The 72,089-nt window shown below is 39.2% G+C and overlaps 3 protein-coding genes across 5 annotated transcripts in view; 2 read left to right on the plus strand and 1 right to left on the minus strand.

Moving 5' to 3' along the window:
- Positions 1–5,915: 5,915 nt before the first annotated feature.
- ercc6l2 (excision repair cross-complementation group 6-like 2) lies at positions 5,916–20,847 on the plus strand. Of its 2 annotated transcripts, XM_085475712.1 has the most exons (21): positions 5,916–6,229; positions 6,568–6,995; positions 7,113–7,229; positions 7,402–7,595; positions 7,790–7,883; positions 8,075–8,142; positions 8,382–8,486; positions 9,487–9,694; positions 9,839–9,979; positions 10,363–10,479; positions 10,565–10,684; positions 10,763–10,834; positions 12,483–12,628; positions 12,720–12,815; positions 13,003–13,102; positions 13,224–13,376; positions 14,028–14,108; positions 15,045–16,011; positions 16,091–16,245; positions 16,724–16,881; positions 19,513–20,847. In XM_085475712.1, the coding sequence occupies exons 1-21, from the start codon at positions 6,202–6,204 to the stop codon at positions 20,675–20,677; spliced, it is 4,713 nt and encodes a 1,570-aa protein (XP_085331838.1). In that variant the 5' UTR covers positions 5,916–6,201; the 3' UTR covers positions 20,678–20,847. The 2 variants fall into 2 exon arrangements, with proteins under 2 accessions (XP_085331838.1, XP_085331839.1); XM_085475713.1 differs by lacking the exon at positions 8,382–8,486 and having other exon boundaries at positions 5,917–6,229.
- A 5,945-nt stretch (positions 20,848–26,792) lies between these two features.
- hsd17b3 (hydroxysteroid (17-beta) dehydrogenase 3) lies at positions 26,793–45,565 on the minus strand. Of its 2 annotated transcripts, XM_085475715.1 has the most exons (12): positions 45,290–45,565; positions 44,449–44,642; positions 32,974–33,020; positions 32,675–32,750; positions 32,456–32,563; positions 31,595–31,662; positions 31,055–31,099; positions 30,297–30,331; positions 30,080–30,161; positions 29,929–29,994; positions 29,645–29,794; positions 26,793–29,555 (listed from the first exon to the last, which is right to left on the minus strand). In XM_085475715.1, exons 2-12 carry the CDS (start codon positions 44,597–44,599, stop codon positions 29,448–29,450), a joined length of 936 nt encoding a protein of 311 aa, XP_085331841.1. In that variant the 5' UTR covers positions 44,600–44,642; positions 45,290–45,565; the 3' UTR covers positions 26,793–29,447. The 2 variants fall into 2 exon arrangements, with proteins under 2 accessions (XP_085331841.1, XP_085331840.1); XM_085475714.1 differs by lacking the exon at positions 45,290–45,565 and having other exon boundaries at positions 44,449–44,668.
- A 3,365-nt stretch (positions 45,566–48,930) lies between these two features.
- ipo11 (importin 11) overlaps positions 48,931–72,089 on the plus strand; it is a 132,051-nt gene continuing 108,892 nt past the window's right edge. The window contains exons 1-5 of the mRNA XM_085475716.1: positions 48,931–49,055; positions 55,863–56,012; positions 62,879–62,979; positions 69,970–70,042; positions 71,273–71,476. Of these exons, the coding sequence (XP_085331842.1) occupies positions 55,875–56,012; positions 62,879–62,979; positions 69,970–70,042; positions 71,273–71,476 (516 nt within the window). The 5' untranslated portion in view covers positions 48,931–49,055; positions 55,863–55,874. The remainder of the gene's footprint in view (positions 49,056–55,862; positions 56,013–62,878; positions 62,980–69,969; positions 70,043–71,272; positions 71,477–72,089) is intronic.

Raw genomic sequence — 72,089 nt, forward strand, 5'->3', positions numbered from 1 at the left:
TTGAATTGAATTAAAATGATTCACTTCTGTCAAATTTTGTAGTAGTACACATTTAGAGTGAGGATTAAAAAAATTATGACAGAAAGATGTTTTGTTAGCTATTTCACATCTAAAATCTCTTTATTCTATCCTTCTGTGGCCAGTTTAAAGAAATTACCTCATGGAATTCCTGATATTTTTCATTAATTTGAAAAGTACGTATTGACAACTGGAGGAATTGAAAGAAAGTCTTCATAAAAGTAAGATCATTCCCTAGGATTATACTACCACGAATGGTTAGAGAAAGATTAGCTCTACAGCAAAAAGACCATTACTATGAAACAAATGCAACTGGTACAAAAAAAAGTGAAAACGTGTCAGAAATGTTCCTCTTTTTGAAAAATCCACACTCATTTAATTAAGGCTTTGTGGATATGTTGCTCTTAGACATCTTACTTAATTTAAATTAAACTATTTCAGCTTTTGCAGGACACACTTATACCATGAATGAATTAAACAGATGAATGGAACAACTGCGACAAAGAGAAAAGCATGAATTATCAACCTAATTTTCCGTCTGTGCAATCAGTGTTTATGAAGTTGAAACTGTCATTTTTGGCACAGTGGTAATTGCTTTTGGCTCATAGTGGACTTTCTGACTCATGAGAGAGAGGACGTGGAACACAGGAGTATTTCCGAAGCTCCCGAGTGCGGGACAAGACTTCCATTCAGGTCTTTCTAGGCGCTGATTACAACGTACGACAGAAGTTTCACCCATGGCTGGTCCAACACTGTTTTATCTGAATCAAACCTCAACTGAGGCGAATAAATCCGACTGAGATTAAAGCTACTGCTGCAGGAAACACCTTGTCCACAAAAGTGCATGTTCTTAAGTCAATACAGGTGGGTTCCTAGGAAAGCCAGTGGGGAAATTTCACCATGAATGCAAGAGAATGCAACACTCTGACCTAATTAGAATAAATTAGAAAATATTTCTTTTCTGTTTTAAGAGATTACAATGTTAAATATTCATCTCAAGAAAGCACAAAGCTGAGACAGCAAGAATGTTATAAAAAAAAGTTATTACTTAACAGAAGTGAAAACTAACTCGTTGCAATTGTACTTAAGAGTTCTTTGACAAAATGGAATTTTTTTTCTATTTAGTTTAGTTTCTATTTAGCCACATATCAGAAGAAGTCACTGCCGCAGGCCAAAAATACCACCATGCATGTTACTTCTCGTACACAGTGTTGGGAAGGTTACTTTTAAAATGTATTCCATTACAGATTACAAAATACATGCCCCAAAATGTATTCTGTAACGTATTCCGTTACGTTACTCGATGAGATTAACGTATTCTGAATACTTTGGATTACTTAATATATTATCATACTGCTTACAACTACGTGAATGTACTATTGCTGTGATTTATTACTGTTACTGAAGGTCCGCGTCTCCGAACTGTAGTAAAGGGACCTCTGGCTAATACGGCGGGGTCCCTGTCGGCTCGTAGCCGAAAAATAGCTTTACTTTGTTGTCTGGGTCAACTTTGCTTGCGAGAGACAGAGAGAGGCGTTGAAAGGCTGCTCCAACGGAACTTATTGTTTCGAAGGAAAACACAAACACAGCATACAGTCGAGTCTTAATAGCGTACTTACACCTGGGCTCGTCAGGCACTCTTCTTGGCTGCAGTGGTTATTATTATATTTACATGCTCCCAGCTCCCGTTTCTGCTCGATGACAGCTCCGACTTTTCCTTTTTCTCCCTCGCTCACAGACACATAACGGGTATGGCAGTCCATTCTCCCTGCAGCACGGACTACACTGCCTATGATGCTACATTCTTTAGAGCTATACCTGTAGCATTCTGCCTATTAGCCTAGCACAACAACAACAACAACAAAAAGGCCTCTCTCACCCAGGAAACACGCAGAGAGAGAGCGTCCTGATGTAAATATGTCACTGGAGTTGATATTTTACACCATGTAACCATGGCAACCGTAACGCTGCCGCCTGGAACAACAGAACGTAGCTGTCAAACAAAACCAAACAGTCCTGACCCGCCACAATATGAAACAGGGAAACAGTGTAATCCATTTATTTCAACAAAGTAACTGTATTCTAAATACCACCTTTTTAAACGGTAACTGTAACAGAATACAGTTACTCATATTTTGTATTTTAAATACGTAACGGCGGTACATGTATTCCGTTACTCCCCAACACTGCTCATACATAAGTAAATATCTTATAGATCAGCTAGATCGATTTGGAATTTTACTATTGTTTGGTTTATTGGGTGATGTATAATGTACGAGAGATTTATAATCACAACTTTAGGTGCTGCATTTTTTCCATGATGATATAGACACAAAATAGTACAACAGTAGCCGATAAATGTACATTTATGCACCAGATAAAGATACATTTTTACGGGTGGCTACAATTAGTTAATATCTCTGCACACCTGAATGAATAATCTATGCACACTGTTTTACTTGCCACTATTTATTTTCACATTTTTATTATTTTTATTTCAGTGCTGGATCTGACCACTTCCATCTTATATTTCTTTGGCAGTTCAGAAATCAGGACACATAGTTAGAATGTGTCTGGTTATAGAGCTGGCTCAAGCTGAAAGGCAAGTAGAGACAACATGGGCTTTCTTGAAGGCAAGTAGGTTCCCAAGAAGGCTGCTATATATTCTGGGTTTCTATCAAGTTTTTCCAACATAAAAAAGAGCAGTGATAAAATAAAGTACATATTTTTTCTCCTCCAATTTGATCAAGAAGAAGCTAAGTTTGAAAACCAGCAACTGATTTCAGAAATAAAAAATCAAAATCCAGCACTTGGCACAATATCTCAAAAAAATCAATTAGTCAATTTTGAAAATGAGAAGGTTTTGCCAGAAGCCAGTGATCTATTTATCTCAACTCTATCTGTCTGAGTCGTGAATTTCTAACGGGGCCAGAAAAGGTTCCTTGTGATTCAGTGAGAGAACAAGCGTGTGTGAGATGTAGTGTAGTATGTAAACCGTTTGACATCAGTGTTTGGGCTTTCTTTATGAGAACATCTGCAGCAGCTGCCCTATAAATTCCCAATGTTGAGAAAGCAGGAACAAAAAGTTCCATTTTTGTATAGCAGTGTACCATGGCAAGAAGCAGACCCAGTCGTGCCTCATCTGGAGCAGCATGGCCAACGTTTTGGGAAAATCAAATTGGGGATGAAGAACTGAGATAATGTTGGTGTATGTTTACAAGCCAGTTCTGCACAGCAACAGACAACATTGAAGAGATCTTACTGATTGCCACCATATCAGCCCCAGACAACAGGCAAGACATCTGTCTTGGTTTTACTTTTCAACAGACCAACTCTGTGTGGTATTCTGGCATTTAATGGGAAATATTGGCTGATGTGACGATGTTGTTGTTTCCTCTTTAAGAATGTCTTCATTGCCAGTGATATCTAAATGTTAAAGTTTCAACTAGCCCCATAGGCAATCAGCATTTCACATTATTAGCACATTATTAGCAGACACACTCAGTGCTAAATTAAACATACACTCAAAATTCAAATGCTTCTGGCTTCTTGGCAGATTTTTGGGACTTTTCAGATTTGTGAAAAACGCTGACAATTCAATTCAATTCAGTTTTTTTATAAGGTACTAAATCACAACAATAGTTACTTTGGGGAAATTTATATTGTAAGGTAAAGACCCTACAATAATACAGAGTGACAGTGGGAAGGAAAAACTCCCTTTAACAGGAAGAAACCTCTGGCAGAACCAGACTCAGGAAAGGGCTTCCATCTTTTGTAACCTGTTGGGGGTATGGGGAAGAGGCATGCTGACATGCTGTGGAAGAAAGCCAATGATGAATAATAATAACTAATGATTCAATTCAGAGTGGTGTATAAATGCACAGTGAGTGAAAAGGTGAGTGAAGAAGATTGATTTTAGTGGAGGGAGACTAAAAATCCAGAAAAAAACAACACTTTACATAAAAGTTACTAACTGATTTGCATGTCATTGAGGGAAATAAGTCCCATCCCTAAAACTCAGCCAGAATTATTGTTCCCACAGATTGGCTGTGTGCCATGATTGCAATCAGCCAATCAATCAATCACAGATGCTCCTGGTCTCAACCTGTATATCGAATCATCCTGCGTCAGCGTGACACTGAAAAACTAGTTATGCATTTATTCCTTCTAGCCTGGACTATTCTAATTTACTATTATCAAGATGTACTAAAAAAAAAAACCCAGAAAAGCCTCCAGCTTATCCAGAATCTCTGCAGCATGACTACTGACAGGGACTAGAAGTAGAGAGCATATTTCTCCTATATTGACTTCTCTTCACTGGCTGCCTGTTAAATCCAATTTTAAATCTAATTTAAAAAACCTGCTCCTCACATAACAGATCTTAAATAATCAGGCCCCATCTTATCTTAATGACCTTTTATCACCCCATTAGAGCTCTCAGACTGCAGGCTTAACTGTTGTTCCTAGAGTATTTAAAGGTAGAATGACAAGACCATTAACAAGAAGCTTGGTGAGAAGATGACAGAGGATGATGTGAATATTCAGGGGTGGAGGAAATGTAAAATGATCATCAATCACCCTCGTCTAGAGCTTAAGGCAAGATCGTACCTCACAGGGTGAGGATAATCATAACAGGACGAGGATCATCCCAAAACTATATGGGAGGAGTTTGTTAATGATCTGATGGCAGTCGTGACCACAGTCACCAACAACACCACTGGTAACACACTATACTGTAATGCAGGGATGTAAAACTCATTTTACATCATGTGCTACATACAGCCTACTTTAAGTCCAGACCAGTGAAACTCTCCTTTCCATCAGTGTAAAGAAGTAATTGTTTCACTGTAAATTTCTATATTAGACTGTTCTATTTTTTTTTTTAAATATTTAACTATTATTTATTAATTTGGTGTAGTATAAATAGCCATGGGGAAGTTCTTTATCAGTACAGTAAAAAAATAAGTCCAAAATTTATGCCCTCCTTAACATTTTCCAAAGCCATCCAGGGGGCTGTATTGCATCCTTTTACAGACTGATTCTGATCGCCTGGCCTTATGTTTGTCACCCCTGCTATATTGGATTAAACATTTGCAACGTATGCAAGTTCCCCCTGCTCAAGAAGGCATGTACATGTACAAAGAGTCTGCATCTGATTTAAGAGGGGTCGGATACAAGGTTTTTTGGCTGCCAGCAGATACTGCAGGTGTACTGGTCATGTAGAAACTGGAGGCAGCAATTGTCTTAGGAGAACATATTATATGCCACCATCTGCTTTTGTCAATGATCATGCCAGCAGGGTACCAGGCACTGATGGAGAAAGTGCATCATTATCCTCTTTGGCAGGTTAAACTTTTCATCACTGTCAGGAAGTACAAACTCTGCTGTTTTGGGGGGGGTTCTTACAGAAAATCTACAACCAGCTCCACTGTTAATGTGACTCACACATTGTGATCAACCCTGATCACAACATGTGAGTCAGCCTGGCAAAATGCAAAGGAATAAATTAAAAAAAAATCACTGAGATGCTCAGAGTACCTCCAAAAGCCGGGGAACTACGAGGGTGAGACAAATGTGACCGATCTGTATATTGTTTATGTCATATGAAGTTAATTGTTAGTTGATATTATATTTCGTTAACTCCAAATCAGATTTGAGATGTTTTATCTCATTTTGATATTTAAATTTTATCATTTTTTTCGTGAATAGAGCACATTAAAACCTCAGCAGCACTTTCCACACAAGAGAGACGCATGGTTAAAGAGATGAAATCGATCGAATCATTAAACCAGACAATGTTTAATAAATGATTTAAATCAAATCAACAAAGCTGCACAAACGACATTTTTATATTTACATTTATTAAATGTAGATTCGTCGGTGAAATTTGTCGAAAGTGCGGTATCGATTGTGAAAACAGATAAACACTGAGCAGCCTGCAGTGGAGCTGATCCTGCTGTGAGCCTGTTGTGCCTTTTCCCCAAATAAAGGACGCTTGGAAGAGGAGAAAGTATGAGCGACTTACTCGGAATCACGTGACTCACACAGATAGGTTTTTCGTCTCCATTTAACCGTTTTCCTTTTTTGTATATGATGGCTGAGCTAATCTAGCAGGCTAACAAGCTACAGTGCCTTTTCCTCTACCGGAAGAAGATCAGAGAGTGCAGCCTCTGTTTCCTCCTAATGGCTTCAACTTCTGCAGTTGGAAAAGGTATTTTTGTTCTGTTTTTCTTCCTATTCTGTCTGTTTTCTCCGTAGATAATGTTTATATTTCTATCAAGTAGCTTTTACGTTCATTTTTACATTCACAAATTAGTGATTAGCCATATTTTAGCAGTTGGTGGTAAATACCCCCTCCTGCAAAGACGTTTCTTTCCTTTTTTTGACCAATTTCTTAAAGAGTATTTGCGAAGATTATTGTTATATGTTATAGCTAGTGTTATATTTGCCCAAGTTTAAATTTGCAGTCATTTTAATGACTGGAGTTAATGTGAAATTCTTTAATACATCTACATCATTAATAAATATAATGTCACAATGATTTTGCAGCAGAATGGCGTGAAGGTGACAGTTGTCTGGCTCTACACCTAAGACATGGTGTCCTGAGAGAAGCCACTATCCAGAAACTGACCTCCAGCTCTCTTAATGAGGATACAGCATGGGTGATATTTAAAGACACTAATAAAGATGTGGGAGAGGACGAACAAGAGGCGGAAGCCATACCTGTCTCAAAACTTGTGAGACCTGGTTTGAGGGACTTCATGCATGAGAAACCTTGGTTTCCTACCAGCCTGATAGACCCCAAGTTATGTGTCCCGTTAGAGCTGAGTGATGCTGATGAAGACCGAGTTCCCTATACCATCAATAGATACCTTAGAGCTTACCAGCAGGAAGGTATCAGGTTCATTTACAATAACTACATCCGTTCCAGAGGTTGCATCCTGGGAGATGACATGGGCCTGGGAAAGACTGTACAGGTACAAAGCACGTTATTTTTTTTGTGAGAACTGTTAAAGTGCCAGTGTTTGTTTTTAATTTTGCTTCCTGTGGCTCTCTTCCTTTTCATTCTTGTCGTCTGTTGGATCTCACCTTAGGTCATTGGTTTTCTGGCTGCTGTATTGCACAAAACAGGCACATGGGAGGACATTGCAAACAACAGGCCCCAGTTTCTGCAGAGTCAGCAGTCATCTGAGAAAAGTAATCCCAGCAAAGTAGGTTGTTTTGTTTTTTTTAAAGCTTGCTTACATAAAAATGTGACCTGTGTTTTAACAAAATTGTCAAGAAAAAAAACCCACACACTATGTATTTGATAAAGTGCAACAAGTGACAGCAGTGGAATATCACAGTCACAATTTTGACATTTCTGTGACATTTCTGTTTAAGGTGTTCCTTATTGTGGCCCCACTGTCAGTGCTTTATAACTGGAAAGATGAGCTGGACACATGGGGTCACTTCCAGTGTGTGGTGGTCCACGGACTGAGGAAAGAGGAGGAGTTGGCCCGCATTAAGAAAGGGCGAGTTGAAATTGCCCTCACTACCTATGAAACTCTTCGTCTCTGCCTGGATCAGTTTAATAAGTAAGACCCACGCTTAAAAAACATGTATAGTACATTTAGTACTATTTATAAATTAGGCTCCTTAAGAAATTGTTCATTTTAGTTTTTATTTATTTTTAAGGCACTTTAGTCGCATTTTAGATCAATTTTGTGCCGTAAATAAATTTGCCTTATCTATTTATGCCCTAGATTATATCTTTGCCTTTTCCCTACAGGATTGACTGGTCTGGTGTGGTTGTGGATGAGGCCCACAAGATAAAAAATCCAGACTCTCAGATCACTCAGGCCATGAAGGAGCTAAGATGTAAGGTTAGAGAGCTTGTGTTGTTATTTCAGAGTTCTTGTATTTAGTATGGACTACTAATGAGTCAGTATCAAATAACTGATAGTGGAAAGTGTTGATGCACTTTGTCTTTGAGGCTGTACACATTAATTTATTAACCTTTTAGCAAGCTCAACTTTGAGTCAGGATTCTAATGCTAACTTTGTATTTCCATCAGGTCAGAATTGGTCTCACTGGAACTATTTTACAGAACAACCTGGAGGAGCTGTGGTGTGTTATGGATTGGTGGGTTAAAATTACAACCTTAAAATTTATATCACAACTTGTCTTTTAAAAAATGTGAGAGGCATAAAGCAATGCAAGTCGGGAACATGTTTGGATATGGGAGGCTATTTCACTATACCCTTTCTTTTTACAGCCCTCAGCAAGTGTTTGACCACTGTAGGATTTCCGTTGCTCAACATTTCTTGGCCTCCTCTGTTGTTTTTATTGTTTCATAATTTGTTTTTAATGGGCCATGATAGGCTGCCAAGAGAGGGACTGTGGTACTGCATGAGGAAATCAGGAGTGGCAGAGAAAACTGAGGTTGGTACAGGACATGTACGAGGACAGCGAGAACCTGGTGAAATGTGAGTTCAAGCTGGAAGTGGGATTACATCAGGGATCAGCTCTGAGCTCTTTGTTGTTTGTGATGGTAATGGACAGGTTGACAGATGAGGTCAGGCAGAAGTCTATGTGGACTATAAGATTTGTAGATGGCATTGCAATCTGTAGTGAGGGTAGACAGGCAAGGAGCGGCAGTAGTGGCGTGGATTAATTTAGATACCTGGGATCAACCATTCAAAGCAATGGACAGTGCATAACAGTGAAGAAGTGAGTGCTGGCAGAGTGGAGATGAGTGTACGGAGTGATGTGTTCCCAAAATGTTGCAGTAAGTGTGAAAGTAAGGTTTATGAGATGGTTTTAAGACCTGCTGTGTTGTATTATTTGGAGATAGCACCACTAATTCCCACAGGAGGTGCAGCTGGAGGTGGCAGATCTGAAGACGTTAAGATATTTTAGCTTAGGTTGAGCGGTTTCGAGACAAAGTTGGAAGATTGAGATTTTTTTGAACATCCAGAGCAGGGATAATGTATATATTGGTCAAAGGATGCTGAATGTGGACCTTCCAGGTGGGAGGTTGAGAAGAAGACCACAAAGAAGATTCATAGACGAAGTGAAGGAGGACATGCAGAGGGTTGGTGTTGGAGAGCAGTATGCTAGTTATAGCGTGAGATGTAGTCAGATGCTCCACTGTGGTGACCCCTAAAAGGAGCAGCCTAAAGAAGGCATTTTTAACTAGACCATTTTAGCACCTGAATTCAGCCTTCCCTGAAAAACATCCATGACTGTTCAACATCAATGGTCCCATCAATGTGCAGAGATGGACACTAATGCACTCCCACACCTCCACAAATGCTTGCCTCTGGTCTTACCATCTTACTAACAAGAACCGTTAATTCTTACTGTTAAAAATCTTACTTTAATATGTAGACTTTGCCCCATTTTCAATTAAATTTAATGAATTGCATTATGTTTTTATTTAACTTCTATGCAGGGATTCAGATTTATGTTTACTTTTCTCTTCAGGGCTATACCAGGTTGTCTTGGTAGCTTAGGCCACTTCAAGAACAAATTTTCAGATCCAATTGAGCAAGGGCAGAGGCACAGCGCAACCAAACGCGCTCTCGCTACAGGGAGGAAGGCCGTCAGAGCCCTGGTGAGGAAGATTTCTCATTGGTTCTTCAGAAGGACTAAAGCTCTTATCAAAGAACAGCTGCCCAAGAAGGACGACCGGGTAAGACTAGACGTCAGACTGACCAACACTTTTATCACTTACTGTCCTTTTATCATTTTCATAATTACATTTTTTTTTAATTCAATCAGATTTATTTGACTTAATTCCCTTCTGTATATGTATGTATGTGTTGTTTCATCGAAGGTGGTATATTGCTCTATGACAGAGTTTCAGCAGACAGTGTATCAGGCAGTGCTCGGCAGTGAAGATGTGACATTACTCCTAAGGTCATCAGAAAAATGTGACTGTCACAGCAGACGCACCCGCAGAAGCTGCTGCTATAAAGTTAGTTTTTCTCTTCTGCTATCGTGCTTCGTAAATTGCAGGGACACACAACTTGATTCTATATGTTGAGACCAAAATCACTTTTATTGGATATTTTGTTTGTTTGTTTACATTTTATTTTACCCACTTTAAAGTATCACATCAAAATATCACAATGTATTTTAACTGCAGTTCATATAAAGTGTCTTTGTGAAGGTGCCTAATCTTTTTTTTCATTAAGTAACTGTTTTAAAGTTCATTATAGTCTGCTAGAATACACTAAGTAATAGATCCCATTAAAACAGAAAGGAAACTTTATGCTTTTGCATAAAAATCACATGTATAAAAATCAACAAGAAGATGCTTTGTCTCTTACATTAAATAATATTTTCCTTCTATCATAGACAAACTCTGATGGTGTTCATATGAAGGAGCTGTACTTTAGTTACCTGGCCATATTGAGAAAAGTTGCGAACCATGTAGCACTCCTTCAGTCTACTCCAGGCACCAGCAAGAAACAGGTAGAGTTGTGTTGCTTTGCACGTGATTCTGGATCGATTCTCTCAAGATCTTGTTCATTAAAATGACTTTCCCACTTATTTTTAGGAAAAGTATGTGAGTGCTGTTTGTGCAAAGGTATTCCAGAAGTTTCCAGAATTTGTGCATAGATGCAAAAATGAAGCATTTGAAGCCTTGTCAGACCCAATGTACAGTGGAAAAATGAAGGTAAAGCACGAAAACAGCTGCGTGATCCCTTCACTGCCAGTTTCTAAAGGGGGTTAACAGGTTTATGCTTTCTTTTAGGTGCTGCAGAAGCTTCTCAAATTTTATCTACAAAAGAGAGATAAAGTGCTTATTTTTTCTCTCTCAACCAAGGTGAGAGCTGCGTTTGCATTTTTTGTTTCTGTGACTTTGGATGTGTGATTGCAGGTTTATATGTTGTGCAATGAGTGAATTAAATACTGAGTCGTATCTATTTTGATAGATTCCAATTTGTTCATTTAAATAGGGAGTCTTCTTCTAGGGTCGTTTTACATTATACATATTTTCCTTAGGCAGTGTTATTAAAAAGCACTCTGTGCAGTTTCATTGCTATGCAGATGATACCCAGCATTATTTTTTTCATCAAGCCAGATGATACAAATCTACCAGTTAAATTACTGGCATTTCTTAAAGACCTGGATTACCTCTAATTTCCTATTTCTAAATCATCCCAAACTGAAGTTTTTGTACTTGATCCTAAAAATCTTGGAAACATGGTGTCTAACCTGATACTCTGGATGGCATTAACTTGACCTTAAGTAACACTATGAGGAGTATTGGAGTTCTTTGTGACCAGGATATGTCCTTCTGTATGCATATTAAACACACGTGTAGGACTGCATTCCTTCATTTGCAAAATATCATCCTGTCTCAGAGTGATCCTGAGAAACCAGTTCTAAATCTTTCTGTTAACAGGGAGTTTTTTCTTCCCACTGTTGCAAAGTGCTTGCTTATAGGGGGTTATGCAATTGTTTTTCTAATATTGTAGGGTCTTTACCTTACAATACAAAGTACTTTGAGGCAACTGTTGTTGTGAATTGGTGCTATGCCAATAAAATAAAATTGAACAAAGGAGCAGCCTGAACCTTGCTAATCGCGTCTTCTGTTAGATGAATTGCTTATAGGAAAAAAAGGTCTAGAGGACGTGGTTTTCTCATTACATCATGTTTATTTATAAGTTTGTGGTGAAGACAATTAGACTGAGAGTGCAGTCTAATGGTTGTAGTCACCTGATACAGTATAACTCATTTAAGCTTCAGGTATATCAATCAGCAGTTATTATAGTTTTTGCTTTCTGTTCAGTTTAATTTCACTCTCTCCAGGAATACATCAGGTGTCTTTGTGAGGTTCTGTTGAAATGCTACTGCGTCTGCTATAATTCTGGAATTAGTTTTAGAGTGGGTTTACTCGTTAAATTTTTAATAGTTTTAGATTTGTTGTCATTATCGTGTAGGTGAGATTAAAGTGCAGAGCAGTCTGATAATACACGGTCACATAGGCTTAAGTCTAAAAGTAATATTTTTATGTTAAGTATTGTTGTGTTATCTCAGTTAGGTTTTGTTTTCATTTAATTTTACAGCACTTTCACACTCACTTTTAGGTGTTATATTAGTTTTAGTTAGTTATAACCTTGAGCCTAAGTTTCTTTTTCTCAGTCTTCACATCATAACTGAAAGTACTTAATTTTTGATGTGGGCGTGGGATGCAGGCAGAGTGTGCAGAAGGGAGGAAGCATGATATGAAGTCATATTTTCATGACCTTGGTTTTACTTTAATGCTAATCATGGTGTCCATACAGGCCAGTGTAGTGCTCAGTGTTTAGCCTCACTGTAGATCTGTAAGTATAAGTTGTAAAGACTGAAGTCCAGCAGATATTTTTAGATATGCTGCTTCAGTTTACACGTGTAGGATCTATTTTCTATACAACTCTACTGATTAATAAACTCCTAAATGGTCATTTATTGTGTATTGAATCTTTTAGCTATTAGATGTGATGGAGAGCTACTGCATGGCTGTGGGCCTGGACTTCAGCAGACTGGACGGATCCACCAAATCCAAAGAGCGAGTCCAGATCGTCAGAGACTTTAACAGCTCCTCTCACATCAACCTCTGCCTGGTTTCCACCATGTCAGTTGGAAATACCAACACTTGTAGCAATTAATTTTATCCTAGGTAGTATTTGGTATTGAAACCTACTAATATGTGTATTTTCTATTAGGGCAGGTGGTCTTGGTCTTAACTTTGTTGGTGCTAATGTTGTGGTGCTGTTTGACCCCACCTGGAACCCAGCCAATGACCTTCAGGCTATTGACAGGTAGGCTGCCACCTGACTAGATATTATTTCATAGTAGTGTTTTGCTGCAGCTCTTTAGCTAACCTAACAATATTCTGGTAATTCCTAACTGTTGCATACTGCATCCAAAGTCAAGGCAGGAATGTTTGGTGTTATTGCGCCACTTTGTGCTGTTGAAAAGCATCATACTTTTTATACATCTCCTCAGGGCATATCGCATTGGCCAATGCAGGGATGTGACTGTTCTTAGGCTGATCTCACTGGGGACTGTGGAAGAGGTCATATACCTACGACAAATTTACAAACAGGTACCAGACTACTGTAAACTCATAGACATAATGTAATCTGCAATTTAAATACTGTATATACAGATGAAGCTATAGTATATAAATTAGATGCTGCATTTCCACATTCTCTCCCATTTTCCAGCAATTGCACTCCTCTGTAGTTGGCAAAGAGAGCTCCCGGCGGTATTTCGAAGCAGTGCGGGGGCATGGTGACCATAAGGATGAACTGTTTGGGATCAAAAACCTATTTAGGCTGCAAACTCAAGGGACCTGTCTCACCCGCAAGATTTTAGAGGTTAGATAGCCGACAGACCTTTTACTGTTTGACTGTGTGTGCTGCTGCCCGCCTGGACTCACATCATCCCACTGATTTATTTCCACAGTCGCAATTCAGGGTTTCACAAACCAAAATGACTTTTACTGTTTCTTGTCTTGGGCCTTTGGAGGCATTTAACACTTGCTTTGATTTTCAACTCAATATCAAGACTTAAACTACACTAGGTAGGTATGACTGTCCTGGTTTCATCATCTCAGAGCACAGAGAAAACTGGGTGTACATATTTCCATCTGCATAATAAATGCACTACATCTCTTAATCTTTGAATTCAGGTGTTGTTAAAATAATTGGCTGTAGCTGCGTCCGCAAGGGTGGTTAGCAGGATTCAGAAATCTTGATTTATACATACAACAGTGTCACAGTACTCTAGGTTGCTTGTTGTGTTTTTAAAAAGCAGGATATTGCCCAAATAGGATTTCCCTTTACATTTCAAATTAAAGATATGTTTAAACGTACAGTTATAAAAATGGTATCCTGCAGAAGACCTAACCTGTCTCTCACAGTGTTATACTAAATACCAAAAGTGAAAGATATTGTTGTGCTGATGGTTGTGACAGAACTGAGTTGATGCTGTTCACTGAAATGTTTGTTTTGATGAATTCCTCTCAGAGAGAAGGGCAAGTGGAGGCTGGTGTTATGATGAGTACACACACAGGCAAAGACACGGAGGAGGAGACAAAGGGAGCTGGCGTGAGTAGTCTTCTCTTCTCAGAAACTCAGAACATCCCTGACTCTGTCATTCTTTCCAAGCAGACCGCTTGTCTTCCCATTCCCACGTGAACCCTGCTGTCCGTCAGTCTACCAGCCACACAGTCTCATTAAGCAGATCTCAGCTGCTGTTCTGAGAGAGTGAAAGTGACCAACTTGTACTGCACACTTCCAATTAATTACTATTAATACTTGCAAACACATCAAGTGCAGTAGACTCTGGAGTACGCTATGGAAGATAACAGATAACATTTTATTCTATTAGTGAAACTGAAGCATAAGGCTCTTGTTGTGTCACCACCACATATGAACAGCTGGGTGCCATTACTTGTTTGCGCTAATGTAAGGCACATACCACAATGAAGTCTGTCTTCCACTTTTCAGCTATTTATTTATACAGTGGTACCCCTTATCATCCTTTTCCCAGCCAGGCCTGCAGTGTGCACTATGCTGTCCTTTTTACTACTCCACTGAGAACAGTCAGAGCAGCTTTTTCCTTGCAAAAAAATCCAAAAACAAATAACGAAAACCCTGAAACACTATAGTGAATTCAGACATACTCAAAGAACCTGGATACCTGCAAAAATATGAGCTAACCTGGGTCACCTAGTTCATGAAATTGAAATTAGAATCAGTTGGGGGGCAGCCAGAGACTCATTCATGTAACACTGGAACACGTTATGACCCTTTTCTTTTTATCATTATAGAAGCTTTAAACCACATTATTGAAAGTTAACAAATAGCTTTGTATCACTTGAAAGATTGCCTGATTGGGTCACTCAATGGTGATACAGGTGGATTTTTGAGCTAAAGCTACAGTTCACTTACAACAAGATGCAACTAATAAGAGAAATGTATTGCCTGCCCTGCTTGTCCTTTCTTTCTCAGTCTGTTTCTACCTTGTGTCTACTGTTTTAGCAAGCTGGAGGTTCTTCACCTACAAAAGTCCATGTACCAAATGATAAACCAGTGAAGGAGAACAGCGATGCATCAAACGTCTCCACAGGGGTGCTGGACTTCAGCAGTGAAGAGGATGAGAGGGAGCAGGGGGTCAAGAGAAAGGCCTCAAACCTCAGTACAGATGATTGCAATAGGAGCAGGAGTGCTACAACAGGTCCTGGTCGAATGAGTCTCCAACAGCATGGTTTCTCCAAACTCTTTGAAAGAGTCAAAGAAGCACCAGCGCTAGAAGGACAAACGAGTCCAGAAGGTGAAGGAAGCTGCTTTGAGGAAGATCCTGAGGAGGAAAAAAGGGAAGACACGTCGACCTCCATCACAGGAAATGTCGGTGTCCATTTGGGAACAGAAACCAGGGACACATCCTGCAATTCAGACAGAAAATTAAGAGATAATGGAGATAATGGGAGACAAGACGGTGACACGGGTCTGAAACGGCAGATACGTGAAATAATTACTGTGGATGAAGATGGCAATAAAAACTCTAAAGTAGAAAAAAATAAAGTTAATAAACTCAAAACTACATTTCGCCAAAAACACAAGTTTGGTGGTTACTCAGATGAATCTGAAGACTTCGACTTAGAGGCAAAGTCGTGGTCCAAAAAGGATACTTTATATTTACATGATGGAGCAGAGAAGGGGGGAGGAAGGACAGACTGCAGTAAAAGGAGGCAAAGTGCAAGTGAAAGGGATAAAAGAAGATCAAAATACACAGAAGATATAGAGACATTCTCATCTTCAGAGGAGGAACATGTAAGTCCACACATGGAGAGATCCAGAGTTAAATTGCAAAAACTTGGGCAAAGACCTGTGACGGGCACAACAGAGAAGGAAGCTTTGATGCCGAAGGCTGTTTCATTTACAACTTTGAAAAGTCAGACAACCCTGGCATCTAAAGAAAAGAATGGAACTATTGACTGCATGCTAGGTTAGTTCCAGTGCTACTTTAAACACTTTTAATAACAAAATTGTACCAATTCTGATGGACTTTTTTTTTTCATTTCAAGGAGGTGTACAGGAGGTGGTGTACACCCACTCTAACCAGCGCATTGTGGGTGGCAGCAAAGCAGAAGAGCTAATCAGTCGAGCTGCTGTACGGGATGTGTTTGAACGCAAAATGTACTCGCAGCTCCCGGCCAATCACCTTCTAGGAACCCAAGAGGTACAAACAAGAGGTCAAACACTGATCTGGTCCATTGATTCTTCACATAGTATGATATAGAGCCCTCAGTCAAGCGTCATACCTTTAACCCTGTGTTGATGGCAAGTTAAAGGATCATTTCACCCAGTTTATAAAACACATTTTTTTTCTGTTACATGGGAGTGATACTTGTAGATTACTGTTGGGCAGTTTGTGCTGATTTGAAACCGAGTTGATCAGTGAAATTAATTTTAAAAAGAGTAGAACTATGGGGTGAATAAATGCTGTTCATTATGATTTAGCGTAATTATAGGACTTTTAGGACCAGTGACTTAAGACTGTCCATTAATTGCAGCACAGTACTTCATTTTTTACATGCTCTTTCATGCCTGCAAATCTGGTCCACCGGTAATGACTATAAACTATGTTGTTGTTAGGTAACTTGACAGAGAGTGGATCAATATTTCTCTGAAACTTTACTCTTGTTTGATTGTGCCAGAGCTTGGCGGAGAGCTTGCCAGACAGTGAGCCGTGTCATTCCACTATGAGGCTGCAAGAGCTCAGTTTGGATCATCCAGTCACCTTTACCACCAAGAGTGTGCATCACACCAAACACAACACCTTCATCTTTGGCGAGACTCCCAAAGCCATACGCAGGTAGTGAATTGTAAAAGAGTTTAACTTATTTTAAAGCAGAAAAATCACATGATGATAAGAGAGGCCGGGGGGTAAAAGAGGGAGAGGTGATGAAGGTGTAGGGGAAAAACTGCAACAGAAGAGTAAAAAAAATTCTGATATGGGAGGAAAAAAGTAGGATAATAAGTGAGAGGAAGGTTGGCTAGAGGAGTAATGGGGAGGAAAGGAAAAGAACAATTTCTAGCAGTGAGGAATGAGGCCAAAACCTACCGGAGATATAGTGTTGAGTGCCCCACCTGGGCCTCAGTAATTGTGTATGTGTATTTAGTGAGGGACCACCTCTGAGCTTTTCCTTCCACCTATTTCCCAGCATCGTGCCAAAGATTACCCAGTTATGACCATGCCCAACAGTGCAGGAGTTTTCCCCTTCACAACCGCAGCCCTCCTGGGACTAACCAAAATGATCGCCTTAGGACTTCCAAACTCACTCTGATACGTACACACACATATCCTAACAAGTATTAGCACACGTTCACATGCAGAGCATTCAAATACACGATTCTGTTCTGCTGCATCACCCCCACCCCTTTCTAAATACTCAAACGCAGACACACAGACACTGTTCGTGGCTCCAGTCTCACTCCCCGAGGGCTGTATCCCTGCCTGGAGGCTCACCAGGAAGCAAATACACACTACTTATATTGCTATCGCCTCAGTTAACCTTGGTGTTTAATGATTAAAATCCACATGCGCATCAGGTTATACTGCTCCTACTTTTATTGTATTGTTTTGTTTTGTTTTTTCAGTAAAAGCCACAAATGCTAGTAACACCACTATAATTCTGCTTTACCACCACGGAGGTATTTCTGTCCCCAATAATTGTTAGAGCAGAGTTTTAATAGGTGCCTAGGAGCTAATGAAAAATACTACACACTACACTGCTTTCTGGATATGAGCATGAATATGGGATGTTTATAATTAGTTAGGCCTCACTCAATATGTGGTTAATAGTATAGGCCTTGTGGCTTTTTGAAGAGGTATTATTTGAGATTTTAAGGCATTTTATGGTCACAGATGCCAGATTCTAGCCTTGATCTTACTGTGCATTTGTGAATAGAGGTTAGGAGAAACCATTAGTTGTTAAAATATCCTGTCGTCTTCAGTATCTAACACAATTTTCTATTTTTAGATGGGTTTTTTGCACTTTCTTCTAGAGCTGGGCGATATGAGATTTTTTCATATCACGATATGTTTTTTTCATTTCAGGCGATAACGATATCTATCACGATATAAGCCAAATAACTATATTTGTAAGATTTAAATGTGCCGTTGCTCACAAGTAAAATGTGAAATAATCAGCAGCTTGTTTTTAAATATTTATTTCCCATAATAAGTTCAACAGGGTAGATGTACTTAAGGAACATGAGACTTTTTCAGATAAATAAAGGCAAATATTGCAAACTACACAAAAGGCAGCCGCTAAAGCGTTTAAGTTTCAAAATAGAACAAATGAAACAGACTAAATTGTCAATTCCACTTAGAAATAAAATATTAATTCTAAAAATAAATCTTAGTTTGTTTTACAGAAGAACAGACAAAACTGACTAACTTTTGTCAATATCAAATAAACTGAGAACTAAAAGGAAATTCTCAATCTCTCCTTGTTGTATAGCTTAGCTTTTCAAACAGTTTTAACAGTTACTTTAGTCTGACAAAAGCCGAATGACGAATTAGCGCTTCCAGTCAGAGACTGAGGCTACGTCCACACGTACACGGGTATTTTTGAAAACGGAGATTTTCCGTTTTCGTTTTAAAAAAATAATCCCGTCCACACATAAAGGCAGAAATGAAGGAAAACGCTGCTATGAACATGCCAAAGCAGCAGGTGGCGCTAGATTCCTAACCGTGCAGAAATGTTGGCCAATCAGAAGTCTAGAAGCCTCGGTGGGAAAAAGTAAACAAAGCTGCGGCATAGAAGCAGAACCGAGTCGTATGTGTGGAGGGACAGTAACTGTGTGTATATGTAAGCATTTAAACACTGCAGAGAGTAGAATTAACAGTATTGTAGAAATTCATTTCACCGAAACAATAACGCGGCGCACAGTGTGACGCATGCACCAGTTTATTGTATTTCCAGACTTGCTTTCGGCACAATTTACAGTGCACGCTACTCTGTTTTTTGTCAGACTTGAAATAGCCGAAATACCTTCACACTACGGAACTTCTTTGGCTCTTCCGTTCGACAATCTCTCCGGCATTGGAACCATCATCTGTTTTCTCTTCGGTCACGCTCGGTTGATTTTTCTAGTCGGCATACTCATTTCCTCCATTATGCGCTGGCTCCATTACCTGCTGGCTGCTTCCCAAACAAACACACGTGCGGCTTGGCACTTGTGCTGTACGTAACAAGTCACGCGACGTGACGCTGCGGCTGTGATTGGTTCAGCTCTGCGCTACTGAATTTGGATCGGCTGACCTTTTTTTTTTTTTTTTTTTTTTTTAAGAGGACAAGAGCGGCGAGGTCTATCGCGATAGCTTAATTTCTCTATCGAGTAAAAGTTATATCGCGATACATATCGTTATCGTTCTATCGCCCAGCTCTACTTTCTTCCTTCATTATCGCCCCTTTTCTTTTCTTTCTTTTTTTTGCAGGCAACAGCTGGAGGAAATGGCAGAAAAATTCAAATTTCCCACAGTCCACCAGTTTGCTGTTGAAATTCTGAGCAAAGATTCAACCCAGAGGCTGGCCTTGCTTCACCAGTATTACACTTCACTGAACCTCCCTGAGTTGGCTGATACGGTCAAAAACAACTTCCCACAACCTGTTTCAGCACAAGCCTCCCCCTTAGCTGCTAACTCGGAGATCAAAAATCCACAAAAGGATGCTTCAAAAGCCACAAAAAATTTGACATTCACTCAAAAGAATTTCAGAACTAAACCTGAAACATCGCAAAAAACTCCTGTGCCACCAAAAAAGGCTAGAAACTCAAAAGGCGATACTCCAAAACCTTGCAAAAAGCAAAGAATATCACAAAGGAATGTGCTGGAACCTCTAAGTGATGTTCCAAGTCCTGAGTCAGAAGAGCAGGACGAGACGCACTGCAGTGCCAGAGGACTCAAGCGGACAAAGGGAGGTAGTGTTTCTACTTCTGGAGCCCACATAGCTGGTGGTGGTCTTGGCGGCGATCGAGTCAGCAGCAGTGGTCTTGGGTCTGGGGAGGCTTCTGCTCGCCTGAACTGCACAGACAGAGATACCCCTTCTTCTTCGGACCTCAGCCATGGCAGTTCCGCCATGGTATCCAAACCCACAGCACGAGGAAAAGAGCAGGAGCAGAAGTCATCTTTGAGGATAAGTGAAACTTTGCAGAGGGAGCAGAGAGAAAATTCTCAGCCCCCTTCCATCTCCACTAATCGCTCCTACCTAACAGAGCTGATAGGAGACACCTCGATCCTAGATGACTTACTAAAACCCAAACCCAAGAGTACTCAACACATCCCAAAAACACCACCCGTAGCACCTGTAAGCACCAATCTTACCACGCCTTCACCGTCCGCACTCACTTCCCACTCTGATGCAACCTTACACACCCAAACTACACACCAGGTCGAAACAACAGCACGGGCATCGAAGGGCAGTCGCAAAGACTTCTGGGACATCCTGAATGAGGGTAATGAGGAGAGTATCAATAGATTAACAGATTTAGAAGAAGTGCAGAGAGTTTGCATCACCACCAACTTTGCAGCTAGAACCGTGTCTGCGGAGAAGGACAGCAAGAGTCTCTGGAAAACTAATGACAAGTTCCTGTGGAAAAAATAGCATTTGAATTTGTATTAGTGAACAGTTTTGCAGCTTTGTCTGCAAATTTTCGTACTTTTCTTTTGTTTAAAACGATTGAATCTTTTAAATTGTCTTTTATTTTTACTTTTTAAAAAAGAGAATTCTCTTGTATGTTACTAAAATAAACTTCAGTGTAATCACTCTTGAAAGTATTTAGTTGAACGTGCATATACTTTTATCAAAATAGTTTCCCTGCTCTTCTTTTTTTTCTTTTTTTCTACACTGGCTAAGCACTATACTTTGTCGTCACAGTGGTAAGTTGTATATATGTATCATGTGATGACAACAGATAATCTCCATTACACTGGACTGTTTCCAACAGAGAAACAAAAAGTGGAACTTCAGGGCGAAGCTGACTCAGATCTCATCAAACATGGTTATGGTTTGGACTTAGCATAGGCAGGGTTGCATAGTGTCAGCCCTTTTGGCCGATCACACAGGTATAGTGGCTGATCAGCTGTTCCTAAATACAGCAACTGTGAAATGACTAAACTTTTCATTTGGTAGGTGGTTGGCATCTGGGACTACACGTTTTCTTTTTCTGCCAACCAGTGGTTGTTAAGGGGTTAACGACTGGCTTCTAGGCTTGTGTGACTGATATCATAATTGTCACCCAATAAGTGTTGGTGACTGTGCAGAAATACCACTTAAAACTCCTTAATGGCTGTTAGGTCTGTGTCACTCCACACCCGTTGCTGCCTCACACCTCCCAAGAGAGTGGACATTACATAATGTAGATGGTGATGTTTCCCTGCAGTCATCTGCACTGTAATCTGAGCGCTCTGTGGGTCTGCTGAGTTGTGCCCCTCAGAGGGGAGAGCTGCTGTGCTATTAGTGTAATAACAATAAGCAATTCAAGACTTAAGTGGAGCAGCGAGATGAGTGATGGCAGGTAGTATTCATGCCCTTCCATTCACCCATCATCTGAAAATTTTCGTTGTAGTTGCATTTGTCAAATTCATCAAACTCTAAGCTTTGCCTTAATATGAAAAAAAAAAAAGGTCATCTTGTTTGTTTGGGAGTGCACATTACTGTTCTGTTACACACAGCTGTGTTTGACCTCTTTCAGCTGTTGCGTTGATGTAAATGAAAGCTGCTCTGTTTAAGTGTTGTGTTCTGTGTAGCAGAAATGAGAAAGTGCGGAACATCACTGAACGTGCCTCAACAAATCATGCAGGTCGGTAAAGTGTGTGTGTGTGTGTGTGTGTGTGTGTGGGGTAGATCATGGCTATGTTTGCTAAATTAGAAGCCACACATCCGTCACACCTGTTTAATGAATCAAAAGCCTTTTCTCTTCCAAGTCCCCAAAACATTTTTCTCTCTTTGTTTCTGATTCATCCAAAACTGAGATTTGCAGATCCCTATCGTTTTTATCTTTTTGTGTTTACTGGCAATGGTGAAGCTCACTAACTGGCTTGCAGTGGTTCCAGGCTAATGGATGTCAGCTAGCATGGCTCGGTGGCAAACAAAGCTTTCATGTCCTTAGTACTAACTACATTATTATAACAAAGATCTGCTTCTGCTGCCATGACTTATAACTGACAATGTCTCAAATCAGTTGGATTATTGTATTTTATTACTTGCCATGGGAGGCCGTTTCCCACAGATGGAGCTACAAGAAATCCCACCAAAGAGGCTGACTGTTTTTCCAGTCCTCTCATTAGTTTCTTGTCTTTATGTGTCGAGGGAAGGTTGAGAAGTCTGTTTATATTTCCTGCCACAATAACCTGAGTGTCTGTAAGCCTGTAAAATGCAGCACAGTCAAGCGAAGAGATGGCCCTGAACCTCTAAGTTTATTTTCACAGGTCAGACTGTCACACCTAGTTTGATTTGATTTGTAAAAAACTGAATGAGTGTTGTCACCCACTCTGACCTCAGCCTGCAGTCATCTTTGGATCGGGTTTCTATAGGTTCACTCTGCAGTGTGTGAAGAACATCTGCAGGCTGTCACAGATTAAGAAATAGCTCATGTATAAATGCATAAAACGAAGCAACCAAAAGAATCTGCGCTACGAACTGCATCTGTTGTTTTAAAGACACTGAAATTTAAAAAAAAAAAACCATACACATTGAAAAAAAGTAATCCCAAGTCTTCAGCGTATGAATGTGATAAATGTTGATTTACAGTACTGTACAAAATAGTTCTTTGAGCAATAGTTCTTAAAGCTTTCTGAAGTTTTTATGTGGACATTGACTGCTTTTACACTCATTTTCAGTCCAGTTCTTGGGTTTTTAAGTCGGTATAAGAATCATTCAAGCATTAAAAAGGCACCAAACTCAAAGGATGAACCAGTTTTGTATCTACACACATCTTATGGAGTGACTAATACAAATTTGACATTTTTGGTTCAAATTGTCAGTATTCACAGAGGAGCTCAGGAGAGAGGTACAACAGTAAAACATGACACAGGCTCTGTCATGGGGCTGCACTTCAGCCAGTAGTGTTGGTGATCTTGTCAGAAGTGATGGAAATCTAAATGCAGAAAAGTACCATCAGATTTTGATCCACCATGTAGTACTATCCAGAAAGCATCTGATGAAACACACTGCCCGTGTGGTAAAAGCATAACTGGATAGAAAAAAAAAACACAATGCAAAAGGATCAGTCATGGACTGGACCCAGAGCCCAGACCTTAACATCACCGAAGCAGTGTGGCGACAGCTTGGCAGAGAACAGAACAAACAGAATTGTACAAAGTCTGTTTTTGCCTTATTCACAGGTTTTCTGTTTATGTGTGCACCTGTTTCAATAAACATGACAAAATATCAAATATGGACAACTGTAACAATAAATGCTATAGTAAATTCTCTAAATGCATTACTTAAGACTGGATTAAATTAATCTATTCCTAGCACTGTTTTCTGACCTCATATTGTGGGAAAGGAAGGTGTGTGTATGTAGGTGCTAGTTCCTGCATTTGTTATGCTGTGTGTGCCAAGCCACATACAACATTTGTGGGTGTCAGAATTTCTTACTTAAGTCCCTCCAGCCACTATTTCCTGTACAGCGTAAAAAATTCCTGATCATGCAAAACACTCACATCCTTGGTTTAACTTGCATTTCACTGTGGCCTTAAAGGTTTTGTGCTCAAAAATCTTTTTAATCTGTCTTATTAGGACTGTGTGGGTGCAAATTAATCCCATTTGAGCAGTGAGCAAACACCCTACCCTCTTTTACCAGATCTTTAATGTTTGCACTTCTACTTAACCTTTCTAACCAACTTTTAATGAGTCAGAAAAGAGAAAAAATGCAAAACACTCCTCACTATTTCAGTAAAACTCATCTAAACATCACAACTCTACAAACTAACTTGTTGGTTGGCTAAGAAAATTACTTATTGGGGCTTTTTACGAGCTCATAGAGGAAATCATAGTATATAATTCTCGTCAAAGTTCATGCAACACTATAGCTTATTTAAAAAATAAGCTGAAAATAAAGGTAACCATTAAGAAATTGTAAAAGAAACTTAGCTGACCATCATAGATAATAACGTGGAAACAGATAAATAGCTTCTATCCGAGGCCTATTTAAAAAAAAAAAAGCACACATTTAGGTGACTCAGCAGGCAACAACTGTTTTGGAGGGATACAGAGTCCTCCTGTTACGGTAACAGGCAGAGGAGGTCTCGAAATGTGAAAAAGAACTCCCCCTTCATTACAAAATTACACACCATTTGCCCCTCATTCCTATCCAGTTGTCTGGGTAACTGCTAGCTGTAATTTGGGTTAATTCACTAGCTCCCGAGCCCTTCCTTTCCCCATTGTGCCCCATCATAAAAGAGATATAACACAGATGCACACACACAGATACACATGCACACACTTGTACAAACTAAGTTTCTAATGCAGTGACTCACACAGTAAGGGAGACTAATCCGCATTTTGTTTGCTTCTCCTCATCACGGCTGGAAATAGGCCATGTGTGGGAATATCAGTGTAGGAGATTCAGTGCAAATCTAAGCTTTAAGCTTTAATCTTTAATCTTTTCATTCCTAGCACCTTTATCGAGCTGTTGCAATAATTTAGTTATTAAATTCTTTAGCTGGGGTTCTACTGTTGTCAAAAATTTTATAATATTTTTAAAGATTTGCACAAAAAGGACACTTATCCTTTCTGACCCTGCCCTGTGTTGAAGGTGGGAGAGATGGAAATGGGAGGGCTACTCTTTTTGCTGCTTTCAGAACAAAAGGAATGGAAAATTGTGTGTTTTCCCATGGGGTAAATATTGAGAGAGTAGAGATATAAACGCACGGAAGAAAGGCTTTTCTAAGCAGCCCGGGTCTCTGTTGCACTGCCAAAGGCCTGTGCGTCACTTGATCCATTGTTTAGTGTAGAGAGGTCTCGGTGAGCAAGCGGCTGCCTCCCCGCTCCAGCTGCAGACTCTCTACTGTTTATGTTTGCAGGGCCCTTCGCCTTGAAGTGAGGCTATACAAGCAAAGCCTAGCCATATGTGAGCACTGGGCCCTCAGAGAAGTTACTTGCCCTTTATTTTTCAAACCATCCATCTCTCTAAAACTCTCTCTGTCTCGTTTGTCCCTTTCAGCTTGTTTGCTTTCCCTCGCTGACAGTCCAGCTCTTCCCTGACAGCCTGCTCTTTTGAAGAAGATGAAGGATTGGAATTATCTTCTTGAGTTTCAAAGAGCCCAGTCCTGGATGGCAGGAAAGCTGTAGGTATTATAACTGCTGGGAGAAATAATTACCCCCCTGGAACTGCTCAGTGGGAATTAAATGTTCATGGGCTCAGCAAGAAAATCTGAAAAACAAGATTGGTAATTATGTCATAGAAATATTTCAGCTTCTATGAATGTTTGCCCATCAATACAGATGAGCATCACTCCAAAAAAGGCAACATGGAGTTAAAGGTATAGTATATACATCTGGGCTGTTTGGCCAGTCAAGTATGTAAGTGTATGGACTTTTTCAAAACTCCTTTATCCGGGTTAATTGCTACCTTCGTTTTACTTTGCAAGCACAAAGGTGGATAAAGTTCTAGTTTCAAACTAAACACTTGAGTCAACCTGGAATTTTTTTGTGTGTGAGCTTGGTTTAGTGTGTAAGTTTACGCATGTGTCTGAAGGTTAGTAGTGCTGACCTTGGCTTCTGGGTGGGCTGCAGTGGCAATGTGCTTGTCTTGGATCATCTTTGGACCCTTCTGTTTACTGAAACAACACGCAAGCAGTGTCCAGGGAGGAGAAAGGAGTCACACAGGGAGCATCCTCAAAGGCTCTCCTTTTCTTACCCGTGCTTCAACACACACACACACACACACACACACAAACGTACACACAAGAAGGTGTCTTCAAGAGCCCTGACCACCCATGTCACCCATGGTCATCTTCTGTGATAAAACCTTTTTCTTGACCCCTTCCTTAATGAATTCATTATCTGCTGGAGGCTTTAGACACTCTGGGTTTAATATGTGTACCAAAATCTGACCTATCTGATGGTTAAAGCCCTCATTCTGCGTGTGTAGAAAGCTCTCCCACACACTGTCTGGAAAATAAGTGAGATATTAGCTTTGAGAACCGCACTTGACGTTAGAGAGGCTTTGTAAGGGAAACTATAAATTAAAAGGTGTCATAATTGTGCTGCCACCCATACCCATAAATCGCAGATCACCCCAGGTGAGGAAAGTCCCTGCTGTTGAACAACCCAGGTAAACATCCTTTGATTTCAGCTGCAGGTAACACACACGTTGCTCAGACTGCAGCTTTGAAAGTAGATGCATTTACACAGATATTTCAATTTAGCACGCATGATGGGAAACCCCCGGTGGCGGGGAACAGTGTTGTGATAAAAATGGTAATTTGACTACATTTGATCGCCGGATTTCTGCTGCAGCGCTATAGCTCTGGAATCCCAAGGCACGATGAAACCTTTACATTTCGCGCCCTCTAGTGGCCATGACGAATCTTTACACGATCACAACATCCACCCATCGTATTCTTAACAGCTCAAGTTCAGGGTCTAACGGGGCCTGATGAATGATTAATAATAAATCACTCCAATGATTTATTACAGCTCGTAGTATTTATGAAAAACACTACATAAATAAAATTCAGTTGACCTTAGAGAACTCTGAGAAGACATCAAATCACTCAGTTAAAACACATCTTTATTTTTCATGAAGTATGATTTACTAGTTACTCTTGTGTCACCCTGTTTGTGTTGGTATGATAAATACTCCTTTCTTTTTTCTTTCCTTTCTTACATGTAAACGAATATACATAAACCAAAGAAAAAAACATTAAAAAATTTAAACAACACGGCTAATTTACATCTGCAGTCCAGGCCAGGTTAGATTGAAGCTTTACCATGAACAATGATGTGCAACAAAAACAAACAGCTCAGGTAGGAATACGTTAAAAGCGTCCACACACTTGATTTACCATTGGCCATTATTCGCGATGATCAATCAGGCAGCAATACATTTTTGATAATTTGACAATTTTAAAAGACTTTGTGGACGTGAGTTTGGCTCCTACACTATTTGTAGTTGCTGTGAATGTACACAGTGGAAATCGAGGATTTTCTGTCTTAATATATTACAAAACCAAAGTCATATGTATCAATTACAGATAAACTGATGAGCTCACAGATTCTGAGATTTTCTCTTACCATGAATATCCATACCAATCAGTGTATATGTTTCCTACAGTCATTGATCGATACCAAGAGAAGTGAACAGAGTTTTGATTTGTGAACAGGTCATTATTTTCCTTTCTTTTTTTTTAAACATTCAGACTAGGAATAGACTATCTAAGCTCAGGGTCACTCTGACCTTCCTCCCCTTCTCACTCCTTCTTTTTTCTTATTCCCGACACTATCTCTCATGGGGAGGATCATTCATCACGGTTGTCTAAACACCCCTGTCTCCGTGTGATTAGTGACCCTTTTAGGTCAGACATCACTGAAGCACATGCTAATTAAAACAGCTGTGCGTGTCAGCATATATACATACACAGATGAGGGAAGGTTTTGTTTTCTTTAAACACTGTATATCATGCTGTCTGCAGCACACCCTTCAAACTAATTTCTGAGGATGCAGGTAGAAGCTGATAAGTCTCTGTCCCGAACTCCTGCTGTGGATTAGAAAAGAGTCTGATTCTGAGATGATTGCGTCTTCCCATCACGCGAGCAAATGTTTTCTTGATCTCAGAGGAGAATAGAGGATGCTAATGACAGTTAAAAGTGTGTGTGTGTGTGTGTGTGTGTGTGTGTGTGTGTGTGTGTGTGTGTGTGTGTGTGTGTGTGCGTGCGTGCGGATGTGTAGGAGTGAATTAATGGAACAAGACAGGTCCTTCCGTTTAGCAGATAAGGTGTCATTATTATTTTTATTACTCATATCTCTACAAGATATGTAGACACACACACACACACACACACATTTGTCACTGCTATCAGTGCTTAGTCACGTATGAGAAAGTTATGTAAATTTTAACCTTGAATTGCATCAGAATTATTAACTGTGTGGAGTAAGAGATTTATATCTGAACCGTAAAACTGAAGGTGCAAAGAAGGAGAAACACGACATCATTTTTCTATTGACAAGAACACTCATAAATAAGTAATAGTCTGATTACAACAAAAAGCAGTGCTTTGGCAAGTTAACAGTTACTTTGCATTTGGGTGGAATAACTTGGCCTGAGGGTTTTTTTTTTTAAAGCAAATTGAAAAGCTTGTTTTTGAGTGCACAGTATTACATGAAATAACACTAATTACTCAAGTAAACTTGAAAAGCACCATTTGTTCAGTAACAATATTGTTTAAAACCAACAATGGTGATATTTCATTTATTTGAGTGAACAAACAACATGCATCAGTCCCTATAAGATGAAGACGTGGAGATTAAATTAAGAATGTAATTTATAGACATGTGTGTTTTACATGGAAACAGTTCAGACAGTACTACTGCATTCATATTAATACAGTTAGTTCCATAAGTATTTGGACAGTGAGACAATTTTGCCTCTATACACCATGACAGTGGATTTTAAATCAAACAATTAAGATGTGATGGAAGTGCAGACTTTCACCTTTAATTCAGGGGCTGTTTGACAAAGGCAATGCATTAACTGTGTAGATGTTATAACTTTTTTTTTTTTAGTACACAACCAGTTTTGTCAGTCAACTGTAAAAATTAATTGGGCAGGCGAGGCCTTTTCCAGTGTTATTCTGAAGCGGATTCTGAGTGTTGAATGTGGATTTAGTAACTGTTCACTGGAATTTCAAAGATGTCAGTACAAGTAAGGGAGGCCATAGACTGAAAAAAAACAAACAAAATCATCCGAGAGATAGCAAAAACTTCAGGAGTGACCAAACACTGACCGGCTCAAGAACACTGAAATGCCTGAAGGACCACACAAAGATTACAAAAGTAGGTGATGGCAGAATCATTTTGATGGTTAAACAAAAAAAAGGAAGAAAGAAACCTTTTCAACATCAACCCAGGTCGAGAACACTCAAGGTGGTAGGTGCGTCTAAGTCTACAATCAAGACATGCCTTCATGAACATAAATACAGAGGGTTTATAGCAAGATGCAAATCGCTGTTTACAGTCAAGAACAAGAAAACCTGATTAGACTTTCCCAGAAAGCATCTAAACGAACCTGCATAGCTCCACAAAAAAAAATATCAGTCTTCGGACAGATGAAACCAAGATTAACCTGTTGATGGAAAAAGAAAAGCAAGGGGAGAAGAACTTATGATCTGAAGCACACCAGCATGTCTGTCACACATGGATTTTGATTTAGACCAATCCAGCCTGCATTCGATTTTGCTTGGCGTAGTCTTGTAAGCCTTGCATCATAGGTTCTGCATAGAGAATCTTAAGTGGAATAGTCTGCAGCAACCAGCCCTGTACACACATACACACACACATACAATACTGCAGGTCAGTCTCTTGGTGGCAGTTTTTGGCATTATGTTTGCGACTCTAAGTCTTACCAGAACTGTATGACAGATGCTTCCATTTGTTTTGTCTCCAGCGCTGACGTACTGCAGTGAATATTTTACAAAGTCTTCTGGTGAAAAAGTTATCATGTTAGCTTTTTGGAACCCAGCCATTCGAGTGGATACCCCGAATGGAGCCACTGACTGAAAACAGTGCATGAGAGGGAAAGATTTAGGACAAGAGGACAAGAAATAAAAGACTTTAAAGTTAGTTTAAAGAAAATAATTGCTTTCGTTTCATAAAACTTGAGATGATGTCTGAGTGAGGATCAAAATACCTGGATAATAATCCCCTTATCTTTGTATTCAGCTTGTAGACCTTGAGAAAATCTTTCCACAAACACCTATAAGAACGCAAATTAAAATGTGAAGGATCATACGTCGCCTGGGCAGAGAGACTTAAAAGTGTGCCGCTGATGTGAAACTTGCCTTTGATGCAGCATACAGGGTGTACATGGGAAATGGGATAGAAGCAATTCCAGAAGAAACATTCAATATCATCCCTTTCCCTCTATAAATACAATAAACATACAAACAGATATAAATAATTAAACAACACTTATGAGCACAACCTCAGTATTAATTAGCATGTTATAATCCATCACTTTACACATTACATCTAATGAAGAAAACATGGGTAGGAAACCTGTTTGCCATGCCTGGGAGAATAATTTTGCACATCTGGAAACAAAAGAAAATAAGTTCAGACTTGAGTCATATGAAGCAATGAAAAGCATTAACTTGTTTTAGAACAATACAAATAATCCTTAAAAAACAGGGGTGTCAAACAAAATGCCCGGGGACCAGAACTGGGCCGGCAAAGACTCCAATCCGACCACTGGACAGCTTTAGAAAATGTAAAGGATGGCATAAAATGTGGAGTTTTAACTATATTTTAACTCTATACAAAAGTATGTAAATAACAGAAAAGTCCCCGTTCATTCACTATTAACTATAAAAAAAATGTTTGGGTGCACAGTAAAAAAAAGATAATAAACAAAGAACATTTTTTGCAAATTAACAAAAACTTTGTGCTTTATAATTACAGGACAGTCTGGGTGAAGCTACCGAAACTTTGTCTGTAATTTAATTTATTACTTTATGTCGTTTTTATGTAGAAAACTGAGACATACTGCTGAAATCATACTTCCATATCTCAGGAATCTGTTTTAAACTTCTTTAAAATGACAGAAAGGGGAAGTTCATTGATCTGGCCCACTTAAGATCATAGTGGGCTGTATGTGCCACTTTGACAACCCTGCTCTACAAAATCCTTTACGTGCGCTTCCTTTACTGGCAAACCCTCTCAGATTATACTGATGATTATATACTGTCTTCATCAATAAACAATCAATATGAACTTAAATTCATTGTTTTGTAGTAACAATAAAACTATGATCTTACCTTGGCCATCGTCTTCACATTGCAGTTTATCACTTTGGTAATTGTCTGAAAACATAGATGAACATGGGTCTCAGATAATTTCTTTATTTATATCTAAAGAAATGTATTTGGAGCTAAAATGCTCTTCTAAAAACATGTTATTATAAACTGAACCCTCTGAGGTTCAACATCAGGATGCTATCTGCTGTCAAACTTACTACCAATAAAAGTAATAATTATGCAAATGGGGTCAATCCAAACAATCTATAGTTAGTCATAATGTTGTAGTGGTATTTTCTTTTTTTGTTTTTACTTATTGTACATGGAGTCGTGCACAAGGTCCTGGATCTGTTTATTATACATTTGCACACATATGCAGGTGATGCTATTATATCTGCCAAAGCCATAAAGAGAGTCATACAGAAATCACAGCTAGCAGGTGAGCATGGATGATTTTTTTAGAGCCTAATCATCAATGGGTTTTAATAAGGAACAACAAATATAAACATATACACAAAAAACTAAACACCTTTAAGTATAAGCTGCTGAGGTACTACTGACCTTGTCCAGCTCATCATTCTCAAGGAATCTGCAGGGAATGAAGCAAGGCAGCGTTCCTACATTGTTGACTGGGGTAGAAAAAAGCGCGGAAAATAACTGATATTATTTTCTTAAATAATTAGGGTTTTTTCCCCATTTTTTTTGTCTCTAAACACAAAGTGCCTGTGTTGATTTGCAAATTTTTATAAATTTGTGTTTCATTTACAGTTGTTGAATATGTTGAATGTTTAAAATGACCATTTCATGAATAGTGTTAGCTCACTGTGAATGACATGTCTCAAAAATGTTGGAATGGTGGCAGCAAAAGGCTGGAAAAGTAAATGATACTAAAAAGAAACAACTGGAGGAATGTTTTGCGGCTGATTAGATTGATCGGTAACAGGTTGGTTGTCTTTTTTGGGGGAAATCTTTGCATGTTCCAGCAAAATATTGATCAACTCGATTCTGCATCAACTACAACTGCATTGTCTGGGTGCTGACAGGCCTGCCGATCTTCCATAACTTTCACCAAAGAAGTATGACAAAGGAGATCCAGGGCTGTTGAGCAGCTAGAATCCTATATCGGACAAAACATGGAACAACATTCATCTCCCAAAATTCCACAGTCTGTAAAATCAGCAGATTTACAAATTGTTCTTAAAAGAAGAGGGGCTGCTACATTGCAGTAAACATGGCTCTGCCCCAGCTTAGTGCTTAAAAGCTAATGTTTTTCTTAAAATGGTGTTTAAAAATGAAGATGTTTTGTTGTAAATAAAATATGGGCTCATGAGATTTGCAAATCATTGGATTGTGTTTCTATTTACGCAGCATGCCATCTTTTTTGGAACTGGATTTTGTATGGAGGCACAAATAAAAGCTCACCTAAAACTCCTATGTTGAGGTCCTTCAGTTGCTCTTCAATTTCACTAAAGATATTTTCTTTGGTAAAATCTGTTGCTATCACTTTCACCCTCTGCCCTGTGGCTTCTCCTGTGAACAATGAAAAGACAAATATTGTGCACCGTTTGCCTGGATCAACAGCATATTAGCAGATATCATACATTTTAGGAAGCAAAGAAAATAAAACATGCACATAGATACCTATCTCTTTAGCCACTTGATCCAGTTTTGTTTTGGTTCTGCTCATGACTACAATGTTCATTCCCCGCTGAGCTAGCTGAGATGCAATAGCGATAGTGGAAAAGTACATATGAAAACACAGTTACACAGCAAAAAGTAGCAAGTGTGCCTCAAAGGAACAGTAGTTTAACTATGGTGTGCTCATTTCAAATTATTATACATATAAGTATTTGCTAAAATATAAAAAGATATTATGTACAGTATGTGTATTCGTTTTGTTTTATGAGAACACAAGCAGAGTTATTTAAACAGTCACTTACTGCAAATGCATATGCTCTTCCTATTCCCTCTGAAGAACCAGTCACCACTGAAAGGAGGATGGAGAGACTGAAAATTACAAATGAATCCCTCATCAAATCTCCTGCAGTTTCCATTCTGACCACTAGAGGCACTGTACTGCACAGAACAGTACAGTAATGCACTGCCTTACCCATCTTCCTCTGCTTTCAGCCAAATCCCAGGATTGTTTTATTATTTGTTTACATTAGTTTAATCCTCACTCCATTCTGTTTGTACAAACTGTGCTAAAACAGCATGTTCCCCTGGTGTGATAAAGAACTGATAGGAACAGCTTGTTTCTGAGTGTTCACTGCTCTCCCATTTCCTCCTGGCCCTTATTACAAAGACCACAGGCTGTTTTCATCACCGTTTTCAGACCTAAATGAGAATTCATATCTAATTATGTTTTACAGCACTGAGAAAATTGTGTAAAGCCATTAAAACATTAAAAAGATCCCATGGTTTGAAGTGTTGTTAGCACAGGGGGGAAATGAGTAATGTGACACTGCCTATTAACTACTGAAACAGGAACTGAAATTAAGCCTCCGTTTTAATTTGTTCAGCTGAACAAATAAATTGAATTCACACTTTTACTACTTAATTAGGAAAGTATCAAATGACAAAGAAACCTCACATTGAGCCTCCGTTTTATGAAATGCAATCCGCTAAGTTTTGTCATTTATATTTCTTCTTTAGTGAAAACCACAGTATACACAAACAGGCAGCAGTATGTTCAAATAGGGCTTTAACATGTAGATATACATACTGAACTATAAAAAACAAACAAACAAACAACCTAATTATATCAACTTAAGAACTACATTCAAGACAATGAAACAGTGAAAATAACCAAACTGAGCATGTGCGGTGAGGTTATGTGATGAGAAGTGGACGTTTTGATTTTAATATATGGTGCTCATGTTAAACATGATCAAAGTTTTAAATAATATAGTCAACATAAGTAAAAGTTACCGCAGTGAACCAAAAGCTCAAGTTTCAGACTGCTCTAAATGCTCTAAGCCAGGAGAGTCAAACACAAGGCTTGAGGACCAGAATTGGCCCAGCAAAAACTGCAATTTGGCCCACTGGATAGCATTGGAAATTTTAGTTTTAGTTTTTTCAAATAAGTTTTATAATGTTTCCTGTTGATAAAGACGTCCCTCATGTCTATTCATCCTGCACCAAATAATTAAATAAACAATTAGATGACAGAAAGAAAATCCACTTTTTTTTTTATATTCATCTATAATACAAATTTCTGTTGTTAAACTTCCTTCGACTGACAGAAATGGGAGTTTCTTTGTACCAGCCCACTTATGGTAAGTTCAAAGTGAGTTGTGTGTGATTCTCAATGTTTGCATGGAGCAATCAGTACAAAACAAAAAAAACTCGAAAAGAGTGCGTTCTTAAAGGGAGAGGCACTAAAACTGTGATCATCTGCACTATGCCCCAGGAGAAGATAAGGATTATTACTGTAACATTAGTAAACACATCCGCTTTATAAACTAAGCACACACAAGCACAAAATCCATTTAGTGATTATCTGGAAAGAAAACTATAAATGCTCAGGCAAATGGTCCTAACAGGTATTCAGTCAGTGGCTTGCAAAAGTATTCGGCCCCCTTGAACTTTTTCACATGTTGTCACATTACAGCCACAAACATGAATCAATCTTATTGGAATTCCACGTGAAAGACCGATACAAAGCGGTGTACACGTGAGAAGTGGAACGAAAATCATACATGATTCCAAACATTTTTTTTTTTTTACACATAAATAACTGAAAAGTGGGGTGTGCGTAATTATTCAGCCCCCTGAGTCAATACTTTGTAGAGACACCTTTTGCTGCAATTACAGCTGCCAGTGTTTTAGGGTATGTCTCTACCAGCTTTGCACATCTAGAGACTGAAATTCTTGACCATTCTTCTTTGCAAAACAGCTCCAGCTCAGTCAGATTAGATGGACAGTGTTTGTGAACAGCAGTTTTCAGATCTTGTCACAGATTCTCGATTGGATTTAGATCTGGACTTTGACTGGGCCATTCTAACACATGGATATGTTTTGTTTTAAACCATTCCATTGTTGCCCTGGCTTTACGTTTAGGGTCGTTGTCCTAATGGAAGGTGAACCTCCGCCCCAGTCTCAAGTATTTTGCAGACTCCAAGAGGTTTTCTTCCAAGATTGCCCTGTATTTGGCTCCATCCATCTTCCCATCAACTCTGACCAGCTTCCCTGTTCCTGCTGAAGAGAAGCACCCCCAGAGCATGATGCTGCCACCACCATATTTGACAGACAAATTCCCCCACCTGAGCTATAGATCTCTGCAGCTCGTCCAGAGTCACCATGGGCCTCTTGGCTGCATTTCTGATCAGCGCCCTCCTTGTTCGGCCTGTTAGTTTAGGTGGACGGCCTTGTCTTGGTAGGTTTACAGTTGTGCCATACTCCTTCCATTTCTGAATGATCGCTTGAACAGTGCTCTGTGGGATGTTCAAGTGACTGCACTCAGACCAAAGGGGGCTGAATAATTACGCACACCCCACTTTTCAGTTATTTATTTGTAAAAAAAAATGTTTGGAATCATGTATGAGTTTTGTTCCACTTCTCACGTGTACAGCACTTTGTGTTGGTCTTTCACGTGGAATTCCAATAAAATTGATTCATGTTTGTAGCTGTAATGTGACAACATGTGGGAAAGTTCAAGGGGGCCGAATACTTTTGCAAGCCACTGTAATCTCTCCAGCGTGTCCTGTGTCTGCTTCAGGGCCTGCCCCCGATGGGACATGCCCGGAACACGTCACCCAGGAGACAATATTATTCATATAGCGCCAAATCTCAACAATATAAAGGCACTTTATATTGTAAAGAAAACAGAGAAAACCCCAATATTCATACGAAATCATATGACCCCTTACGAGCAGGCATTTTGGCGACAGTGGGAAGGAAAAACTCCCTTTTAACAGGAAGAAACCTCCAACAGAACCAGGCTAAGGGAGGGGCAGCCAAAGACAGGACAAAGACATGCTGTTGAAGAGAGTCAGAGAATAATAATAATAACTAATAATTAATACAGAGGGGTGTATAAACACATAGTAAATTTAAAAATGTGACTGAAGAAGAAACAATGCATCATGGGAATCCCGCAGCGGCCTAGATCTATTGCAGCATAACTAACAGAGGATTCAGGGTCACCTGATCCAGTCCTAACTATATGCTTTATCAAAAAAGGAACGTCTTAAGCCTAATCTTAAAAGTACAGAGGCTGTCTGTCCCCTAAATTCAAACTCGAAGCTGGTTCCACAGAAGACGGACTTGAAAGCTGAAGGCTCTGCCTCCCATTCTACTTTTGAATACTCTAGGAACCACAAGCAAGCCCGCAGTCCTAGAGCAAAATGCTGTAATGGGGGTGATATGGTACTATAAGGTCATTAAGATAAGATGGGGCCTGATTATTCAAGACCTTGTATGTGAGGAGTACATAAAAATTTAAATTCGATTCTGGATTTAATGGTGAGTCATTGAAGAAAAGCCACTATATTAGAAACATGCGCTCTCTTTCTTACTATAACTGCAAATTAGAACAATTAACTTTTCACATAGTAACAAGATTTTATAATGCTATAACACAAAAGAATAAAAATAGTGTTATATTGTTCCCTTGGTAGAGTGGCAAAAATAGGCTGCCTTAGTCAATGTCCTTTTATTTTGTCTGCAGAAACTGAGTTACTGTTATTTAAGTTTACACAAACTTTATCTAGACTAACCTCAAATCTGGTATTTCAATATTCCTTGATTACTCAAATATTTTTTAATTCAATTGCAACAAACCTGAAATACACTATGTATGTTTTTGTTTTTTTGGGTTTTTTTTTTTACAATTTTTGCATCCACCAAAATACAGTGGAGGTGAAAGGAGAGCATTTATTTAAAATACTTGCCAATGGACAGGAACCATTTGAATAATCCCTATGAAAACATAAACTATGTGAAACACAGATTGTCCTGTATCATGATTTTTAAAGAAGAAACATTACAAGATGTACCCAAAAAGTTGATTCTCTTCATCTGGACGTAGTATTTTCAGTGTGAGTTCTTTGGTCTCAACTGCCTGCAAATTTTTCAAACCTTATAAACAGCACATTTGCGTAATGGCTTAAACTAGCACTACTGGCGAAAAATGGGCTGTGAGATCAGTTTCTTGATCATTAAGATGCAAATTGTAATGACCATTGATCAGCAATGATTGATCAATGGTCCTATGTACCACAGAAGAGCTAACTTGTCAGGCCAGGACTCCACAGTCTATTCACACCTTCTGAATTGAGGAGCGGGCCTAAGGGTACATCTTTCCCCATCTCACAATGCTCTGTGAATGGCACTCATGACCATTGATCAGTGGTCTTTGATCAGTAGTTGTTGATCATTGGTTGTAAAAATTTGCATATTAATGATCAAGAAACTGACTGCACAGGCCATTGTTCACCAGTAGTGCTAGTTTATGTCACTGCTGCAGTGGGAGTTGTGTGGGGTTGAAGGGAAAAGGACCCAATCGCAGGCACTGACGATGCAATGAGTGGGCTTTATTTACATGAGGTGATAATACAGACAGAACAGAGATGGGATGGACGGAAACTAAGAACAAACCTAAACAAATATGAAACCATAACTCAGAGGAAAACATCTGTGGTGGAACACGGGATGACACGTGGAGGTAACACAGACAAACCAGCGATGAGCACACACTATAAATACACACAGAGGAAAATGCAGAATGGCAAACAGGAGGGCTGAACCTAATTGACCTGATGAGACAGGGGAAACGTGAGCTGAACACACTGACATAAGACACGGACCTTCACAATAAAACAGGAAATACACAGAGACGCAGACTGGGGGTAAGAGAGAACACTGAGGAGCACGAGGGAGAGCACAGACATGACGGCCTGGGGAAACATGGAATAGAACACAAGGAGGGGAAAACAAGGCACCAGAACTCCAGTACACAGAGGGGGACAAAGGGGGTAAAGACACGAGGGGAAATCCAAACTGAACAACTAAGGACCCATAGACTAACTCCTTAGAGTAACAAATGAACTTAAAACCGAAAAAAAAAAGAAAAAGGGGGGCGCTGGGTCAAAATGACCCAGGACCACGACAGTTATAGTCATTACGCAAATGTACTGTTTATAAGGGTGGAAAAAATTGCAGTCAGCTGATACTGAAGAAATAACACTGAAAACGCTATGTCCAGATGAACAGAATCAACTTTTTGGAATTTCCTTACCTGGATGCATCAAGACATTACAAGATGCAATAAATAATTTCAGCATATTTTTATGCAGAACCTCCACAAAACTATTCTGCACTGATGCTTCTTAAAATTAAAAGAAAAACAAAGAAAGCCATCTCGGATGGATGGATGGATTAGGGAAGGTTTTTTTCAGCTCATTCACAAGGGGTCGCCATAGCAAGTAGCTCCCCATGCTTGATTTGGCAGAGTATCTACACCAGATGTTTTTACTGACGCAACAGCAAAGGACTTGTCAGACAGCTGCTGCAAGTAAGCTGCACTGTAGGGAAATTGTTCCACTAAGGAATATAGTATATAGTATATAGTACATATATACTATATATAGTATAGTATTTGTAATATTTGTGCAAAGTTGTCATTTACGTTCATAAGCTGACTTACTACCAGAGATGGGCAGTAACGCGTTACTTGTAGCGCGTTACTGTAATCTGATTACTTTTTTCAGGTAACGAGTAAAGTAAGGGATTACTATTGCAAAAACCGTAATTAGATTACTGTTACTTTCCCGTAGGAACGCTGCGTAACTGCGTTACTAAAACCGTGATTTTTTTGCGAGAATATCTCATGACAGTGACAACAGCTGTGTGCAGATCAACAATGGATCATATGAGTGCGGGAGAGAGTATGAGCGTGCAGCATTTAAAGCGTGGAAATACTGACCTTACTTTGAGTTTGATTCCATAAAAAGTGACAAAAACATTAGTGTCCGTTGTGCGTGGGAAGAAAACTTCTTTTTACAGCGAAAAAAACCCCCTAAACTTCCAAGCAAGCGCCGAGTGTGCTATGACGTAATGGGAAACTCACAGAGAAACTCGCGGATTCTTCCAGTGACCGGGTAAACCTCCACTTACGCCACTCCTGCTTTACAAGTGAAAATAGAGCAACAGGACCGCTAGTCTTTGATGTTATTTATTTTCTGCTGTGTTTTACTTGCATCTATTTGAAAGAGTGTAAACACACACAAAAAAATATATTTTATGTGCTGGAATGTGCAGAAAATAAGTTTAAATGTTAAACAAATTTCTTCCAGTCCGAGAATGTTGCATATAATTAAATTTTTGCATGATGCATAAAGTTAAAAGGTTAAAACTAATAAAACAAGTTTTAAAAAGGGACTTTTCCATTTGATTACATTTTGTATGATGGCTTATGCAGAAAAAGTAGAATTGGGCTGAAAGATCTATCGCTTTATCACCTACTCAGGTTGTAAATCGTGTTTTTAAAAAGTAACTAAGTAACTAAGTAATTAATTACTTTTGAAAATAAGTAATCAGTAAAGCAATCGGATTACTTTTTCTAGGGAAGTAATCAGTAATTAGTTACTGATTACTTTTTTCAAGTAACTTGACCAACACTGCTTACTACAGTTGTCTGATGAATTTTAATATTTTTTGGCAAACTAGCAGAGCAGATCACTTGTTTTCTTGATTTGTTGATGTATGTCTATATCTGTACTATCAACATAAACTGAACGGGTTCAGTTGATTCTGAGAAATTCTTTGTAGTATTTCATCCATAAAAACAATTTTCGCTTGGGGAAATACTTTGTTTTTCAGACCATAAAAACAGTCGCACATTTAGAATGAGCATGTTTCTTCTAAATGAGCCAACTTGGAGCTGGACATTTATCGGCCTTCCTGTGCAGAAATGTTCAGCTCAAAGGATGTCCTTTTGCACGCCCATAACACAATGAGAGGATTAAACGCCTCTGTTGACACTGCAGCACTGGAAGGGCTGGAAGTCATGAGGAAAGAATAACATCTCAGCTACCCTTTGCTGGTCAGCACCATAATATTTCAAGAGAAAGCTTCTAAATGACATGTACTGCAACAAAAATGACAGACAGCTACACTAGAGCTTCACCCCTGGTCCTTTAGTGTATTACTTCAATAGATTATTAAAGATGTCTAACCCAAGAACAACTTCTTGTCCCTTCACAATTTAATTATAGTCCACCTTTTTGCAGATTGCAGCATCTGTAATTCATGATTTCCACTGTTACTCAAACCTGAGCCAGTCACAGGAAAATCACTCTTCTGTGTCATTTCCTTCAAATAACTTAAACAAAACAATATTGTGGCAAGGTCAGACATGTAGACGAAGACTTCTGTATTCAACTTGCTATTCCTGCATTAGCTGTAATGCTAAACTACAGCGAGCACAGCCTTTAATTAGGATCACTCCGTCATACACCACAGCAGTGAGAGGTGGTAAACGGACACAGCAGTCTAACTCACGGTGCTCCGCTGGCTACACCAAACACAGAAAACACAGCAGCTGTAATTTTACACAAAAATGGCAAATCAACACCTGATAACTGTAACTGCCATTACAACAATACAACTTAGAACACGTTAACATCAGATATACGTGTTCTAAGTTGTCCTCTAGCCAGCGGCCCTTTCCCCTAGCCCACTACAATATATTTAAAATCTATTTGTGATATTTAATGAAAAATATGAAACAACATTTTCATAAATTAAAAGGGTCCTTAGCTGGTAATGTTCTTTGAAGAACCATAGAGTCTTTAAAAAGAACCATTTAAGAACCATTATTTTTCTGAGAGTGAAGAAACACAGCATTATGTAGTTATATAACATTTGGTTATAAAAAAAAAATTGGATTCCTCTGTGACAAACTGAATAAAATCAACATACCCAAAATAATTTGAAACCAGACATGACTGTGACATTTTCCTTTATGCAAATGAGCTCTGTGAACTGCAGCAGCCTGTGGAGGCTTCTCTTCAAAGACAAATGTGCTGTTGTGTGAGAGTGATGCAGCAAGAAAGACTGTCATTTAAAAGCCAGCAGGATAGTAAAACTGGAAGCCAACTTAAGACATTTTCCAATATTAAATTAATGTTGAGCCTATGCACTCAACAAGGGCAACAAGGGAATAGAAAGTCTATTTGTCCCCATTGTTAACAGTGTTTCTAAGTGCCATATTTGTCCACTTTATACAAAAACTGTGTGATCTCACAAAGCTCGCCACAGTTACTTCACTTTAATATGTCACAGTGAGTTCATTGTACTCTATTGTCAGAGTTGAGTAGCTTGCCATCATCAGTGTGTGAATGTGTGTGTGAATGGGTGGGTGACTGGATGTGTAAAGCGCTATACAAATACAGGCCATTTACCATTTACCATTTGAGTAAATAAATACTGAAGGATGACACAATGTTTAGACACAGTGTTTGCAATGTTGCCTCTGTCCACCAGCGCAGCGGATTTTAAATCAAATAACATAAATGTGATTTAAGGGCAGAATTTCATCTTTAATTCAAGTGGTTTAACTTTTAGGAATCACAGTCGTCATTGTGCATAGTTCCCTGTGTTTAGAAACTCAAAAAGCTGGACAAACTAAGATCATTTTAAGTTATATTGAAATCTTGTGGACATCACCAGATGTTAATGCTTTGCTCAGGCCTTAACTGCAACTACATTCGGTTTGCTTTTCTCTCTACCTTCAGATTTTATTTTCAGTAACTAAAAAACATGCTCTATTTGACTAATATCAAATGAATTATTTGTCTATTGAAGAGTATCCCATTACTTTGGCTTGAGAAACTCTTGGGTTGCTTTTGCAACATGCTTTGGGTCATTATCTATTTGCACTGCCTGATAGGTTATGCAGCACATGGCTGAATCTAAGCAGAGCGTATAGCCCTGCACACTAAATAATTCATCCTTCTACATTTATCAGTCACATTATCAGTAAACAATAGTGATTCACTCACAATTAGAACCATACACACACATGTCGTAATAATGCCCCTACCTGGTCAGAGGGCCCGGTGGCGCCAGTGTCAGGCAGCCTCGCCTCTGTCAGTGCGCCCCAGGGCAGCTGTGGCTACAATGTAGCTTACCATCACCAGTGTGTGAATGTGTGTGTGAATGGGTGAATGACTGAATGTAGTGTAAAGCGCTTTGGGGTCCTTAGGGACTGAGTAAAGCGCTATACAAATGCAGGCCATTTACCATTTACCATCTTTGTCAGATAAGGCGGTATGCTTCAAATCACGAGCAGTTTCCCTTGCTATCGTTCTGGTACAAGTTAAGTTGAGTTTCATCTATCTGGTTTGCAGGCTCTGCTAGATGTTTTTTGGCCTTACTGTTTCTGTGTATGACCAGTGATTTGCATCTCGGTGTAAACCCTCTGTAATTACATTCATGAAAGCATCTCTTGATTGTACCTCTTGATGATGATTCACGTACCACCTTAAAAGTGTTCTTACCTTGGTTAGATGTTGTGTTTGGGTGCTGCTGAGCTGCCCAGTGCCTTCACAACTGATGGTTAGGTTACTCCTGCATTTTTAGTGTCTCTCTGGCAAGCTTGTTTTGGTTGTTCAGCCTAGTGATTCCCTCCTTCACTTGCACTGACATCTTATTGGTGGACAGCTACCAAATACAAGTACAGCACTTATATTTGAAAAGCCCACATCTCTTATCTGCCTAATTATTATGAAAGAAAAAAAGAAAATGCCTCACCTGATAGTGAAATAGTTAATTGTCCTAATTATTTGTGAGCTTCTAAAAAATGGGGCATTGCCATTTGAGTAACTTATTCTTTGTTATCAATAGATCCATGCACATGCACAACACCGCTTAGGCTTCTTGAAACTAAAAATGTTTAAAAGGTCTGAAGAGGGATACAAATGGGGCTTTCCAATTATTGGGAGAAATAATTGGAGAGGGGTGTCATTTATGCAGCCGTGCTGTTCAGATGTTATTCCTCTGGAATGAAAGTGGGAAGGAAAGTGGGCTTTGGGAAGAAAAGCAAGATCAGCCCAGTGTTTTTATTAGGCTTCTTTGAGCACTGTGAGAGAATAACCCCTTCAGAAGATGCCAAAGCAAACCTCTTGAGTGAATGAAACTGCTTCTGGACCTGCAGAGGAATGTCACAAGGAGATTGACAAGAGAGCAAGTATTTGCTCATTTCCTCAGCCGCCTTTAAGTTGACTCTATTCTGTAGTTTCATTTGGAGTGTTTATGTTAGATTTGTTGTACCCACTTCGAATGTAAAAGCTTCCTGCTTATTATTCTTAATCCTGTATATCCACTCACTACAAAAACACTTCAGGGTAAAATGTTTTGGGAAAACACTGAAAAACATGATTGGTTTAAATCAAACCTTCAACAGTAATTTGCCATTTTCAACCCGAAGGTTTGGCTTTACTTCTCTGTTCTTGAAATCTGAAAATGTTTTTCCTATTCTTAATTAGAAACAGTTTGCATATATAATTTGCGTATCATAATTTGCACTTTAACAGCCCTTTTTACACAACTACATGCCAATCTAAATTATTACAAGTTTGAAAATGAATGGAATATGGTGCATTTTGTCAGTAAGCTTATCACTACATGTAATTGTGTATAAAATAAATGTAGTTGTTATGTTTTCTTTACATTTTTCGGAAGAGTAGGCTATAGTGTGGTAAGGTAGAGGAATATTTCTGACTCCCTGTACTATACCAAGTTCTTCCTGTTAAACTAGTCACACAGGTATGACTTGTCGTTATGCAGCTTTTTTCCAATGTCAACTATGATGACGCGGATCATTTTGCTCATCTCAGAATGGATGTTATGTGAAAAACATGCAGTTTATGCTTGATGTTCCATACATTTTGATATTGAATTTGAATTGTGTTTTCTGTACATATATCAGCTGCCCTGCAAGTATATAAAAAAAGAAGTATTTTAAGCGTCGGGACTTGCCTCCTTTGGGTATATCAGCGCACAAGCGCAATCTTGTGTAACGATGAAATGTTAAAACAAGTTTGGGCAGGGGACTCACGCTATTGTGACCTACTAAATGCACTTTTACACACAAGTTGATCAACTAAATCACTTTCACTGCTTAGTGTTCATGGCACTTGCAGATTCTGCCATGTACACTTTAGCTTATTAATTAATTCAAATAATGTAGTCATTTAAAAGTTCTAATTACATACAGTATACACATAAATGTAGTGTTGTATCACAAAACGTGATACCTATGTTGGCTTGATACTACGTAACCTACTGAAGTTCCAGGATTTATTTATCATAGTATGACCTACTGAAGATTGTATGGTATTCATTACACATGGCACAGACACGCACAGCACAAACGCATACATGTGGACATGCATAAACATGCTGCTCACCTGCCCACTCTCCCATTGAGGTGAAGAAAGTTTTTGGCAGTGGAAACCACAGTTTTGGAAAAAGCATCCTACTGAAAAGCAGTAGCCTCACTCCATAGTACACCACAACTCCAGTACCAAGAGAAATGAAAAAGAGTTCCATGAAATCCATGCTTCTCTGGTACAGAAGGCTCAGGAGTCAAGTGTCTGTGAGTCTGTGAGAGAAACATTTTTGTTCAGCGGGAAAGACTGACACAAAGAGGGAACGAGGAACAGGATCCTCCCATTTAACCCTTGTATGGTGTTCGGGTCTGTGAGACCCGTGTTCAGTTTTTTTCAAAAGAAAAATTAAACAATTAATTATTTTTTCACGTGTAAATGTGTTGTGTCTTTCCACTCACTCCACTTGATTATAACTGATTTATTTATAACATTTTATATAAAAGAAAAACGAGAAGCACATTAATTCATAAATGTGATCTAACAAAGGTAAAGGGAAAAAATTAACCATGTTTGCTGTTCATATGTCTTGTAATTGGGATGAAGTAAACATCTGTTGAGTAATTTAACATAAAATTGTTTGATAGTGTTAATTTGGAAAGCCAAAACTCTAGCGGGTCCACCAGACCCATGAACACTGGCTGAGTAACAAAAATACGAACACCACACAAGGGTTAAAGAACATCTCAATATACACACAGACAGGCAGACAGTCACACACACACACACACACACACACACACACACACACACAAACTTAGGCTGGTAGGTATGGAAGAGTGCTAAGTGTGTAATTAAATCTTATCGTGTTCTGAGCAGCTGCATTATGACTTCATTTTCATTTAAAAAAAGTCTCACTCACCTTTAGCGCTGCAATGTCTGATCAAGTATTTGTAAAATTGTCATTTCTCATTTTTTATTTGATATTCTTTACTTGAATCTGCAAGTTCTGTCTGCCTTTCACTTTGCTGCTGTAACACGTGAATTTCCCAACGAGGGACAATAAAGGATATTTCTCTTCTATTCTGTTTGTATCAACAAATCCATTGTTTGTCAAAAGTGATCATCTTTCTTGTCGTTATAATGTCTAGAAAGCTTTTTTCTTGACATGCGTACCATAATTGTAAGTTATCCCAGTTAATACACAGCCTTCAGTGAAATGGCCACCGAAATTCAAACGAAGACTGATAGGGATTAGTGTCACTATGATTTACAGTTAGATAACTGTGTGGAAAAACATGTTCTGCATGTCACCTGACAATGGGCTATGTGCAAAAAGGCGAACTAGTTTCTCACAGTACTTGTACTTTCTCAGATACTTAAGTGATATGTCTGTAATATGTCTGCTTATTGCCCAGAACACATTAAAGGCTATTTGACCAGCATTTTCCACACAAATATCAAGTTACTCTGATTTTGAGAAATACTGAAATAGGGCACATTTAGTCAGTTGGTGTCTTGCACTGAGTAGGTTGCTTTATGTGGTAAACTATATTTATTTGATGTGATCAGTATTCAGTAAATGCATAATACTTATTGTGTGGTAAACCACAGAGAGGAATGAATACTCTCTTGGGAGCCAACATAAATGTGTGATTGCATGATTTGTTTATCTCTGGTGTCACCGATGATAGACTGACAGAAATGTGGTCCACTTTGTCTTGTATAACTTCCAGGTTTTTAAAATAAGCAGTTTTCATTTATACATTGGTCAAGATTCTGACCTGATAACCTAAAGGCTGCGTGCCTGTACATCTGCTTTGAAATATCTCTGCCACCTAGTGGTAAGAAAATCTAAATCAAGCAGTTCGAGATTATGTGAGAAGATAAACTCGTCTACACTCTACAGATACACTCTACAGATAACTATCCTGTGTACTCTGGGTTATGCCTTTCCCCCCAGTGAATGACCACATGCCATGTGCAAGATTAGAGAATTCCTTGAATACAAGCCACATTTAGGGATCAGAGATGTCAACAGGACTGGACTTGGATTATTTTTTGGTATGTATATATGTGTGTGTTCCCCTCAGCTGGTGCTAGCAGCAGCACGCTCCTCTGACTGTGAGGCCTGGTTACTACTTGTTGCTGGTACTACTGTTCACGGTGCAGCAGCCCCGACAGCTAACATGTCTGTTAGTTTGGCACATTTTATTGCATCTATTTTTGTTTTTACTATTTTCTCTCAGCTTTCCAGCTCCACCTTCTCGCCATTTGATCCATGAGCACACAGCATAGCTATGGGAGGGGCCGGTCACGTTACGAGATTTGATTGGGCAATCCAGTGTCAGTCATGAAAATGAACCAATGGACTGCTGTCACTGCTTGTTCGGCCGGTGCATAGTGGCCCTTCAGGCAAAAAAGTGATTGTTTTTCAATTTCTTTTTTCCAGTTTATTTTTTTTTCTTTTTTTCTTTTCAATTTTTTTACGTTAATGTCTTTACTTGTATTGGGAAATAGACTTTATGAGCATGATTTACAAATGGGGTTATATATAAAATTTCAAAATTAACATTTTTCAAGTGATGACTTTGTGTTATTGTACCTACTTTATAACCAATCCAACCCTTTAAGGCCACTTAAAATATCCTTATAGACCTATTGTTATATTTGTTGCAATTTCTGCTATTCTCTTGGCCAGATTACTCTTAAAATAAATTTTTTAATGTAAGTGAGACCTTTTAACATGATAAATAAAGGATATATAAAAGTCGCTTTGCAAAAAAGTGATTGCGGCTTTAACCTTGTGATAGGAATGTCGTTTGTGGCTCAAGATGACTTGATATCATTCATGATGGACTGGACACAATTGACATATAGGCCAAAAAGTTATTTATAGCAGTTTAAATACAGGCAATCACTTTTTGGCAAAATGCTGGAAATCAAGTTTTGGCACAACTCAACCCAAAAGTGCGTTGTTCCACCGAGAAAATGATGAGTCGTAGCCCTTTAGAGTTTTTCAGCAAATACAAAATGAAGTTTTTCTTTGGTTTTCTGACTGAGGCCAAATTGTGAAGAAATTAGCGATGCTATTTAATGAAACAGCATCACATAAACACAAGCCTTATAGGACAGCCGGCCTTTTCTGAGAAAACAGCTTGAGATCCTGGGGAATCATAATGAACGACAAACAGTACAGAAGGTATCATGATTATAATAATTAATTAAACCTTAACAAACAGTAGATGTAAACAAATAGATATTTAAACAAAATAAAAAAACAGACAAAACAATATTGCTCACAAAAATAAAAGAAATATATATACCTGTGTCTTTAGTTTTAGTCAAATCTGTTGACACTTAAAATCAGAGGACACACTGATCTATTTATTGAATTTTATATTACAAAGCCACCTTCACAAAGTGCTGTGTTTGCATCACCCCTGAAAACTGACCATATTGTCAAATTATATATAAAAAAGAAACTTACAAACAAACGTCTTGATGCATGCTCAATCATCCTGGTAGGGAAATCGCTAAGACTGAAGACGTCACTTGGATGAGCGATGGAATGTTTTTCCCACTGAAAACGCTATGTCCAGATGAACAGAATCAACTTTTTGGGACTTACAAACAAACAAACAAACAAACAAACAAACAAACAAACACTGAACTGAAATGAGAAAGCCCACCCTGGAAACATACTAGAACTAATGTACTGAACTGGAAAAAAAAGATAATTAAAGTAAATCAGGAAATTAAGTAATCATGAAACTGTATATCTGAATAATGCATGGTCTCTATGCAAGTTTAAATAGACAAATATTAAACAAGATACTAAAATGTCCTTTATGTGCTTGGCACTATCAAAAAGAATAATAATATGTCCTACTATTCTTATGCAGATGATACACAGTTGTGCTTTTTATTTTTCTTTAATCATCTAACTACTGTTCACAGTTTAATAAGCTGCACTGATAACATTAACTGATGGATGTATAGAAACTTTTCAGAACTGAACAGAGACAAGACAGAAATATTTGTGATTGCACCAAAAATGTCAGAAACAGAATTTCGTCCATGTTTATCTTCTTCTCTCTGAACACAGTGAGCAAGTCAGGAACCTTGGCATTATTTTGGAACTCAGTTTGGATAATTATACAAATAAGGTCGCCAGAACAGCTTTCTACCACTTAACAAGTGTATGAAAAGTTAGAAAATATATTTCTGAGACTGACTTTGAAAAATGGGTCTATGCATTCATATCAAGCAGGCTAGACTACTGTTTGCCAAATCATTAGTAGGGTTACTTCAGCTTGTTCAGAATACAGTGGCCAGAGTCCTTACAGGCACATTGAAATTTGAACATATTACTCCAGTACTGAAGTAACTTCACTGGTTTCCAGTTCAGGACGGAATTAACTTTAAAATACTTCCTACAAAAACAAACAAAATACAAAAATTCAGCAGCCAGATTTTTTGGTGTCAGTATACTAAACAGCGATTGGCTCTCTTTACTCATGATGAAGCAGCCTGCCGCTGATCCTACGTCATCAACACGCGCCTGCTGTTCTCCCCGCGCCATTCCTACAAGCGTGTGTTTCCACCTCTCATTACATTACCACTGGCAGCGCTTTAGCAGCCACTGTTACAAGCACAGATTCTGTTTTCTACTGCTTTTCTTTTAGGTGAGTCCAGCTTCATATGTCTTTGTAGAAATATTTAATTGGTTGCCAGGACAAATACTACTGACGGACGTTGGTTTGGATAGAATAAGTTCAAGCTTGCTAGCTAGTCAGCCTAAAGTTAGCTTTGGTGTTTTGGGGTATATGCACGATTATGAACTCTGCCCACCCCGGTTCTTTAGTGAGTGAGCGGTATTTTGATTATAGATGACGCGCACTGGGGCAAGACTACAGCAAGTTGGACTATATAATCCTACAGCAGTAGTAAAAGGCAAATGTGAATCACATTAGTTTAAAAATTCTGCCCCACTATTACCCCACGCCACTGAGCTTGTTTTGGTTCCTTCTGTGCTTCAGAAACAAACTAACCCACTGCGTAGACATGCTAGCGACTGCGTGTGTACAATCATAACAAATCCTTGCTTTGACTAAAGGCCTGTAGACACATATAGCTATATATAGTGTAAAATGTCCAGGCGTGTGTTACCGTAGCTTTAGTTGGAGGTAAATCAGTAAATGTACCGATAGCCCCTGCAGTTGCCACCCTAGCTTTCTTGTCAACCGAGCCAACATTTGACAGCAAGCTAGTGTTAGCGACAGAAGCTACGGCAAGTGCAAAACAATATTTAGCTGCCTACCGCTGGATTAGCCTCATGTGTTGGCAATTTACGCGTGGGTGATATAACCCCCAAATCATATCACGATATTCAGGTAGTAGCATTTCATGTATGTAAATTAAGGGGTATTTTCTATCATTTTCCAATTAGCTGTTGTCAAGAGTGATTACTGAAAGAAGGTGCCAGCAGCCTTAAATCCAGTGACACAGCATATGATTTAAAGTATAAAATAACACTTTAGCTTAACAGTAAATAAAGTATCTTAACCTTGTAACGCTTCAGAAACTGCACAGCATCGTCAGATAATAAAACTAGAAAATATTTTCTGCGTGGGATGATCTCTCCTGCGTTGAGCTTTTTAACAGAATGCGAAACGCCCAGCTTTTCCACCGTGCAATTTTACGTCCATCTTTTGCTCTTCATGTGAACTAGTGAGGGCTACAACAGTGGTAATTGGAGTGATTTGTTTGAGTCACACATCATTAGGTGCTGGTATAATCTTCCTTTGTAGCTTGGCTGTACTCAGTGGCCTGTTTCTGTCTTAAGTGGCAAAACAAGTTTGTTTCTTCTATCTTCAGCGGGAACAGCTTTCTTTCCCTCTTTTGTGCTTTGTTGGAGATTATTGAAGTAGCTACCTTTTGAGCTACTAAATAGCAATTTGAGGTTGACACATTGGTCTTGCTCCTGCAGTCAGACTTGCCCCAGGTTTGTCTCATTACACTCACCAAGGACCGTGAATAGTTATGCAGATTTGGATTGTGGATGAACAAGTTTAAGGTTGTGACTCTTACAGTGGTAAAAACAAAAAAAGCAGTATGTGATCAGAACAGAGCACATTCTCATACTGTATGTCACTGTAGGGAAAACAAAAAACTGTCTTAAGTGCTTTGTTTCTTTTTGGGCCGTGGCGTTTTTTTTTTCTGGTAAAAGTTAAAGCATGTGTCATGAAAAAGAATTTTGGTATATTACAGTGGTCTACTTACTACCACCATTTTAATGATGTCTTTAACTAAAATACCCACCAAGAGTAAGCTAGATAATCCTGAAACTATCTTGAGATTCAGTTTCCACTCCGGAAATTGCCACTGAAACCATATTTAAATCACTTTAAAATAGTTTAAAATGTTGCTCTGTAAACCTTCTTTGTATAAAACAGCCGTCCACGACAGTGAGATTATCAGTATATCAGTAGACAATGTCCTAGCAAACCAGGCAGCTCACACAGGTCAGTTTTCTAAATGGATGATATTTTATTACATTACAGAAAAGATAAGCACGACTTAAACTCATAATGCTACTGATTGAAGTCAATCTGCAGATTCTGTGTTATCAGAATTTGTTTCAGTAATGCTTTAATAATGTATTCCTCCTCACCAGAAATTTGTCCTATAACATCACTAACCATAGGAAAATAAGTTATTATATTAAAGCATATATTACCTAAATAAACATTTTTAATAGATGGTATTTAATAGGAACTGCCTGGCAAAATCACAATGCCGTCATTGTTCATCCAAAGGCTTATTTCATTTGCCACTACATGCTCACTTAAAGCCCTTCCATTAGTACCTACTCAGGTCAGCTCAGCAGTGCTCGACATGGTTTTTTAGTACCTAAGGTAAACTTGGTGTATACCTTAGGTACTATGTGTGGGCTACCTTGGTAACCCCAAGTCCAACGGATGTAACCTTTTTGTATTTTAGTATAATTTTATTGTTTTGTTGTTAAATTTGACTGCAGAGAGCGGAACATCTTTATTTACCTTTTGATCAAACCTCAGCAGTATTGGTCTTGCATGGGGGAGGAGTTTGGGGACAGAGCCTGTCCTCCTGTGCTTTTCTCAGAGGGTTGAGTGTAACGTTATTAGCTGCTACTGCTGGAGCCAAGACTAGGCTCTCTGCCAAATCCGCCCTTCTATACAACATTTCAAAAACTGGATTTTATCCAAGTTTCAAATTTTTTCCCTCTGCTTTGCAAGCATTTCAGTGCTTGAATGCTCCACATAACACTCATTGTCATTTCGGTACCAGCTGAGTTTCTGTTGCTGCACCCTGTTTTTTTTTTTTTTTTAAAGCTTTTAGACTGGATTTAAACTCTACTAAACTTTAAACAAGAGAAGATTAAACCAAAAACACATTTTTCTTTTTTTGTATCATATTTTTTTATTTTATTTTACTGACTAATCACTATTTAACTTTAGTTTCTGCAGTAAACATACAGTACTGTCTAAAACTCTTGAACCAACCTTCATTTCTGTTGCTTCCAATGAGTTGGACTTTCTTAGTGTTTTTTTTTTCCTTCATGGCCTTGAGTGATAGTTCCCCAGTATTGCTACAGGTCTGTCTGTCATGACCATTTTCAGAGGAGGGTATTTTTGTTGACCGACTTACTATGACCTATGAAGCATTCATGTCGAAAGAGGCACCCAATTAAAGGGATAAAGCAGTGTTATGTCTACATACAGTGGTGTGAAAATAATGTTTACCCTCTTCCTGATTCCCCTGTGTTTTGCATATTTGACACACTTGCATGTTTCAGATCATCAATTTTTTTTTGTATTAGATGAAGATAACCCCAATGAATACAAAATCCAGTTTTTAAAAGATGATTTCACTGATTAAGGGAGGCAAGTTATCAAAATCTACCTGTTCCTGTAAAAAAGTAATTGCCCCTCCTGTTAGATCATGAATTAACTTTGACCACATTTTTTTGGAAAGCTGAGTTCAGTTTTACTAAACACACTCGGGCATTATTACTGGCAGACCTGCTGAATCAAGAAATCACTGAAATAGAATCTGTCTGACAAAGTGAAACAGGCTAAAAGAGCTCTAAAAGCAACACATCATGCCACGATCTGAAGAAACGCCTGTGAAACGAAGTCACTGAAATCTGTGAGGCGGAAAGGGTTACATATAGCCATTTGTAAGGCTTTGGGACTCAATTGAACCAAAGTGAGAGCCATTATACACAAATGGAGAAAACTTGGAACAGTGGTGAAGCTTCCCAGGAGTGACCGGCCTACCACAATTACTCCAAGAGCACATCGACGTCTCATCTAGGAGCTCACAAAGTACCCAGAACAACATTAAAGAACCGCAGGCTTCACATGTCTCAGTCAAGGTCAGAGTTCATGATTCAAAGAAAGTGACTGGTAGAGCAGGGCGATATAACCAAAAATATTTCTCACGATATAGATTTGAAAATTTGCGATAACGATATAACTGACGATATAATTGACACTAGAGAAAATACTTTACAACTCCACAATTTTATTAGTGCAAAAAAACCCCCATCAATGTATTTTCACTTAAACAAGCAGCTGTTTTTTTACATTAAAGTTGTATAAAAACGTAACAGTGCAAATTCCTTGCTGACAGTTTAACCAAAAGGCATTTCCAGTGGAAATTGGCCGACATATCCTCAGCATAACCATGTATAATATCCACAAAACTTAAAAAGAGGCTATACACACACAATACGGTAATATTTTGTTGAAGCACAGTACGTATCACTCCGCGAGGCTCCTGCCTACGATAGCCGTAATGCCCCGACAATCCATCAAGCGGTGTGGGTTCGTAGCTTAGCAAAGTCGTACTAAAACATTTGACAGATTTTCGAGCGCCGTGTACGACATAAAATCGTTTCGAGGTCAGTAAACGCAACCAGAATTCATACATAAGGCACATGGGATTATAAGGGGCACGATTTTCAGAAAAATCAAAGGTTTGATTTTAAGTGTGCCGTATTTACCAAACAACACGGTAATAACGACGGTCCGCTGGCATGCTCTACCAAAAATAGTGCTTTGTTGTGTATCTGACGGACGAAAGCTAAACCAGTTCCACACCACTGTCGTTGCACCATTTTTACAAACCAATTCTGGTTCATCCGTTTCATTCAACGATCCGCTTTCGTCTCTGTGGACTGATGAGACAAATGTTGAACTTTTTGGAAGGTGTCTGTCCCATTACATCTGGCATAAAAGAAACAGATTTTCAGAAAAGGAAAATCGCACCAAAAGTAAAATATGGTGCTGGTAGTGTAGTGGTCTGGGGCTGTTTTATTGCCTCAGGACCTGGAAGACTTGCTGAATTCTGCTGTCTACCAAAACATCCTTAAGTAGAATATCCGGCCATCTGTTTCTGACCTCAACTTGAATATTGAATAAAAAGGCAGTTCATGCTTGAAAATCTTACAATGGGGTTGAGATGAGCCAAAATTCCTCTCTGTAAAAGACTCATTGCACTTGTTGCTGGTAAGAGTGGCCCAGCCATTATTAGGTTTAGGGGGCAATCAGTTTTTCACACAGGGCCATATAAGTTTGGATTTTTTTCTCTCCCCGTAATAATAAACACCTTCATTTAGAAACTGCTTTTTGTGTCTAATATTTAAATTTGTTTGATGATCTAAACATTTAAGTGAAACAAACATACAAAAATTAGCAAATAGTATTAATAGAAGGGTGACTGTCAAGACGCCATACTTAAGGAAAGAAAATAGAAATAAAAATATGACGTAAGTTACAGATGTCAAAACAAGGGATTTTTATTGGACTGAATTATTGGATTCTTTGGAGTGAAATCCTTTTTTGCCATTTCTGATTCAGTTTGCATGGAGATGGTCAGGAAAGCGTTGTCAACAGTCACAAGAGTGGAATGTGAGTTGGAAATGAAAGTGTAGAAGTACCCCTCCCTGTAAATAAAAGGAGAAAATCTTATTTGTCAAGTGCTTTGTGAAAAATAAGTGAATATTATAATCAGTTGGCTCTGCAGAATGAGCCTTTCATCCTGCAGATGAACTTCGAATTCCACCGTCTTAGACTGCAGCTGGTGACAGTCCTTATTCTGGTCTGCAGGCTCAGTAAACTCACTGTAGCGGCACTTGAATCAGTAGTCACTTTCTGCAGTTTCCAGTTGGAGTGACCCTCCAGTTCGCAGCAGTTCTGCTTCCACTCTCAGAGAAAGCAGAAACCACATTGCCACAATAACAACCTGGACACTGATCGCAGATAGCATCATTTACACAGGCAAATAAGGGGGGGAATAAGCTCGAATTACTTAAAGTATACTTGGTAACTCTTATTATGTCTGGGTGGCCCACCAAGGTAAAGTTTATCTGTGAGGAAACGCTTATCAATTTGTAGGTGAATGTTTATCTTAAATCAAGATAACTGTGCTCACAAAGTCGACCTTCATTAATGTCTTTAAAAATTGACTGGTACTAGTCTTACTATAATCAAAATTAATAATGGTAATGTATAATGCATGGACTGTGCACTACAATAATTATACTTTGTAATGTGAAAATTGCACCGGCCGCAATGCTCCTGATGCATTCTTAATGCACATGTAGTTACAGACGCACACAGTGTTTTGTGGTGCAGGATATTTACTTTTGGACTGTAGATGGCAGTCTTGTTGTTCCCTATGCTGTTTTTCTAACCTAGTCATGAAAAGTCAGCCACCATACTACTAATGATTTCACGGATGGCACTTAGTAGTATGGTGCCAATTTAATATGACTGGTTTGTTAAAAGGATTATTTAAAAACGTTTTTAATGTAATGTATTTGGAATAACACTAATAAATGTATTTTTTTATTCATATTGTAAATGGCTCATTTTGTTTTGTACTGAGGAGAGTGTTTTAAAAAAAGGGAAACAAAATCTGTTAATCCCTTCATGAAAGGTTGAGCTCATAATGAAGGATTCATGTTATCAGTGTAGGCCTGGTTAGGCAACAGTTCATTATTCAGACTGTGAAAGTGACTCAGGTACTTCCTTTGAGACTGAAAAACACCTTTGGACGTGTGAAGCTGGGGTGCTTGAATTCTATCTGGGACAGAACAGCTCTTTGTACAGCCGAGATGACTGTCAGTGTTTCTATTAGGTGCGCTTCTCTTTATTCGGATGGGTTTGTTTCTTTCCCAGTCAGTTTGACAGTGATTTCAGCACTGCTTGATCTATAATAAAAATAAGATGGAAAAAGATGCAGCCACAGACAAAGCAACAGAAATTCCTTGTACTGACATTTTTTTTTTGTAGATGTAATTTGACTGCATCAGCTTTAGCTACACTGAAACAATTTTGAAAGGTTTTACTCCCAGCTCAACCAGAACTTTTCACGGACAGAAAAAATAAATTCTGCTTTCTGTCTGTCTTTCCTTCTCTCCCTCCCCTTTTGTTTTCCTTCAGATATATCCAGCTATGGATATGGACAGTGCCAGTTCAGTGGTGCTGCAGGCCTTAACCCAAGCTACCAGTCAGGACACAGCTGTGCTCAAGCCTGCGGAGGAGCAGCTCCGGCAGTGGGAGACCCAGCCAGGCTTCTACTCAGTCCTTCTGGTGAGGCCATGATATCAAAGAAGAGAAATAAAGTCTACATCAAAACCACTAAAACTAATAAAGATCTTAATAGGGTATTTTGCTGAAAGTTAGATGCCACCGGGTTTAATTTATCTGCTGAAACGTATCATTTTAGGGCTTCTTTGTTTTCAGATGGATGGAAATATTTCTCTCGGCATTAGAACAGGACACTGAGGAGTAAGATATTTTCTGTTTTAACAGTCTGTCCAGTCACCTTCACACGAAAGTAACTAACAAGTTTTTTTTCTTTTTTAACCACATCAACTGTCAATATGCAAAAGCATGTGTGGTGACAAAGCTGGTAAACAATGCCCTGACCGGCACCTACCACTTGGTGTCTTTTCACCACAAAGCCCTTGTGGATCCACAGTGGATCCTCACACATTTTTGTTTGCTGTCTAAACCATACAATACAATACAATGAGATGGATTTCACTTTCATCTCTCTCTGCATTTTGTAAATAAATTGGCTCAGGTTGTGTTCTGCAAGGGTAAGCTCGAATGATTATTACATTCATGGAACAGTTTATTATTTTCCTTTATATTTGCCAATAATACACTGTAGATTTGTGAGACAACACTGCATGCGATTTCCTTTTCACGTTGGAAGTCTCTCCGAAAATTCCTTTTGAAACTACTTCTCCACGATGTGAAATATAGTGAAACTAACGATAGCCTTTGTTGTCTGTCTCCTCTCGTAGTCCTGTTGCGTCTTAGACACGGGATATGTTACATTCCGGGTTTTACAGTGACATGATCTTATTATTCAAACATTGATGATATTTGTTGATGTTACAACAGTTACTGAATGAGCCATGCTTCTTGCACAATGAGTACTATGGGTGAGGTCTAACAGTACATCACGTAATATTAGATGCATTAGGTTAGACTTCCTCTTTTAACCGTATTAGAATAAAACATTTTCACAGCTACTTAGGGTGTCATCTTGCAAATTATCTATCTAGTTATGCTAATGCATCCATGCACACTTTAGTAACCTTTAGTAAGTCACAGCAATTAGTAATGTGTAAGTTTGTAAAGACAGCTTTGTGAGGTGAGGTACACAAAGTAATTTGATGTTAGCTTCTGATTATTCCGGTCTTTATTTTGGGGTGGGTGTTTTTTTTTTTTTTGTTTTTTTTTTAAAGGCAGTAAATGTAGTTACCACTGTTGTGCTATGTGACTAAAGATGCTGAGCTCTCTCTCTTTGGAGAAGCATAAGGATGGATCCCTCCGGATGATGATGCTGCAGGTATTGAATCAGTGCTGCAGTATTAAATTGATGATGACCCTGATGAAGGCTACAAGCGGAAACGTGCTGCTTAAGCAATAAAGGTCTTCTGTATACTCAGTATTGGGAAGGTTACTTTTAAAATGTATTCCATTACAGATTACAGAATACATGCCCCAAAATGTATTTTGTAACATATTCCGTTACATTACTCAATGAGCGTAATGTATTCTGAATACTTTGGATTACTTAATGTATTATCATGCTTTTTACAACTACATGAAAGTACTATTGTGTGATTTTTATTACTATTACTGAAGGCTACTCGCCATTAGGGCTGCCACAAACGATTATTTTGATAGTCGACTAGTCACCGATTATTTTTGCGATTAGTTGACTAATCAGATCATGCATCCATTGGACGTACAGCTTATTGCACCAGCATGCATCTGCTCTTATATAACTATCATTAGCTCTGGGAAGACACAAAGGACGACTGTTTGCCTTTCCTGGACTGCGCTGTGCACATTGAAGAGAACGGCAAACTCAACATCGAAGTTTACCGGAAGCCCACACACACGGACCAGTACCTCCTCTTTGACTCCCATCACCCTTTGGAACACAAACTTGGAGTAATTAGGACCCTACACCACCGGGCAGAACATGTTCCCTCTAAGCCTGAAGGAAAAAAAGAAGGAACACACACATGTAAAGGAAGCACTCGTGCGGCTATCCTAAATGGGCGTTCTTAAAGTCAGCAAAGAGGCACAGAAAAGAAGACCAGACACCAGCGAGGGAGGATAAGAAGGACAGACGCAAAGGACAGACGCAACAACATTGTCATCCCCTATGTAGTCGGTGTATCAGAAAAACTCAGTTTTCTCCAAGCACGACATCCCAGTGCATTTCAGACCCAGCAACACGCTCAGACAAAAACTGGTTCACCCGAAAGACAAAACGCCAAAACACAAACTTAACAATGTGGTGTATGCTGTACAGTGCAGCGAGGAATGCTCAGACCTCTACATTGGAGAGACCAAACAGCCACTTCACAAGCGCATGGCACAACACAGAAGAGCCACCTCCACAGGACAAGACTCAGCAGTCCATCTGCATCTTAAGGATAAAGGACACTCTTTCGAGGATGCCAATGTTCACATTTTGGACAGAGAGGACAGATGGTTTGAAAGAGGAGTCCACTGTGAGCGACCATCTTTGAACAGAGGCGGGGGTTTACGACACCAACTCTCTGCCATCTATAATCCAGTTTTGAGATCCCTTCCCAGACGCCTTAACGCCCACTCACATCCTGGGCCATCTGACCTCAGGAATTCGCATGATAAGGTGGGGCCAGGTTTCACAATGAACACACCCGAAACTCTGGCTGATTGGGACCCACACCCAGTTTCACACCTTGGCTCAGGCGATTAGAGGATCATCAGGGGGTCCTTTTGTCCCTCTGTGGGGGGTTACTCCTACTAGGTTATATCTGGGACTCTCCACCATTTGACCTTAGAACTGAAGAAGCTTCTCGGATGAGAGGTGAAACGTCTTCAACTTAAAGAAGTCCAGACGCTTTTCTTTGCAAGCTCCTTTGACTAATAAGAGTAATATTAAAACTAACCAGCTGCCGCCATTGTTGGAAACTGAGCTGGGCTGCGCTATGAATTCTGGGACAGAGCTACTTCTTCTTCTTTGGGGTTTAATGGCAGCTGGCATCCTTGTACATGCAGTGCTGCCATCTTCTGATTCAGTCCATTATTACACTCTTAAATCCTACTACTTATTCCTGCGTCTTTTGGGATCTTACAAAGCGTCAAACGACGCGTCGACTATTAAATTAGTCATCGACGATTTTAACAGTCGACGTAATAGTGACTAGTCGACTAATCGTAGCAGCCCTACTCGCCATACCAATACCAACTAGATTTTTAAATTGTAATATATAATGAGTAACAGTAGGTTGACATTAGGTAAGGCTGCACTTTTTGCAGCAATCTCGTACGGAAAACTATTCCGCGCGTATATAAAACAGGTCCGTGGCTCCGAACCGCAGTAAAGGAACCTCTGACTAATACGTCGGGTTCCGTGTCGGGCTCCGTGTCGGGCTCATAGCCAAAAACTAGCCTTACTTTGTTGTTTGGGTCAAGTTTGCTAGTGAGAGACAGAGAGAGGCGTTGAAAGGCTGCTCCACCAGAACTTATTGTTTTGGAGGAAAACACGAACACAGAGTACAGTCGAGTCTTAAGAACTTACTTAGAACTGGGCTATACTGCCCATGAGGCTACATTCTTTAGGGCTATGCCTGTAACACTCTGCCTATTGCTTTCATATTAAATCACTTTTTGTACAATAACTTTTAATTATGCGGGCCGCAAGTGGGGGTAACATGGGCCGCGAGATTGAGACACAGGCATTAGAGCCTCTTAATATGTGTTTTGTTTGGGTTTCCGCCGGCGTAGAATTACCAAAAATAGAGAGGGGACAGCCTAACATAGGAAACAGGAAAAGACCGCCATGTAATCCTTTTAATTCAACAAAGTAACTGTATTCTGAATACCACCTTTTTAAACGGTAACTGTAATGGAATACTGTTACTCATATTTTGTATTTTAAATACGTAATGGCGGTACATGTATTCCGTTACTCCCCAACACTGTGTATACTACAGGTGTTGCTGGATCTTCCATCTCTTTAGTAACCAGTTAGCTCAGGAAAATAACTTTTAGATTTACCGGTACAGCACTTAAACTGATGCAACTAATGTAGATACCTAATCAGCAAATTATATTACAGCAAGTCAGCGCAATTAGGCATGTAGACATGACCAAGATGACCTGCTGAAGTTCAAACTCAATGTCAAAACGGGAAAAAATGTGATTTCAAGTGACTTAGCTTGGCATGGTTGTTGGTGCTAGACAGCCTAATATTTCAGAAACTTTGTAATATCCACTGAACAGCCGCTCTCTGGACAAAAATGCGTTGTTGCTGCCAGAGGTCAGGGGAGATGGCTTCACTGCTTCAAGCTAATAGGAAGACCACAATAGCTCCACTTGTTACAATCAAGGTATGCAGAAGAGTATCTGAACACCCAATATGAAGGTGACACACTTGCCAGCTAAGAATAGGAACCTACAGTTCACACGACATCACCAAAATTGACAATAAAAGGTTGCCCCATACTTTGGGCCCCTTAGTACCAATTGAGCATTGTTTAAACACCCGAGCCTACCTGAGTAATGTGGTTGCCCATCTCCATCTCTTTTTGACCACACTTTTTTGTGTAAAGGCTGTTTTCGTTCTCATTTTCTGATTGCTGCTTCCAGTAGGAGTAATGCACTCAAATTCACAAAGATCCAAAGATTTCTTTTGATATAGCACTGTACTTCAGAGGCCTTCAAAGTCTTGAGATCGTAATCCAACATAGCACCTGTTGGGTGTGGTGAAATGGGAGAGTCACATTGATGTACAGCCAACAAATCTGGTGCAACTGTGTGATACTATTGTGTCTGAGGAATGGGGTCATGTTGTTGAAGCTGTGCCACAAAGAATTTAGGCAGTTCTGAAGTTTTTTGGTTTTTCCCAAATGCTTTTTCAACAAAACAAGGGAAGCATTTCTAGAAATACTAGTTTTCTTTAGAAAGCATAGAATACTTGTATTTACACACATTAACAGAATTATTTAAGAAAAATTAAATATTACCAGTGGCAATATTATCAGCTCTCTGGAAAACTAAACTTTTTATTGAGCACAAAGCACTGCTGTGAACTGATGTTTTAATGCTTGAAGCTTGTAAAATCAAGTTAAAACTGAAGGTTATCTTAAAAAACAGTATAAAAACTTGAGGAAAAAATATGATACTAAAAACAAAAGAAATCAGATTAAATCAGACTTGAGAAATAGAGTTGTTGGTGCTTACATATAAGAAGATGGATATACAAAGTTATCAGAGCGTATAGTGTATAAGTATTGAAAAATTGAAGAGAGAGCCACACAGTATAGAACAAACCTGGCAGAGGAAGGAAGCAAAAGATTTGAAGGACTCTAGAAAGAAAACTAGTGAAAGCTGTGTCTAAAGACCCCAGAACAAGTGCCAAGACATTAGTGGATGACTAGCAAAGTGTCAAAGAAGACTATCCTGCACAGAAATGGACAAAGAAAGGTTTGCAACCTTGCAGGAAACGTGTGAGACTTGTTTAAAGCTACAACAAGTCACAGCGGGCTGTTACCCAGAAAAAAAGGATACACAATACACAATTGTCTATTAGTAACAGGGAGGCTAATAGTAATAGTTGACCCTGGTAGTTTTTGTAAAATAATAACAAGCTGGTTTTTTGCATATCTCATATGTATAGGACCAACTATGAGATTTCCCTGAGGTTAGTTAGGACATAGAGAGATGGCGAGGCACAAAGTGAAAGTTCCTCCTACATGGGTGAGCCTGTCTCTTCCTGGATGCAGTTCAGACTTGTGCCATTTTAAAAGTGATAAGTGAATGCTAGCAGAGCCAGCCAAATAAGATTGTAACTTTTATGGAAAGGAAATAAATGTTGCTCATGAAACTGATGCATTCAGATGGCCTCAGATTAATGGAGGAGAATGCACATCAGAATGTGACATTTGTTTCTCTCCTTTAATTGCAAGTGTAGGATGGCCAAGATGTTAACTTTGACCTTACATTGCAAAAATGTAAAACACATTTTTTTTTCCCCCGTGTGAACTTTTAGACATAGGTACAAACTGTAGCATAATTGGTGGGGACATACAATCACAAGGTGATTTATTATTACATTTGTAATACTGAAAATCACCACAAACTTTTTCTTTAACTCACTTTAAGCGTGTGTGCTTTGATGTTTTGTGGAATTGGGGGGTGGGGTCATATTGCTAGACCCCATCTCAAAAATCCCATCTTGGGTCATCCTTAGCTTTGAGTTCAGTGTTATCTCTGGAGTCACAGATGATTTAAATTTTCACGAGATGTTCCTGATACCACGGTCCCTGGCAATTACGCCATGGTGTGCTGTGTGCGCGCTGTCTCATCTCATTTAGTATGATAGCGGTCTCTTAATCTCTCACCTCAGAGATGGTACAGAAGGTGTCAGTAAATAAAGAGCAAGGGAACCAAAGCAGCTGAATTACTGTTTCAGAGAGGAATCTGATGAGGATTTTGTTTCTTTCTTAACTTGCATAGTTAAATAAAAAAAACAGATGGATATTTTAGGTTTGCATTAAAGCAAAAGTAAAAGTTATGCTTTTTGAAAAATCACGTTGTCATTTTATCTCCCAAACTTGAAAGGACTAAGTTTCCAATCTTTGATGTTACTGTTCTCTCTTTATGGAGCCTCTGCCTTTGCCGTGTAAGGAAGAATTACTTTACACAGCAGTATTTTCTGTGGTTACGTTTTAAATCTCAGTGATTTTGGCATTTATGATAAGTAAAGCTGCATTAGTTTGGTCACTTGAGACATATTGTAACATAAAGTCAGTGTGACCTGGATTTTAACGGTGCTGTATCTTAAAGGGCTTGTAGCCATCAGAGTACTGTGTAGTCCTACTCATTTGAGCTAACAAGGCACTGTGAGCTGAGCTGATTATGTTTCTTTCCCACAGAATATCTTCAATAACCACATGCTGGATGTGAATGTCAGGTGGCTTGCGGTTCTGTACTTCAAAAATGGCATCGACAGATACTGGAGGAGAGTTGCACCTCAGTAAGTGCTTGCTTGTGTCACGTTCTCTGCTGCTAATCAGCCTCTCTATTCTGCCTTTCCATTTTAGACCTTTTCTTTTCTCTCCTGCAGCTCATCGTTTCCTTTCTTGTCTCTTCCACTCCTGAAGCATGTCTATTCATCGGTCTTAATCTCTTTGCCTGATTTTGAGGCTTTATTTTCAAATCTTTTTGTTTCATATTTGCAGTTGCAATTTTCTGTTTTGTCACAGCCTCCATGTCCTCCATTTTCCCATTGTCTTTCCTTCACTAGTTTTAGCTTACATCTGCATTTCTCTCTCCATCACTTCTCACAGCTGCCATTTTCCCCCTTTTTTACCTTCTGTCCTGATTATTCATATCATTGTGATTTGATTTTATGCTCGGTTTATTCTTTTGTGTCTCTTTTGTCTGGTGTAAGATCGGATTTTAGTAGTCAAAACCTACAAATTTTCTTCGGGTACCTGACTAGCTGGCTTTTGTAAGGTTTGAATGGACGTTTGCTGTTAAACTCACAGGAGAGGAGCTGGTTGGAGGTAATCGGTTCTGCCTAAGCACTTGTGGCCACTCTTTGACTGCTTCGCATTGTTGCAGTTCATTTCTGTTGTTGTTGTAAGTTTGGTAAGTTTTCTGCTCTTACCAAAGTTGAGTCACTCTTGTCAGTAGTTCTGTAAACTAAATTTTACTTGGAGTGCTGTGGTCCGTGGATTATTGATGCGATTACTTTTGGACAATGCCATTTACCCAGAGGTTGGATAGTGTGTGACTCAGCACAGTTCATGTGGTGTCAGTGTATGAAGTGTAGGCAACATGACATAACATTTTTGTTACAGCAGCTTACAGTAATAGACTTTAACTGAATTAATTTAAAAATTGTTTAAAAAAAAAATTAATCTGTGAGTGTGTTGCCAGATTTAGTTAACTTGAGGTTTTGAAATACTTTGTCCAGGTACATTTACAATAGTTATTGTTTCTAAGTCATTAGCAAAGCCACATTTTTGCGTCAGTCCTTTAAATAAGCAATTATTGAACAGCAAGCCTTGGATTTTTGTCTCACTTTCTGAAGGGACTTTTAGTTACAGTACTGGGTAGAGTAGTAGATGATGATAAATAGTTTTAACAAGTCATTGTTAAAAAAGCTAATGCCCATTTCCATCCAAAATGGTGTTACTAGATACCATTACAGGCCGCACCAACTCGGCTCTGTGTCCTGGCTCATTTTAGCACGACTGTGCCACTTGGAGCTAATAGTGCCGTCATCAGTGTTAATGTAACACATGTGCTGCTGCTGTGACAAGCCCAGAAATTCTCCTATGAAAAAGGTCAACTTCCTTTTTAATGGACTTAATGAAAAAGCCTAAATTAAGATGGTACAAATGTAAAAGGTAAAGCAGCTTTACAATCAAATAATAATCAAATATTAAAACTACAGAGATGAATACAGTTAAAAATATGACATTAATGGATAATACAGTAATTTACCTGTTTACAGTTTCCCGCTCTGATCAACAGATGTTCCAGTGACTTCAAATTACAACATAAAAACTTAAAGCTGAAGAATTCTTACTTAACCTAATGTTAAACTGATAAATCTATTTGTTACATTTATGCCATCCCTGGTGTACTGTCAGCTTTGGGAAAACCGCTGACCTCGATGCAACCAGAACCAACATTGTACAAACGAAAAGGACATTTACGCAGAACCGGGTGATTTACATTTTTAGTTGGAATTCGGTTGATTTAGCTGAATTGTTATGATGAGTTAATTTTATGGAGTTGTACTATAGTGTGCCCTAGTTTGGCAAATGAATGAATAAATATTGTTAAAGTAGGATTTAAGTAATTTGCTTGTAAAACAATAGAAAGCTGGCCTATATTCTCCACTGTTGCTGAGGGAGTGACTCACTTGAGCAACCTGCAGTTCTTAGAGAGGTTTTTACACAAAATCTGCTTCTTCTGCATTTATTCAAATGCATTTTTGAAAATACATCTCCCTGCAACATATTATGTGGCTGGAAACACCCACATAATAGCCAGAACAACCTAATAAAATTTGGAGTTGAGTGTTTCTCTTTCAGGAAATTTTCAGTCTGTGCATTGTGTTAAATCTTTTTGTGTCTCTCACTTGGTTGATATTTTCCACCCTCAAATCATCAGATTTTCTAGCTCCTTGCAGACTTACAAGGACAAAATGGGGCTCAGGAGCATACTTGCTTACGTTAATATATCTTTTAATCTTTCATCCTGTATTTCTTTAAAGCTTACCTCACCCCCGTATTCCCAAAATATGTGTGTGTAGCAAATCTTGTATTACTAATTTGCAATCTCCCTGCAAGTAATTTGACTTCCACCCATCTCGCTTCTCTTTCTGCCACGGGTTACAGCATGAGTCACTCCTCACGGTTCTTCAAATCAGATGCTTTCAATGTGCCTAACTTCAGCAGCAGCTGAATTAGAACAGGGTAACTCATCATAAAACAACATATTTTCTTGCATATTCACACAAATTGTGACTATTTTGCGACCTCCAAAGTATATCTGGTTTGGAGGACAGCAGGTTTATTCAAAGTTTACTAATTAATTAATGCATTTCACAGGATCTTCACTTAATAATGTAGCACATTTAATTGATTTTAATAAATCCCTTACCAAGTTGGCTATTTTGTCATATTCATTATTGCCATAATATTAAAGTCTGTGATTTGCACGTCTAGAATCCAAATTGAGATAATAGGGGTCTCTTAGGATATGTGCTGCATTCAACAATGCCAGGGCGGCTGGCACTCGCTCCTCGTAATGCGACATGGTGGCTCAGTAGTTGGCATTCTTGCCTTCAGCTAGAAAATTCTGGGTTTAACACTTGGTCCTGTTTTATTGTGGATAATTTGAATGAATATTCCTGCACACTACAGTCTGATTACTGTGTCTAAGATCAAAATGAATTAAATAAATCTGCAACATGAGGTACATGAATAAAGACATTGTGCAAAAAAGTAACAGTTTATCTATATTAGGTCTACAATTAATGTGCAGTAGTATGCAAAAGTCTTGAGCCACTCCTCATTTCTTCATCTGCAGTGATTTATTGAAAGGTTCAAATATACATGGAAGTACAGTATGGAAGGTCAGTATTTGAGATGACCACCTTCTTCATCACAGTCTCTCCTCTTATGCAAGCTTTCTTATGACATCTTCAAGTAGTTTTAACGAATAGTTTTCAAGCTTCTTAAAGGACATTCAAAGCTCTTCTTTGGATCTTGGTTGCCTTTAGTTTCATTTACTATCAAGATGATCCCACACTGCTTAAATAATGTTGAGGTCCGGGCTCTGGGGATGCCAGTCAGTGACTTATTATTATTATTATTATTTTTTTTTTTTCCTTTCTGCCTGTCCCGTTTGGCTCTTTTGCCATCAGAATTGTTGTCTAAAGGCAAAGAAAGATGCCCAACGGATTTACTTTACCAAATTGACCATCCCAGCCTTGCCGTAATGGTCCATTTGATTCACCTTTTAGTGTTTATTTTATTTTCACTTACTGAATACGGGACAGACTTGACTGGGGGAAAGAAGGGGAGAAAGAAAGAGGGAAAGAGAAACAGCTGAGAAGAGGGACGGGGGAGAAGGGCAAAAGACAAAAACCAACAGAATGGGCAGGAAAAAAAATGCATATATCGATCACCTGCTGAGAAAGAAAAAAGAAAACAAGCAGAAGAGAACAAGAGTAATAGAATAAACAACATCACAATGATATATGGGAATATGACAGTAAATACTAAATATTAAACATTATTGTGCAGCACATAAGATCAACAGAACACAGTGTGCTTTGAGGTAGGAGCCAAAAAGGGTGTAGTTTGTGGGTGTGATCACCCGTGTGTACACCTGTGAGCATGGACGCGCTTGTTTTTTTAAAAGGTTCCTTCATGTAATGATCTGCTAGAGGGTGTGGGGGGGGGGCCACAGCCCCGTCCTCCAGGGCATGAAGCAGGTATGGAGGAGATCAAGACTCCAGACATCCAGAGGCCCCCAGAACACAAGAGACCAAGGAAGACCAACAGAGGGGCAGCCGCGCCACTGTCCCAGAAAGAGCTGAGGAGAGTCCCAGATGAGGGCTCACTCAGCAGCCGCGGAGCAGAAGCCAGGGGGAGTTGCAGTGACGTGCCCGTGAGCTCCGCCGGCAGCCAGCCGTGCCTGAGTGACCGAGCCCCAGGCCGAGAGGCCGGGGGCACCCCACCTCCGAAGTGGCCCGAGCGAGCCCCAGGCTCCAGGCCCCGATAAGCAGCCGCCAAGGAGTGAGCCGGTGTGTACCTGGACGCCCATCCCCGGACACAAAGAACCATCAACGCACCGATGTCTGAGGGAGTCCGCCACTGGCAGGGGAAGTGGTGGTGGGTGGAGATAGGCCTCCAAACCTTGGAGGGCCTGAGATGTCCCCAGAGAGGTGGCGCCTGACACCCAACCTGACATATAGACACAGACATACAGGCACACACAGATACAAACATCCATTCCCACCCTCATGCTCTCATATGCACTTACTCCACACTCAACCAACGTGGAGACAGACATAAAGAGACGCTGTACTAGAGCTGGGCGATAGAACGATAATGATATGTATCGCGATATAACTTTTACTCGATAGAGAAATTAAGCTATCGCGATAGACCTCGCCGCTCTTGTCCTCAAAAAAAAAAAAAAAAAAAAAAAGGTCAGCCAATCCAAATTAAGTAGCGCAGAGCCGAACCAATCACAGCCGCAGCGTCACGTCGCGTGACTTGTTACGTACAGCACAAGTGCCAAGCCGCACGTGTGTTTGTTTGGGAAGCAGCCAGCGGGTAATGGAGCCAGCGCATAATGGAGGAAATGAGTGTGCCGACTAGAAAAATCAACCGAGCGTGACCGAAGAGAAAACAGATAATGGTTCCAACGCCGGAGAGATTGTCGAACGGAAGAGCCATAGAAGTTCCGTAGTGTGAAGGTATTTCGGCTATTTCAAGTCTGACAAAAAACAGAGTAGCGTGCACTGTAAATTGTGCCGAAAGCAAGTCTGGAAATACAATAAACTGGTGCATGCGTCACACTGTGCGCCATGTTATTGTTTCGGTGAAATTAACTTCTACAATACTGTTACTGTTAATTCTACTCTCTGCAGTGTTTAAATGCTTACATATACACACAGTTACTGTCCCTCCACACATACGACTCGGTTCTGCTTCTATGCCCCAGCTTTGTTTACTTTTTCCCACCGAGGCTTCTAGACTTCTGATTGGCCAACATTTCTGCACGGTTAGGAATCTAGCGCCACCTGCTGCTTTGGCATGTTCATAGCAGCGTTTTCCTTCATTTCTGCCTTTATGTGTGGACGGGATTATTTTTTAAAACGAAAACGGAAAATCTCCGTTTTCAAAAATACCCGTGTACGTGTGGACGTAGCCTCAGTCTCTGACTGGAAGCGCTAATTCATCATTCGGCTTTTGTCAGACTAAAGTAACTGTTAAAAGTGTTTGAAAAGCTAAGCTATACAACAAGGAGAGATTGAGAATTTCCTTTTAGTTCTCAGTTTATTTGATATTGACAAAAGTTAGTCAGTTTTGTCTGTTCTTCTGTAACACAAACTAAGATTTATTTTTAGAATTAATATTTTGTTTCTAAGTGGAATTGACAATTTAGTCTGTTTCGTTTGTTCTATTTTGAAACTTAAACGCTTTAGCGGCTGCCTTTTGTGTAGTTTGCAATATTTGCCTTTATCTATCTGAAAAAGTCTCATGTTCCTTAAGTACATCTACCCTGTTGAACTTATTATGGGAAATAAATATTTAAATAAAAACAAGCTGCTGATTATTTCACATTTTACTTGTGAGCAACGGCACATTTAAATCTTACAAATATAGTTATTTGGCTTATATCGTGATAGATATCGTTATCGCCTGAAATGAAAAAAACATATCGTGATATGAAAAAATCTCATATCGCCCAGCTCTACGCTGTACACACGATCACACTCCCCAAGCGTACTCTACAAACCGGGTCTAGGTACCCTTGCCCCTGGAGGGGGGAACTGCACCCAGACCCAGGTGGTGTTACCCTTTTCCCTGCGGTAGGGGGAGGCAGACCGCCCTGACTCCGCAGCAGCAGGGAGGCCCCACACTGCAGACCGCAGTCGGACGGCCAACTCCTCCTCCTAGCCCCCCCGCTCCAGCAGGTCGCAGAGAATGGGGGTGAGAGAAGACTCCAAACCTCCCTCCACCCGCTCATTGTAGTGTTGATGCATGTGTGTTCTAAGGTGCATTTAAAACCCAGGAGGGCATGGAGCTACCTGCCAGAGAGCAGCAGGTAAGCGCAGTCCCTCCTGCTAGCCCTCAATGTCTACGTGTATTTAAAATTGAGAGGTGGGCAACGACGCCAGGGGTGGGGTGTACACCCTGATGGTACTTTGGATTCCGTGTATCGTGCCCACCCCCAAGATCCTATATGTATGTGTAATGAGAGTGTGAGTAATGTGAATGTCTAAGTTGTGGGATAAAATTGAGGCAGAGGCAGCCAGAAGGGGACGGGGGGGGGTAGCCTCCTCTGCACCCTGGTGACATACCCCTATATCCAGGAATGTTTTTACTACATTGGCAGGGTGTTTGGGATCATTGTCATGTTGAAAAATGAAGGTGTTGCCAATCTGATGCTTTCCATATGGTACTGCATGATTCTTAAGAACATGACCATCAGATACTGTTCATGTGCAAGAACGTCTGGCTGCTTGGAAGTAAGAAATGAAAGGTGGTTTAAGGTTTTTGCGCAGTACTGTGAAAGCAAAATTACTGTGGGGCAAGATTGTTTTAAAGTAATACTGAAATACTGTACTCATTTATCTATAGACGCTTTCAAATGTGTCTGTTTTTCTATATTAAGTGCTGCCTTTGTCTTTTTGTCAGCTTTATTGTTTCATCTCTTTCGACCTCTCTACTTCCTCTGAACAGCTTTTTGATTGGTTTGTTCGCAGTGCATTATCAGAAGAGGAGAAGACGTCATTGCGTGCTGGTCTAATCACAAACTTCAACGAGCCTGTCAATCAGGTGAGCAGGGAAAATAAAGAGGGAGAGGGAAATAAACATGTTTGATCATTGTATACTGATGAATAAAACACTGATTTTGATTGAAGTGCTTTTATCAAAACCAGATAAGTTACAAAGGATCTGACTGACAGCATTAAGATTTTTTAGGCTGTCACAATGCGACTCCATAGAATGAGATTTGAAAGTGATGAAAGCTGCTAATTTTGCATACTGGTACTTAATTTGAAGTTTCTTGATAGACATTTTTTTGGGGGGCTGTGTGGGGAAGGTTACAACAAACAAATAATTCAGGAGTCAAGCAGCGTAATACATCTGTCCCAGGGGGTACGTGGAACTTGGCCCTAAATGATGGCCATCCATCTTGGTTTCTACAGGTTGTATGTCCCTGTGGGACAGCTCTCGAACATCAGGACTGATCGGGTCCATATGGCAAGCAATGAATACGATTTGGACACCATATGTCTCTCTAGTCACAGCCTCTCGTGGAGTCCAAATTTCATGAGGGTGCTTTATGCTTGTGCATGAGAGAGTGAGTGTAACTTGTGTACAAATTGACTTACTGATGCTTGTGAGGATGCAAGTTTAAATACTGAACTGTGTACTGCAAGACGTTCTGAGATAAATCTTTTATACAACCATAAGAACAAAAACTCACGCAAGGTTTTCACATTTAAAAAAAAAAAAAAAGAAGCTATTTGGAGTGTGTTCAAATAATATAAAGAGTTTTGATTTTTATCATAAAATGTCCATTAACTCTTGAGGTATAAAGTGTCTTTTTCATTTTGAGCTTGAAATTTATCTCGAAGTATTGAGTGTCTTACCGGCAGTTTGTGTTGGAGTAATGAGTAGACTTGAGCGATATTTGCTCAGCTGTTGGGCTCAGTGGAAAGCCAATTTAAAAAAAAAAAATATGAGAAGTGAAGCTGTTACCAGATCATGTGATGCACATTGCAGATATAGCTCAGGCACAAGCACTCTATTTTAAAAATCAACTTAATCCATGCAACTGATTCCCTATCTGTCACCAGATGCATGTACTATGTACACTGTGTTGACTGTAAAAAGTTTGATATTCTGTGTCCTATTTGTTCGAGCTACTTATTTTTAAAAGAGAACTACGTAATAAAATTCCCATCAAGTTTGCTCCACCTTCTGCTGTGTTTATGCTTTGCCCCTGGTCAACTTCTCTTTCCTGCATGTATTTTTTTTTTTTTTTTTTTTTCTCAACAGATAGCAACCCAGATCGCAGTACTGATAGCCAAGGTGGCCCGTCTGGACTGCCCCAGGCAATGGCCAGAGCTCATCCCCATTCTGCTCGAGTCTGTGAAGGGTCAGGATGGCCTGCAGCAGCACAGAGCGCTGTTAACCTTCTATCATGTCACCAAAACTCTAGCATCCAAACGACTGGCGCAGGACAGGCGGCTTTTTCAGGATGTAAGTCCACAATATTAGCTGGTCCAGTGTTGATACAAAATTCTATTACAACCTTTTTGTTCTCCATTGCTTCTTATTCTTATTCTTAGTGTTTTTTAGCTGTGTTTTGCTCTTTATACATCAGTTGTATATACCTGAATAAAAGGTTATGTTAGGTAAACAGTGAAACTTTCTGGATTTTTATACGTTGCAGGTTGCAGACTCCTGCTCTCTGCAATATAACTTTTTTTTCTTTGTTGCTATTTTTTTCCTCCTTCAGAAGATTTTGAAAATGAATAGATGAATACTAAGATTATCCTGAGACTTTTTAGGTTTTGTCTCTACGAGATGCTGTTTAGCTTCTGTTAGAAGCATGTTAAATACAAGATTTATAGCAAAAATATTCCCTTGTCATACATGACTCAAGCATGGTTGACTTGTTTAGAAATGGTTATCAGCGTTTCCGTGTCTTTGTTGATATTGCGTTGAGACAAATTAACTTTTGAGTAAGTATTTCTGGTGTTTCTGGTGAACACAGCGTACATTATACAATATTTTTCTTTCATGCTTGATTTAAATTTGAGTTTAAAAAAAAGGCCATTTGTGGAGAGAAAGATTTTAGAGGAATGAGATG

This window comes from Copadichromis virginalis, linkage group LG12, assembly GCF_057382275.1.
Source record: "Copadichromis virginalis isolate Kocher_CV1m ecotype Utaka linkage group LG12, C_Virginalis_male_GT1.1, whole genome shotgun sequence".
Lineage (NCBI taxonomy): Eukaryota > Metazoa > Chordata > Actinopteri > Cichliformes > Cichlidae > Copadichromis > Copadichromis virginalis.

Bases quoted from the DNA above. Each gene is read 5' to 3' on its own strand.
- hsd17b3 (XM_085475715.1), bottom strand. From the start codon at position 44,599: ATGGATTTCATGGAACTCTTTTTCATTTCTCTTGGTACTGGAGTTGTG. The intron at 30,162-30,296 runs GTTTCCTACCCA...TTGTATTTATAG, and splicing joins CTCCCAGGCATGGCAAACAG to AGGGAAAGGGATGATATTGA. The intron at 29,556-29,644 runs GTAAGACTTAGA...ATGTGTGTACAG, and splicing joins GCATCTGTCATACAGTTCTG to GGCTGGTTGCTGCAGACTAT.
- ercc6l2 (XM_085475712.1), top strand. From the start codon at position 6,202: ATGGCTTCAACTTCTGCAGTTGGAAAAG. The intron at 6,996-7,112 runs GTACAAAGCACG...ATCTCACCTTAG, and splicing joins GCCTGGGAAAGACTGTACAG to GTCATTGGTTTTCTGGCTGC. The intron at 10,685-10,762 runs GTAAAGCACGAA...GCTTTCTTTTAG, and splicing joins TGTACAGTGGAAAAATGAAG to GTGCTGCAGAAGCTTCTCAA.